This window comes from Cornus florida, unplaced genomic scaffold (assembly GCF_030987335.1).
Source record: "Cornus florida cultivar Cherokee Brave unplaced genomic scaffold, ASM3098733v1 CherokeeBrave_3.0.0_Hap2_Chr04, whole genome shotgun sequence".
NCBI lineage: Eukaryota > Viridiplantae > Streptophyta > Magnoliopsida > Cornales > Cornaceae > Cornus > Cornus florida.
The window spans coordinates 33,720,112-33,792,200 of NW_026775574.1; the positions used below are offsets into that span (position 1 = coordinate 33,720,112).

Below are 72,089 nucleotides of genomic sequence, written 5' to 3' on the forward strand. Positions count from 1 at the left end.
GGATGATTTCTCCAACTTGGATTATAATGAGTACCATAAGGATTGTTCCATTGGTTCACAAAAGCTGCATTGACTTGTTCATTAGGTTCATTTTGCACTTGTCCGTGAGGATAATGAGAAGTAGAATGAAGAATACTAGAACAAGTCATACATGTTTCATTTGATGCACGATGAGAATGGTTAGGGAAGGAAGATACTTGGTTCGCCAAGTTTTGGTTAATCAAAAATTGATCAAACCTTTGAGATAAAGACTTCATTTCGGCGGCTATTTCATTTAAATGGTCGACTTGATGTAAGCCAACACTCTTCCTACCTTGTGAATTTCTACTATTCTTAGATGATAATGTTCTATGCAAAGAATTTTCACTCATGCTCTCATAAAGACGCCACACGTCATCCTCATGCCTATCAATGTATGAGCCACCCATGGAAGCATCAACCATGCCTTTGTAATTGTCCGATAAGCTCTCAAAGAAATATTGAACTAATTGCCATTTGGGCATGTCATGATGTGGACACTTCCTAAGCAATTCATTAAAGCGTTCCCATGCATCATGAAACAGTTCTCCATCCCCATGTGAAAATTCCCGAATTGAGGTTCTCATGGCATTAGTCTTAGAAACCGGATATTACTTCTTCAAGAACTCTTGTTGCATTTCTGCCCAAGAAGTGATTGAAAAAGGTCTAAGATTGTTAAACCAATACTTTGTCTTGTCTTTTAAGGTGAATGGAAAAAGTTTGAGTCTTAAGACCTCTTCCGGCATGTCCGTATATTTTACGGTGGAACATACTTTTAGAAACTCATCCAAATGCTTGTAAGGTTCTTCACTTGGAAGTCCATGATAGTTGGGAAGCATTTGAATGGTTTGTGGCTTAATTTCATAGTGATGTGCTCTAAATGGTTGCAATTGAATGCATGTGGGTGCATTGTATTCATTAGGCACATAGTGATCTCTTAAAGCAAGTGGAGGATTAGCAATTTGAGGTGCAACGTGGGCACCTTGATTTTGATTTCCTTAAACGATGGGAGGTTATGGAGCATACATTGGCCTTGGCATTCCAAATGGAACTTGGCCGTGTTGCTGTTATGGTTGGTGAATTAATGGCCTAGGCATGTCTAATGGTGCTTGCATGTTCTCATGATGGACATTTGGATGGAGGATACCTTGTTGGTCTATGTGACCAAGGTCCTCTACATGCTCTTCATTATGGCCTTCCATTGATGTAATGGATTGGGTAGAACTAGAACTTCCTCTTCCCCTATGATTTCTAACTACGGATTCAAGATGCAAACCAGGGGGACAAGAGTTGGTCTTAGTGATCTACGACTATACATGCACAATGTAAAACACACAAATACAATGAATAAACAAACACTTCGACTTCACAACAATTCAATGAATCTTCCTCCACAAACACTTAACCCATACTCCTATGCTTTAACAACAATTATGCAAAGAACAATTGAGAATGCCTCCACGTAGGCTTACGATTTATCTAAGAATTTAAAAACAAGCCTCTACGCGAGTAAAGAAAGTCTCACAAAGGTCCTATAACACTTCAACTCCAAATTTATAGCTTAGCTTAGCAATTTTTTTAAATTTTAAGCATTTTTCCATGCTTGCTTAGCTCCTTTGCTTGAATGTTCTTTTGCTTGCTTCCTAGCTCAATGCTCCTTGTCAAAGATGAACAAACACAATAAGTAATCAAAAATAAATAAATAAATAAAGTAAAGACACGACCAAAAGACTACTAATTCCTAATTCATTCCACAAATACGACGTTGCCTAATCCCCGGCAACGGCGCCAAAAACTGATGGTGTGTCGCCGCACCACAAGCTTAAAAGTGTGCATTAAGGCGAGGGCCAAGTTTTACATTTATAGAAGCCACTACTACCTTCACTAAAAATATAGTTAAGGTGAGTAAGGATTGTCCCAAGGGATTGGAGTCGAATTTGCTTGTGGAATCACTATTAGGGTTAGTAGGTCAAGTGATCAAACAAATAGTTGGTTGGTTGATTAAACTAGAGAGCAAATTAAACTAAATAATTGAATACAATAAAGAATAAGTAAAAGAGAGAGAACTTGGGGTTTAGAGGTCACCACCAAACAATACTTTTCTACACCCTTAACAAGTGACTAATGAGGGAAATATGTGTTGCAATATTGATGTGTGTGTGTGTGTTTGGTTGATTCAATTAGCAAGGGTGACCAATTAAGTATATATTGTCTAAGGAACATGTGAAAAGCACAATATATCTAACAATTAAGTATATATTGTCTAAATAGCATGTGAAAAGCACAATATATCTAGCAAGTCATTAATCCTTTCATTAAGCTCACAAGCCAAATACACCACAAGGTTAGAGACATATGTTACTTGCATTCAAAAGTATGGAACATCAAACAACAAGCATGGATTGTCCTCCCATATAACAACTATGCTACCACTACACTACAATTAAGCTAATGACATAAAATTAAACTAATTAAGCTAAAGAAGAGGCACAATCCATCAAGAAATGAGCATGAACCATCAAGAAAATTACAAGAGCATTCCTTTAAGCACAATGTTTTGACAATCTCTAGATCTATGGCATTAATACACATAGACATGCACCAATAACACAAGAAATAGAGACAAACACATGAACATCTATTGTAGCATACATAAACATATGGATAGAATGAATTGATCAATTGGAAGCATTAAACCACATAAATCATTGAATAAACAAGATATATATATAAAAGTGCCAAAACATGTATTACAACACTAATCCCTCAATAATACACAAAATCAACATGTAGAAAGCATGCTTAAGGCTAACTCTAGCCCCAAGAGGATGTCTAGCCACTCATGGTAGTGCTTCTCCAACCCTCAAAGGCTAACTCCATGGTAGAGATTTGCTCCTTGGTTGATGAAGAGTCTCCAATGGTGTCTCTAGCCTCCTCCTCCTCTAAACTTCCTCTCCAAGAGTTCTACAAGGTATGATATGATATGATGTAATTTGTTGTGATATGTAATCCTTATCCTTATATAGGTAGGTCAAATGACACCCAAAATAAGCTGGGGTCATGTAACAAATATTCCCCAATGATTGGATAAAAGACAACTTTTTGTGAGATGAAAATTTAACTTTTTCGCACTGGAGGAAGTTCGATCGATTGAACCTTGGACTTAGATCAATTGAACATGGTTGAGATCTATCGAACTGAAGTTGGATTGATCCTCAATGGCGGCACTTTTTGGATAAAAACAAATCTGAGATATTTTGAAGATATTTTTGGGAAAAGGACAAAAGTGGTTGGTAGGGTGGTACAACTAGATAAGATCAATCATTTGGATATGGACAAGGTAGTTCGATCGATCAAAGAATGATGTTGGATCGATCAAACTTTTGAGCTCTCTGAAAATGTCATCATGGCTCTAATCCATCTTGAAGTGCTGAGATCGATCATGTTGGATCGATCGAACTTTGATCTGAGATCAATCAAAGATGTTGATTTCCACCTTTTTCTTCCTTTTACTTCCACTTAGCTCCTTTCTTTGATTCATCCCAGAATTGCTTCATTTCTGCTCTTATTTGGCTGAGTTAGCTTATTTTCGGGATAAGTGCCTGAAAATGGAAATAATACGAAATCAGTCTAAAACGATAAAGTAAAATAGATAAAGGTACTAGAATGCCTAAGCTTAAGGGGTTTAAATACACACTTTTCAGCGCTCATCAACACACGTCAACTAGTTGTAGTACGATATGGCACGAGTTCTCCAACTGAATTTTCAACAACAGTGAGGCCAGACTTCTTTGGAACAAGTTGAGTGGGACTCCCCCACTTGCTATCCAAGATGGGGTAAATGATTCGCGCATCTAATAGCTTGATTACCTCTTTTATGACAACCTCCTTCATGTTTGGATTCAACCGATGCTGCACCTCTCGGGAAAGTTTAGCTTTATCCTCCAAAAGAATATAGTGCATGCAAATGGAAGGGTCAATTCCTTTTAAATCAACCACCAACCAACCAATAGCTTCTTTGTGCTCTTGTAACACTGCTAAAAGGTTGTTTTCTAGATCTTTTGAAAGATCCGATGCAATGATGACTGGAAGAGTTTTGTTTACACCAAGAAATACATACTTGAGATTAACCGAAAGCAGTTTTAACTCAAGTTGATGTAGAGATTTCAATAAAGGAATAGGAGGAGTGCTGGAAATTAATGAAAGAGGTTCCTTTGGCACTTTCCAAGGAGGAAAGTCCGAGATTACATTGGCTTCAAGCAAAATGTTGACTTCACAAATGGATTGATCAATATCATAATTTTCAAAGTCAAAATGAGCCAACCAAGTTTCAAGATGATCTTGACTTAAAATAAATGGGAGAGATTCTTCAACCATTTCATCAATGATGTCAAGAGAGAAACACTCATATTCCCCTTGAGGATGTTGAGAAGCACTAAAGATGTTAAGCTTTACTTTCATATTTCCAAAAGAAATATCCGTCACCCAGGTTCGGTAATTAATTGAAGCATCAGTTGTAGCTAAGAAAGGCCGACCAAGGATTACAGGAATATGTTTTATTGGATTATGGACTGGTTTAGTATCTAGAACCACAAAGTCTACTGGAAAGTAGAAATTGTCCACCATGATGAGTACATCTTCAATGATACCATAAGGTTGCTTTACAGATCTATCCGCAAGTTGCTATATGGCATGGCCATGACTTAATCCTTGTTATATATTTATTTGGAATCATTTAAATAACTTTTAAAATCTAGAGATTTAATTAATTAATATTAATTAAATTCCACATGATTATAACTTGCTCACTTTGTGAAATTGATGTGATACTTGCAATCACCATGGAATGGACATCCATATATATGATTTTGAGAATTTTTAGACAACTTTGATTTCTAAAGAAATTAATTAATTAGGTTAATTAATTTCTACTTAGTGTTCTAATGAATTGGACACCTATCTCATGGGGCTTTTGACTTTTTATTCATGTATCATGACTTATTGTATCTTGGCTTCATTAATGTGGTTAATGAACTTGCACCCTTGCATTGTAATGATTTAATTGTTCATGAGTTGTTAAACAAGTAATTAAACCATTAATCTTATACTAGTGGTATATTTACATCAATGGATTCTATGTGTTATATATCATAGTTCGTAGTCTATGTGGATGCATACTATGATTTCTTGACATTTCACATGCCACCATAGTTGAGAATCTTGGGCTTGTGTGTTCCAAAATCTTGGTTGTGCATGAAACGTGATTAATGCATTTCTTGTATCTTGATACTATTTTGACTTGCACAACTTGTTGATTTTGGAACTTGGGATATCAATTAAGAATTGGCATGGCTAGGACTTGGTTCTAGTACGGGAGATAGAGAGCTCCATATACTATAGTGTGCACTAGAGGAAGGTACCCATGGGTTAGTAGCCCTAAAGTGATCCCAAGAGTACGGTTTTAATCCGGGTGATATCCGAGTTTCCACATTGGTTGATTTCACTCTTTAAATTTTAAGTTACTATTCCTTGAAGATTTAAAACTTTTCGTGTTATGTGAAATGCACCAATCTTGTTAATTGCATAGATATTATGCCTTGTCCTTGATTTCATGTATTACTCCTATCGTGTTAATTGGAATTCTTCAATCATGTAAATTGCATTGATGATGTGATCCTTATATTCTAGTGTTCTCTTGTCGTGTTGTATGGAATATTCCAACCTTGTTCATCGCATAGATTTTATGCTTCATCTTTGATTTCACTTTTTAAATTTCAAGTGTTGTATTCCTTGAAGATTTAAGAAACTTTTCGTGTTATATGAGATGATCCAACTTGTTTGAATAGCATAGATATTATGCATTGTCCTTGATTTCACGCTTTGTCCTTGTCGTGTTAAGTGAATTGTTTCAATCTTGTTAATTTTCTTAGTTATCTCATTTCATGTTACTTTATGCTATCGTGATTTAGGAATGATCATATACATGTAACTTGACTTAGATTCTAAGTGACATGGACCACATGTAATGATTTATATCAACATGCAAAATCTCTAAACCCTTAGATTTCAAGTGTTATTATATGGAGTATTTCCTACCTTGATTAATTGCATAGATATTATGCCTCGTTCTTGATTTCATGTATAACTCTTGTCGTGTTAAATGGTATGTCCAAATCATGTAAATTGCATTGATAATGTGATCCTTGTATTCTAGTATCCTCTTGTCATGTTATATGGAGTATTTCTTACCCTGTTTAATTGCATATATATTATGCTTGCTTCGTGTGTTTATATCTCATCTAGCACACTTGAAACTGTGCACTTGCTTCTTGTATATTAAATTCCATCTAGTACATTCGTGTCTTGCATACTTGCCTTATGTGTTTCCAATCTTGTTAGTATACCTGTGATTTGTATACTTACCTCACATATTTTCATTTTCGTTCAGTACACTTGTAACCGGTATGCTTGTATGTCGTATATTGTATTTGAATTGCATGAGTAGCTTAGGATGATCCCTGAGTCTCACCTTGACATAGACGTTAGGTGGCATGACCCTTTTCAATTGTTTCAAGTTAATGTAAAAATCTCTAAAGAAATCGAGTCTATGCATGCTCATTCTCTACGAGTAAACTTGTTTACTCACCCCAAAGTTACTGGGGTTTTGTTCAGGTACGAAGGCTTGGTTCGTGATGCTCATCATTCCGTGGATGACTTGTAGCTTTTAAGTTTCCATTTCATGCAAATGTTAGCATGAGATGCCTTTTGTAGCTTTTATGTCAAAATGTGTAAGTTTGATTCCATATATGTAATATGTACATAAGTGCACTTTTTGTATTGTATTTGACATGTATGAGATGAGGTCAGAGGCCAATGACATGTATTTTGTATTCTATGTAAATCCTGACTTCATGAAATATTATGTAAACATTAAAAAATCACAAGTTATTGCTTCACCATGTTTACATCGAGTGTGGGAATTCCATTTTATTCTTTCATAGGGTCTTATTAATCATGTATGAAGTGTGGCCAAGGGCCAAACGGTAATTTCCAATTATTTGTTAATTTTGGATTTCAAAATTTCTATTTCAAGTTCATTTTCGCCTTTTGCCCGTCGGGGGGTCGGATTTTGACTCAGTCATTTTTGGGAGCCGCGGACCCCACACACTCAAAATCACTTATTACGTTTGCGTGCATGTTCATTTCAGCCTAGAAATGCATTTGGGATCAAATGCATACTTGGCGCAAAGTTGCATTTTTGCCGTTTTGAGCCCAATATGATATAGAGGCATTCTAGACATTTCACAGTAATTTTTTCTATTTTTGTCGATGTTTTCGGGTAGAAAACATGATTTTGGAGGGGGTTTATTCTTTGTTTTTTTTTCAAAAAGGCCTAGAAAGTCCTCAAAATCACATTTCAAACTCAAAAAGCTATTAAGCTTGTAAGTTGGACAAGCGCTCGTACATGGGGTACGAGCGCTCATAAGTGGGGCAGTGGGATTTGGCCCTGGGCGTGCTCATCTATGAGCACTCATAGTCCTTGCACAAGCACTCATCCGTATCAATCATGTGTGTGTGTGTGTGTGTGTGTGTTTGGTTCAACACTACACATCTGACTTCAAGTTGATGTATCTCCTTCGTTTTAACTCCAATTTGGTCCGTTCTTGAGTCTAAATTAACCGTGTCGAAATAAGATTTCCAATGGTACCAATTGAAGCTTCAGATTCCACTTGTAGCTTGAGATATTCAAGTTTTAGTGAAGTAGTGTCAGGATTTGGTTCGAACCGGGATAAGGTTTACCTTCCTTCGACTTCAGAACTTGATATCTTTGCCATCCGGACTCCAAATCATGTGATTCTTGAGTCCATATTTATTTATTTTTCATTTTCTATTCAATGGTGTACACGGGGGTACCCATTTCAATTTGGAATCACCATTTTACCCTTTTAGACTTAAGTGCTCATTTTTCTTCGTCTTATCGTTTCTCCTTCGTCCCGATTCCGAATCATGTGATTTTTGAGTCCATCTTGATTATTTTTTTATTTTCTTTCTGGTGGTGTGCTCGATGGCACCTAAATTCATATTTTTAAAAATGACTATTTAGCCTTTGGGGGCTTAATTGTTATCTTTTCAATCTTTTACTTCCGCGTTAATTCTCATTGAGTTCCATGACCTCATGGAAGGTCATCAAAGTATCTTAGAGGTGTGTTGTGCCTTTGGAGACCGTTGTATTGTTTCTTGCTTCCGCATCTGGATCCGTTCCGGGTCATCACAAGACACGCTAGTTTGAAAAATCCAGGGTCGTCACAGCCTCTTTAGTGAAAAAGAGCTTAATGTTTGTGGGTATCATTTTTAGAAACCCTCACGAGACTTTACTCGTCCACTAGGGGTAACATAGGGGTTTAAAAGGCTTATTGCATATGTTAAATGCAATTGTGTTCCCTACGAAAGTGGCATTCTCCATTCATTGCTTTCTAGTTTATAGTTGTTTAGTTGTTCATTTCATGTCTCTACTTCGTAGTTCATTGCTAGGGACTAGCAATATTTACGTTTGAGGGTGTGATAAGCGCTGAAAAATGCGCATTTAAACCCCTTAAACTTGAATGTTCCAGGACCTTTATCTATCTTCTTTTTCCGTTTTAGTCTAATTTCGTGTTATTCCCCTTTTCAGGTACTTATCTCCAAAACATGTCAAATCAGCAGAATTAGAGCATTGGAGGATGCAATCTAAAGTCTAGTGGAAGAAAGGAGCAAAGTGGAAGCAAAGTGGAAGCAAAGTGGTGAAAAAGTCCTCAATGATCAATCTAACCACGGTATAATCGATCGCATTGCGATCGTTCCAACCATGCCATGATGGATCGAACCCCTTGTCCTTATCCTCAAGAAAATTTTATATTCAATCAATCCAACCTTTCCTTTGATCGATTGAACCTTTTGATCTTATCCTCACCAACCACTTTTGTCCTTTTCCCATAAATATCTCAGCCTTTGTCCTTATCTAAATAAATGTGCCGCCTTACTTCGATCGATCAGAACAACTATGTGATCAATCGAACTGCCTCAAATTGTGTGCAAAATAGATTTCAAGCTGAATTGAAGGTGTACTCGTGGTGCAATCATTTGGAGGTCGTAGTGCACGAGATCAGACCATTGGGTGTGACATTTGAGCTACCTATATAAGGAATTTGGCTATTTTAAGCAAAGAGACTGGTTAGTTAGAGAGGATTTAGCTAGAGATTAGAGAGAAAAACATTATATTTTGGGAAGAGTTCTTCATTCTTCTAGGGTTTCTACCAAGAACTGTTAGACCAAGAGGGGAGGGGGTGAATTTGTCTACGTAAATTCTTTCTTCTTTTTAAGTAAGCTTCAGAACAAAACAAACTTAAAAGAAGAAGAAGAACTAAAACACAGCACAACACAAGATTTACAAGGAAAACCCTCTTAATAGGGAAAAACCTTGGTTTTTGGCCTTAGCCAATAAAGCATCCACTAGTTGCAAGTACCTTATTACACACTCAGCTGTCTCACTTTCTGTACAAACCTTATACCAATCAAGACACTAGTTTTCACAACCAATCCTCACATACTAGCTCAACACAGTGCACACATGCACTCCCCTTATCCTAAGCAACCTTGCTTGAACTCCAAAGCTCTAAATAGCTTAATTGACAATGGGGTGAGGTATCAAAGCCCCACAACCATTTATAATGAAGTGTCAATACACTAAGTACACTTTTCTTCAATTGTAACACAAGATAAGAATGAACACACAACCTAAAGTAAAATAATGTGAAACCCTAGCTTTCTCTTCACTACAACTAGAGGGATTGAACTGTAAAATCACAATGCAGCTTCACTTATAGCTCACACTAGATTCCCACAACCTTGAATAAGCTCAACTAACTTGCTCAAATCAATCTTGGAGAATGGACAGCAAGAATACAACAATTTCAGCACATAAGGCTTCAAAACCCTAGATAAGGGTAAATCTGTCAAATCACCCTGTAGCTTCAACACTGACTGTTCTTCTATATTCACAACCTTGATATCATAAAATAAACTTGTTCAATAGGTTATAATAATGAATGGAGCAAAGTATAAGAATCTTAGTTCATACTAGACTTGAAGAACACACCCTAGCTTCCAAGCTCTCAAGGGCAATTCTACCAAAACCTCTGAGCCTTAATCAAATTCCGGTTCCCACAGCTACAAATAATCACAATACACTTGTACACATAGTATATTCAGTAAGCACAGCAAGATTAGGTCAATAAAGGACAAAATCAGTAGCAATACAGTTTCAACAGGGTCTAATTTGGTGCTGCTTGAATGTCTCTGGTCCGAGGCTATAACAGGTATTCTGCAAGGTCTCAAACCTGGAAAGCACTCTCACAACCTTGTATTATCTTCACACAAAATTCTAGAGGTCAAGCACAACCAGATATTTATAAATTTAAGCCCTAAAATATGTTCACAGCTTGTTTCTGCATAACAAGTTCAGCTGACAACAATGACAGTACACAAACACTATAATAGATCTTATTCAGCTTTCACCACTGTACCCTCACTTCCCAAACATAACCTTACACTTGCTCAACATATTAGAATCAATAACAAAGAAAGGTAAAACACTTCAATGCAGAATTCAGAATCTCACTACACACAAAAGGCTTGTTTAATCTCAGGCTAGTAGCAACTTGATTCTAAGGGCAATTCTGGAATTTTGACCATGTTCAGTACTTGTTCATCTTCTCACATACTTGTATAATCAATATACTCATTTTCAAATGAAAATAACAGCGATTGAACCATGGTATCACAAATTAGTTCACTAATCTCAACAAAAACAAGGTTAAAACCTTAGTTTAGTGTGCTTCTTAGGGTCAATATTGAAACTAACCAACTTTCTAATATAAATCCAATTTTAATAGCTTCAAATCAACAAGTTAATCATGCTCAGATGTTAAACACTCAGCTTATAGCTTAATAAATCAAAAAAGTAGACTACAGCAGTTATTTCATCTCAAATATCAAGCTCTAATGTACCAAATTCTGAAGTAGTGAGTATTTGAGCTTATACCTGATCTCAGCAGATGTAAATAGGTGTATTAGACTTGCTATAACCTTCACTTAGCACCTTAAGCCTCTGGAACAACACTTGACACCTCAGTTCAGCCTTGATAGCAACTTTATTTCAGTAACAGCACTAGTTTTCTGTAGGTCTTTAAAGATCATTTGCACATAATGATTTTTGAGATTAACATGAGCTTACACAGTTGAATCAATGCTCAGAAAGACTCATTTAACTTCTCTTTACATATTCTCTCGAGAACAGCCTCTATATCAGTTTTTGAAATGTAATTTTTAGGCTTAAACCCTAGCAGCAGCTGTAGCATTGCTTTTATACACACACCCTTTGATGATGCAGCCCTAAAACAAATGGATAGGATTGAGCTGAGGTCTTCTAATCCATGAGCAAAGAAATTTTAACAATGTAGAGGAAATAGTACCATTTTGCCCCTTGCAAACTCACCTTGAAAAGCATATATACCAGCTCATTATATCAATATGTATATGTATATGTATATGTATATGTATATATATTTGAAAAGCCTTTTTAATCTTGATCCCCAAGAAATGTAAAGCTGGCCATATTCTCTCACTCTAGGACCATTGTGCACATGTCAGGACCATATAACATCACACAAAATTACACTAATGCCCTTGCAGATTCCTTTTGACAGAAAGGTTAAAAACACTGCTGTCACATTGAATAAGTCTATCATATTGAATAATTGAGCTCAAATGACCAATGTGGATTCTCATACAAATGAAGTATAAATATTGAAATATGTATAGAGACTAAAATGCCCTTGACAAGTGTTGTAGGCAGAAAGTAACTGTTGTCACATAATTCACAATATACAAAGGCTGCATTGACTTCCTTGATATTTCAGTGAGCAATGATCTTAATAATTAAGCTTATAACAACTTGTATACACTTGATAAAACCCCAATATATCAACATTTCAATATCCAATTGCTTTGAGCCTTTAGCTTGCATTTTGTATTTTGTCATTGAAAGAGTAAACCTCAAGATAGGCATCTTAGATTAACAAGAACAACCAAGGAGGAAGATGAATTCAACCATGGAGGAAGCCCTTGAGGGTTGGATGACACCAACCATGAGTGGCTAGACTATTCTCTTGGGGCTAGAGATAGCCCTAAGTATGCTTCCTAGATGATTGTAATTAATGGGGATTTATGTTGTAACTATTGTTTTGACCTCTTATTTATATAAATATTGTTTCTACATGATTTGTGTAGTTTAATACTTCCAATTGATCTTTAAATTCTACTCATATGTCTATGTATGTTGGAATGAATGGTCATGTGCTTTACACTTGATTCTTTACATTTGATGCATATCTATGTGTATTACAATGTTTGGTCTAGTATGGGTCAAGGCATGGTGCTTAATGGTTTACTCTTGTGGTTTATTTGATGGTTCATACTTATTTCTTGATGGATTGTGCCACCTCCTTAGTTTAATTTTCATGTCATTAGCATAGTTGTAGTTTAATTGCCTTAATTTCCTAGATAGGTGGATATTCCATTCTTTTTGTTTGATGATCCATGCTTATGAGTACAAGTAGTATATTTCTCTAGATTGTTAAGTGTGCATTGATTGTGGGCTTATGGAAGAATTAATGGCTTAATTTGATATGTTGTGCTATTCACTTGATTGTTTAGATAATATATGCTTACTTGGCCATCCAAGTTTATCATTTCAATCAATTGCATACACTTTGTTTACAACACATAGTCCCCCTAATTTGTCAAATAAAGGCAATGCTTAGTGGTGAACTCTATGTCCCAAGAACCCTCTCTCATTCTCTACATCTCACTTATTTTACTTGTTTTACATTGCACTACTTTAGTTTACATTGTAGTATAATTAAACCAACAAAACCCTCTTTTGATCATTCAACCTACTAATCCAACATTAATTCCGGAATGCCTTCTCTTTGCCTTGGGACGATCCCTATTCACTCTTGCTACTTTAGTAGTTAGTAGTGGTAGTGGCATTTTACAAATTTAAGTTTGGCCACATTTTTATCGCACTAGTGTTCCAGACAAGACACACCAATCTCAAATCTAATGGGCCTCCAATATCAAGTTGTGCTATGGGTGAGAATCCCTTGGACTTACTATTTTCTTGGCTACTATAAATTAATAATTGGCCTGGTCCATTAAACCATGGACCTAATTCAATTAATTCATAAATTAATTTATACTCCACTAAAAGAAATTAATTGAACTCTAACTAAATAGTAAATAACCTCGAAGTCAATGTTGCATTTTTACCCCTCTATCCATAATTATTTATCGGATTATAAAGCCATCAATCCGACTACGTAATTAATATATTTATTTTGATACCTTTGATTACATCTGTGTTGATCACAATAAAAATTTGTTTGACAAAAATAATAATTTAGTAAATTAATACATAGAAAAAATTTTGTCTAAAATATATGAAGGCCTTCGAATTTAATTTGTGATCAACCATAATCAATACAAAAAAATACAACTAGCACTGATACAATTATTGAGAATATAACCCTCTAATTATTAATTACATAACAACTCAAACTGCCGGTCTTTGGATCCCAAAGTATCTGTTGAACAAATTAAAGTAATTATTAATTAATAAAAGAGTCTATACTTCTCTCATGCTTGAAGGTCAAATGCCATAACAGTGATAGAGAGCAATTTTATACGACGGCTCTCGTAATATATCTCAACCTATCGTGGACTATGTTCAAGTCTTAGTTAATTAAATGTCCATCCATAATTACCGACTTTAAACCATTTATGATTGCTTTTTATAACCCTGTATTAATTGCCATTACATACATATGTAAATATATCTTGTAATCAAGTGGACACAATCAATTCCATAATGAATTGAAAAAATAATAATACATTACATTCACCAATTGTATAATGCCTAAATAATAATATTCAGATAAGGAACCGTGACTTTACAGTCCAAACAAGAATTTGTTATGCTAGGGCACACAAATCCCAACACAAGCAATGGTGCTTAGGACAAGGGGAGTGTTTGTGAGCACTGTATTGAGCGAGTGTTTATGTATAGGCTGTGAAAGCTAGTGTTTCAACTCGTACAAGGGTGTGTGTAGGAGACAACTGAGTGTGTAACTAACTTGCATACAACTAGTGGAGCTTATATTGGATGATGCCAACAACCAAGGTTTTTCCCTATTGAGACGATTTTCCTTGTATACCATGTATTCTGTAATGACCCGGTCATTTTCCTTCCTTTCCTTTTTCTTCATTTTTACGGATTAATTTTTTTTTGTTGATATTTTCTTTCGCGTAACCTCACTTTTCATGTTCAGAGTTGATTTTTGACTTCACATACTTTTATTCCAGTTGGTTTCCTCAAAATGCGCAGCTTTACTTTTGGAGAAAAGCTCGCTGGTTACTTTCTTTTTCCCGTAGGGGCGTGGATGAAGAGATTCTTCAAAAACATTTTCGTTTCTTAGGGTGTTTTTCATAAATATCTTTTGGAGATATTTTGATTTGAGGGTTTTAAAGAAAATATCTTTTGTACGATATTTTCATTTAGGTCACTTGTGCAGTTATCCTTTTGTGTATGGGTCTTTCTATAATTAATGAAAGTTAATTGCAAAGTATCTCTTTTGAGCTTGGATCTTCGTACAGGATTCATTTTCACATTTCATCGAGTCGTGTACTCTTAAAATTCTTTGTATTTTCACATTCTTTGTAGTTTTCGAGTTTTTGACACCAGTTGCCGCCAAACTTGCTCGGGGCATATCTCTCTACTGGGGACTCAGTTTTTAACACTGTTTCTTCCGTTGTTCATTTTTTTCTCATTTTGGTTCTTTTTCGTTCATAGTGTTTTACCATTTGAGCTCATTTGCGTAGATTTCACTTTTTGGGACCGGGCGGGACCTGTTCGGGGCACTTTTTAAGTTTTCTATAAATAGGGGGAGATCCTCCACAGTCGGTAGCCATTGGCTGCCACCCTTCATCTCCTCGTTTGAAGCCCTTCCCCTTGGATTTTTTCATTGATGATTAAGGCATAAATGTCAGCCTTGACGAGGCCTTCGATTCCAACCGATTGGAATCCCGTTTTGGCCATTTTTCAAGTTCAGGTATGAAGCCAAGTTTGGATTTTGGTGTTGCCGCAAGGGGGTTTGTTGTCCCCGACAAAACCCCGAAGTGGTGTTGCATTTGAAAAGGTTCCGTTTTGGTGGTTTTTGAGATTTCATCTCAAATTGAGGTAGGGGTTGTTGTATGTTTATTTCCTAAGTGTTTAGGTGTTTTTGGAGCTTAATTTATATTATTAACATGCTTGATAAACCATAGTCTTGTATTTAGATGGAAAGTCTTTGAAATGACTTAGGGTAGTGATTTAAAAGCATGTTTGGTGTATATATATGTTTAGCTTGCCAAATTGTAGTCTATATATATTTTGTGTAGCTAAATCTATGATTTAAAGGCATGCTTAGCATATATATATATAATGAGTAGAGATAACATAAAAAAGGGACTTGTGGAATTATAGCTTAAATGCATTATATAGCTTATTTGATAATTCAAAGCCTTGGAAGCATATATATCTTGCCATAGATAATTTTTTTCATTTACTAAATTATTTGATTTTAAAGACTTTTCATGTTAGAATGACAATCTCTTGAAATATAGTACATTTAGTTACCTTGTGAGCATGTTATTAGACTTGCGTAGAATTAGTACTTGCGGCCTCTTAAAATGGTAATTTGACTTAGCATGATATAGGATATCATTGTCTTGCAAAGCTTGTTTAAATATATCTTGCGTAGGTATATAGCATGTTTAGAATATCACAATTGATTTCCTTAGAAGCTTGTTACTAAATTGTACCTTATTTAATTAGTACTTGTGGCTTAGAATGGTAATTTGGCTCAATTATTGTAAAATATTCTTGTTTTATGTGTAAATCGCATATTGGAGACTTGACATGTCATATGCCATTTAGACTTGAATTTTAGGACATAGTTTGTGTGGATTCAACCTTACTTGTGCATGGAACGTGGTTACTTGCATTGTTGATTTGTAAAGTTTTGAACTTGTTGATTTTGGAAAGCTTGTAAGGACATAATATATGTGATAGCTAGGGTTCGACTCTAGTATGGGGACAAGACTCTCCCTAACTCATAAGTGCGCACTAAGTAGTACCTTGTGGGTCATAATTACCCAGAATAAATTGCTTAGTCTGTGACCACGTGTCCTAGTCTTTCCACTATTTGATTTCACATTCAATTTCCAAGTAGTTAATCATGGATTACTTATAGCTTATGAATTGACGTTTGCTTGTATATTTAAACTTCATTTAGTATACTTAAACTTGTATACTTGTTACGTTTATTTAAACCTCATTTTGTATACTTAAACTTGTATACTTGCTTCGTGTGTTTAAATTTCATTTAGTATACTTGAACCGTGTATACTAATTGTCTTATGCGTATTTCATTTAGCCTAGTATGCTTATGCTTGTATACTTGATTTACGAGGGTTTCCATATTAATTATATACTTGTGTATATATGCTTAGATATTGCATATCTTATATTAATATGAGTTAGTATAATATTAAGGGTATGCTCATATGTCGCACATTGTGTTTCAACATTGTTTTGTATACTTGAGCATGTGTACTTATATGTTGTCTTTCATTTCAATTCCTTAAGTAGCTTGAGATGATCCCTTAGTTCACCTTGGAACATAGACGTTAGGAGGAATGATCCCTTGTGATGATCTATGTTGAACTTGCATAACATTTGAAACTTTAGAGTATACGCATTCACTTCTTCCTACGAGTAACTTGTTTACTCACCCTAGTTGTTGAGATATTTTTTAGGTACGGATACCTTGGTTTGGGATGCATAACATCCCTAGGTCAACTTGTATATTTTGAAGTGATTTGATGTATGTCAACGAGCATGCAAGTGTTAGCACGCATCGTTTTGCCTTTTTAAGTTGTATTGCACAGTTAGGCCAAAATGTCATTTTTTTCCTTGAAACTTGTAATATGTGCCTAAGCACACTTTTTGACATTCATTTTATGTATATGATATGTGACCAAGAGCCAAACTTCATTTGAATCAAATGTATACACTTAAATGTGGAATTTTACCTTTAAAGGGAATAATATAAAAATTGTGATACCCCTAGATTCTAGAGCCACGGGTGATCAAGTCCGAGCACAGAATACAAAGGATATCAAACAATTAATATTTAAACAAGCATTTGAATACAAAAAAATAATAATAAAGAATTAAATAAACAATAAGCTGAAGGAAAACTAAATAATAAATCCCTATTTCAAAATCCTCAAATAAATAATAATTAAAAATTCAATAATAAAATCCTCCAATCCTCGGATACTAGTAATTAATTAAACTACAACTCGGGAATCCATATTGTAGACCCCTAATAATATCCTAACTGAAATAACTGAACTGAAATAAAACTAATAATTAAACCATGAAGAAGAGTCCTACGTAGAGTCGGAAGGGTGAATGACTGTCTCTGCTCGGCATGAACAATCTCTAAGACTGGAACTGACGAACACCTGAAAAATAATGGTGGGTCAGGCCCACATACAAGTTCTAATATATTATATCCCAAACAGAGACCCGATACACGTACACATCCTAATTAATTCAACAATAACTAAATAGTCCATAAACATATATATACACACTAAATGAACCTAACTAGACTATAGAGTTGTCTCAACCTGAATAGTAGGCAACATGCAAAACGCACATATAGTGGACATGAGTACCTAGACCTACCAGGGTACACAACTACACTATATCTAGCTACACATCCCTGACAATATACGCACCCTAACCACTGATCCTGAGACTCAAGGTCATATCATGGTGTATAATTCCATATGTAAAATCCGTCCTATCCAACCATCAAAATAACCTATCCAATTATTATTTCAATAATATGTCATCCAACTATTCCGTTGACCTGACACGAATAAGTAGGACTTAACACTGTGGTTAATCCGTTCCCTTATTTAAAATAGGTAGGACTTAACTCTTAAGTTAATCCGTCCTTAATATGCTCCCATCCTATAATGGTGCATTAACTCTTGGAAACGCATAGGGGTTTGCCCCCTTGGCCGCGTCGACTTCCAAATTTGTTTTCGTCCTTTCTTCTTCGTCCGGACTTCTAATTGAGTGATTCTTGAGTCTAACTTTGTTAATTTTTTGTTATCTATTCAACGATATACTCGGTGGCACCTAAATCTTTCTAGAAATTACCATTTTGCCCTAAGGCTAAACTTGTCCCTTTTTTTAAAACGTCGCTTCCGCTTGTTTTCCTTTTGTTTCCGTGGCTTCATGGGAAGTCATGATTGTGTCTTAGGAATGAAGTACATCTCTCGAGAGTTTTTTTCACGTGGAAAGACCATTTTACCCTTGTGGCCATACTTGGTTTATTTTCGACCCTAGCTTCCGTTTTCATTCTCGTTGAGTGTTGTGATCTCATGGAAGGTCGCTTTGGCGTCTTAGAGATGTATTTCATCTCTAGAGACTTGGTTTCTATTTCCGCTTCCGCATTTGGGATCCGTTATAGAGTCAAACTTTGGGTCATCGCAGGACACACTGGCTTGAAAAACCAAGGACGTCACAGGTGGTTTTTTGCAATTTGCCCTTACATAAATATAAACTTTTAATAAAATATTTCGTATAAACTTTTAATACCATAATTATATAAGATTGTGATTTTGATTACTTGATAATTTGGATATATTGTATAAATTACCTATAATATCTCTAATGTTGTGTTTGGTGTGCAGTAATGGAATGAAAATGGAATGCCCATTCCAATCATTCTTTTGTTTGGTCTGCAATTTAAAGTAGGAATGAAAATTCATTCAACATCTAAACCTACAGAATGGTCATTCCATTCCCAAGTAATTTTTTTATAAAAATTAATTTTTCAAAAACCCCTCATGTTCCAAGTCCAAAAACCATCACTACATTCCATCACAACCACCTCCGCCTTTCACCACCACCACAACCACTTCTGCTACTACCACTGCCTTCCACTACCACTATCACCATCGACTTTCACCACCAGCCATCGCTTTCTGCCACCACCACCACCGCCACCTTCTTTTGCCACAGCCACCACTGCCATCGCCTTTCACCACCGCCACCACCACCACCACCACCACCTTCCACAACCACCGTCGCTACAGCCTTTCACCACCGCCTTTCTCCACCACCACCGCCTTTCACCACCACCACCGCTACTGCCTTCCACCACCACCACTACTGCCTTCCACCATTGCCTTTCACCACTGCTACCGCCTTCCACCACCACCACCACCACCATTACCGCCACTGCCTTTCACCACCACCACCACCACTCCCGCCACCGCTTTTCACCACCACCACCACTACCGCCACTGCTTTTCACCACCACCGCCGCCGCCGCCGCTGCCACCTCCTTTCACCGCCACCACCATCGCCACCACTGCCGCCGCCTTTCACCACCACCTCCACTGGCTTCCACCACCACCACAGTCACCTCCATTGGCTTCCACCACTGCTACCTACACCATTATCGCCTTCTACCACCACCACCTACACCATTACCGCTTTCCACCTCCACCACTGCTGCTGCCACCATTTATTTTTAAAAAATTATAGAAGACTGTCATTTTGTTAATTTAATTTATTTGTTACTAAGAGGGATATTTTGGATAACTCAATTTGAAATTTATTTCATTTTAAATTTTAAATTGGTCCAACCAAACACTATAATGATTATTATCATTCCATTACTACACATTTCATATTTTACAACCAATCCCATTCTCATTTTCATTCCATTCACACTTACATTCTATTTCATTCTTGCAGACCAAATGCAGCATAAATGAATTGTCCGTCCATAAAGTTAAGAATTGATGCACTATTTTAGAGATTTCTAGAATAGGATTTCTCTCGATGTTTCTCCCAAACTAGTTATAAAGGATTAAGTGGTTTGCCAAATGACTTGGGCTTTTTCTCGGCCTTAAATCTAGTTTCACATAGATTACCAAATGACATGGCTTTTTCTCGATCCTTAAATTTAGTTTCACTGGAATATGAGAGATCTCGCTGAAAAGAATCCTTACTCGATAGTAGTGAAATTTAAATAAATTATGAGAAAATCTAGCATCTAGAACATGGGAAAATAATGTACAATTATGAATATTTTATAATAATGATTGTGATAAAGAAAAGTGAACAGAGAAAATTTAAATGTACAGGGAGCTCTTGGGAGATAGATGGTATGGAAAGAGAAAATTACTATGAAAATGATGGTATGACTCAGATAAAGAGATGCATAATTGAGAATGGAGATGGAAGTAGTTTATAGGGTGCTAACGAATGAAGGACGGAAGATGTTAGTGCGGTACCACCATTCAAATGGCAACAAAAAAAAATAGAAATAAAAAATTATATAGATGGGGGTTATGTTTTGACTCTAAGCGTGTCCGCAGTCCAGTGGGGTACGCTTGTAATTTCCTTATTTATGGGTATGCCAAGACTGTTTGTCTACCCCGGGGTATAGTATATTTTTCTGTGTAGGTGGGTGGCCCTGTAATTTGGCTTATTTGATGGGAAATTGTGAAGGGCAATAATAACCTTCTCGACCTTCTCACCGATTCATATCAGTCGTCCTAATGAAATAATTTACTTTCTCCGTCCGGTATAATTGACAAAATGGACAATTATATTAAGACGGAAGTAATATTAATTTTGAAACGAGTTGAGAATAGTATGAATGTGGAGCTATAGAAAAGTAAAAAATTAAAAAATATACATTTTAAGAAAGATATAACCTTCTCTTTATTTACTTTATTAAAATAAGGACCAGTTACATTTTCTTTAGTGACACAGAAAGTGAAGTTGGAGTTGCATTGTAAAGAGTTCATTAATTCAACGTTGAACCTTGGGCTAAAAGTTAAAAGCTTGAAAGAAAACTTCAAGGTAAGAGCTCCAAGTTAAACTAAAAAATATATATGTGAATGATAGAAAATAAAACCTAAAGTTACTAGTAAAAATTAGAACATGGTGAAGCGCAAAGGAATGTTAGCGTTGAGCTACATAAAATGTAAAGGCCAAGTATAGAGGCTTAGGGCTGAAGATACAAGTATAAAAGCAAGTGTGTTGGTAGATGGATCTCTTTCTCATTATAAATGAGTTCTATTTGTAGTGGTGGAAAAATGAGGCCTACACGTTTGTTCAGACAATTGACTGTCTTTTTGCTTGTTTGATGGATGCCTTTGGCCGATACAAGCCAATCCCGACCTTGGTGGCCAGGTCATGGCCGTGGTCTTATAGATCAAGTGTTCAATATGGGGGCAAACAGGTTGCAAATAATACTCCCTCAATCCCACATTATTCTTTTTATATACTTATATACTACCTCTGTATCATATTAGATATTCACATCAAAAACTTTGACTCACAATTTTGTAAGTCAAAGATTCCGAAGTTGACATCTAATATGAGACCGAAGTAGTATTATTCTTTTGAGTTAAAAATAAATAAATAAATAAATAAAATAAAAAATAAAATAATAAGTGATATGTCCTCTAGTGTGTAACTCGTAGCAGCTAATTTGACCACTGCTGTGCAATGATGGTACCTTCCCAAATAAATTCGTAGAAGACTTGATGCTGGACAATTAATATAAAGCTTACTATCCAGTTTCTTCCAACATATCAAGGAAAAGAGTTTCTTTCTTCCTCATTTAAACCTTGAAAGAAGTTAATAAAAGAAAAAAAAAAAGAAAGCACATGAAGATACAAGTACAAAAAAAGTGTGCGCGAAAAGGCCACCAGGGCAATAAACTCTCATTTTATTGTGTACAAAAGACTGGATAACAGAAATTCCAAGGCGAAGAAATGGTAGGAGGAAGCACTAACTAGGCTCTTTTAGATCGCAATGTTATCATCTACAATATGAAAAGAACATTGGTAGAGAAGAAAATTGGTTAGACTAAAAAAAAGAAACAAAATAAGCATAGAAAATATCCATCATTCCAAGGTTTTAAGGAGCCTAAATAATCCAGCTGCTTCCCTAATCCGTGAGAACTCAATACAAAAGGCTTGGACTTCGATGAAAAGATCATGAACTGCAAATCATCATTAAACAAGAAAAAAAAAAAGCATTAGTGACAATACAAGCACAAATCATTAATGATACGCATCCAAGGCATGTAAGTGCAAGAATGTTGCACTCCAAAAGGTACACGTGTACCCAATTCAATAACCCTGGCTGTGATTATTAGGTTTTGTAAATTATATTATGAGGTCCTGTTTCGTGCTTCTTTCAGTTTAATCATCTTGTTCAACTTTAGTCATAGGGAGAAGGGCATGTAAAACAAAAACAAAAAAGAATCTAAATTAACGTTTAATTCTCATGCATATAGAGCTTTATTGGAGCATGTGATTATATATTAACAGATAAAATTAATCGAGGATGGCTACTGAATTAGAACTAAAAATGCATTTCTATTTCTATTTTTTGTTTGACGGGGCTCTGAAAGGACGGTGTTGAAGAAATTTAAGGGAAGCTTCGAATGCAGAGTAATCTTAACCAGGCCGTGATTGAGGGAAACTGGTATCAGATCTTTCAGCCTTTTTTATTCAATTGATAGGGCCAGTTGTGGAATTGCCCCAGGGTCCCATCATTCTCAAATCTGTTGAACTGGATTTTACATTTCTCATAAGATTTTATGTAGTGAACTTTTTGATTCATCAATTGATTTTTCTGAGTTGAATTTCTATATTATCATGTGTCATGTACCAGTATCTGAAATTCCCTGACTTGTTCTAGCGCTACAAAACAAGAAAGCTTAAGAAGCACCGACACTTCTATAAAGGTGATGTGTCAGTGTCAAACACATGTCGGACACGTCACTTTATGGAAACTCGTAAACACACATCTAAAACTTCCTGGATGTGTGTACTTTAAAATTCAATTTCATTATATCAAACTTGTTTCAAACACTTGGCCGACACGTCTGACACACAACCCAATACAAGAGTTATATAACACAAACACAACCACGAGAAGTCAAGTCCAACAATCTTGAAAAAAATATACGCACTTCCAAAGTGTCCAACCTTTTCTCTGAAAAAAAAAAAGAAGGGGTAAATTACCTGACCTCCCATACACTTTGGGTTTTTCACCCATAGATTAAATTTTGGTCAAACCTGTAGTCAACCTCCTGTGGTTTGGTCAAAATAACAGATTCCCCGGGCCGTAAGTCACCGTTAAAGCCGTTAGAAATATTAACTCTAATACCAAAATTGCCCTTAGGTACACTAGAATGACATAATTAACCCTGCACTAATTGTAATGGCAAATATTCCCATTTCAAGATGACAAAAATGCCCTTAGATAAATTTGGTCGTATTGTTAATAAATTATTGTTTTAATGTATATTTTAAAAAATTTAAATACTTAATATGAATATTAAATAAACATTTAATACAAGCGTCAAAATCGCACACATTATTTCACTTGCGTTGAATTTCATAATCATTCTAAATTTAAGTTCTGGGTATAATTTAGTTGAATACTATACAAGACCTTATTAATCATCTTCATATTTGTTAGCCGAGATATGATAGGCTAGAATCATGGATGTAATTTACCATATTAGCCAAGATATGATAGGCTATAATAATGGAATTTGACTTTATTTATGCGTATTTCTAGGCATTGAATATGCAATGATTTTATTCGATTTCCTTCATTGTATTGTTAACATGTGCTCTTTTTAGTATATAAATACTAGAGTTGTAAATGAGTGTTTATGCCTCATTCAAGCCTTTACAAATTTCTCCTCTATTGCTTTATCTTGTATTTCTTCTTGGTATCAGAGCCAGGGTGGTCCGATTGCAATGAGGGCGTTGCGAGTTCAGCACTGCCAATTCAAGAATGGTCTGAGGAGACTTTGGTGATTCTTCCAACTACATATTTTTAAACATGTCACGTGTATGAAAGAGAATGATCTAAGGAGACACTGTTGATTCTTTCATCTACATATTTTAAACATGTGTATGAAGAGGAATGGTCCGAGGAGACATTGTTGATTCTTCCATCTACATATTTTAAAATATGTATGAAGGGAAATGATCTGAGGACACAATAATAATTGTTTAAGGTCTGAGGAGACAAGTTGGTTGCTTCTAGTCTGAGGAGACATTGTTAATGGTTTATGGTCTAAGGAGATACGAGCCGAGTAAGATAAGACATAAGACATAAGACGTATCCACGGTGGTTTGGTGAAAACACCATGATTATGTCTTGGCTAGTCAATTTAATGCAGCCAAACATAGTCGTTGGCTATATATTTATAAAGATATGATAGTCAGATATCCACACACCAACTTGAGAGGGAGTGTTGGCCAAGATATGATAGGCTAGAATCTTGGGATTTGACTTTATTTATGCATATGTCTAGGCATTGAATATGCAATGATTTTATTCGGTTTCTTTTATTGTAATATTAACATGTGCTCTTTTTAGTATATAAATACTAGAGCTTTGAAGGTGTGTATATGCCTCATTCAATCATTTACACATTTCTCCTTTATTCTTTTATCTTGTATTTCTTCTTGGTATCATAGCCAAGGTGATCCGACCGCAATGAGGGCGTTGCGAGTTCGGCACCACCCATTCAAAAATGGTCTAAGGAGACATTTTTTATGGCTTGTGGTCTGAGGAGACTTTGGTAATTCTTCCATCTACATATTTTTAAACATGTTTATGAAGAAGAATGTCTAAGAAGACAATGCTGATTCTTTCATCTACATATTTTAAACATGTGTATGAAGCGGAATGGTCTAAGGAAACATTGTTAATCCTTCGATCTACATATTTTAAACATGTACATGAAGGGAAATTATCAGAGGAGAGTAATAATTGTTTATGGTCTGAGGAGACAGGTTGGTTGCTTATGGTCCGAGGATATGTTGTTAATGGTCTAGGATCTAAGGAGATACCAGAGTCAGATAAGACGTATCCACGGTGGTTTGGTGAAAATGCCATGGTTATGCCTTAGCTAGTCAATTTAATGCAGCCAAACATAGTCGTTGGCTATATATTTATAAAGATTGTGTTCGGTCCAAGTTGGGTGTCTCAGATATCTACATATTTTAAAAATGTGTATGAAGAGGAATGGACAAAGAAAACATTGTTGATCCTTCAATCTACATATTTTAAACATGTATATGAAGGGAAATTATCAGAGGAGAGTAATAATTGTTTATGGTCTGAGGAGACAGGTTGGTTGCTTATGGTCCGAGGATAGGTTGTTAATGGTCTATGATCTGAGGAGATACCAGAGTCAGATAAGACGTATCCACGGTGGTTTGGTGAAAATGCCATGGTTATGCCTTGGCTAGTCAATTTAATGCAGCCAAACATAGTCGTTGGCTATATATTTAAGAAGATTGTGTTCGGTCCAAGTTAGGTGTCTCAGATATCCACGCGCCAACTTGAGGGGTAGTGTCAGCCAAGATATGATAAGCTAGAATCATGGATGTAACTTACAATATTAGCCAAGATGTGATAGGCTAGAATCATGCGATTTGACTTTATTTATACGTGTCTAGGCATTGAATATGCAATAATTTTACTATGGATGGCTTAAAGCTATAGTTGTCACATTTGGCATCTTTAATATTCTCCTGGGAGCGCTCCCCTCTTGGGTGCCTTCCATGAAATCTTACTTATCAAAATATATATATATATAAATACTAAAACTGCGAACGAGTGTTTATGCCTTACTCAAGCCTTTACACATTTCTCTTCTATTCTATTATCTTGTATTTCATATTAATCACCGTGTTTTTTGGGCACTAATTGCATATTTTCGACAATCAAAGTTGTGATGGGCTGATGAGAGAGAGAGAGAGAGAGAGAGAGAGAGAGAGAGCATTGGGAATGTAGAGAAAATAGGGAGGTTTTACCATATCCTTTCTAACTAATTGTACCCACGTTAACTCTAGCCTTCCTCTTCCCCTAGTATTACCTTCAGTGTGGACTATGTCACTCTTCCTAACTGATGCACTTACAGATCTTTGCACATGTCCAAACTATTTTAACCGATTTTCTCTCATTTTATCTACAATAGATTCTACTTCAACCATCTCATGAATGTGATCATTTCTTATTCTACCCTTTCTAGTATTACCGCAAATCTATCCCACCATTCTTATTTCAGTCACACTCACTTTATGGATATGTTGTTTCCTAACTGCCCAACATTCTATCTCATAAAATATGGCTGGTATACAAGTTGTTCTATACAACTTCCCTTTCAATCTTAAGGGGATACGCTAATCACACAATATACCAGATGCACTCCTCCATTTAACCATCCTTCCTTGATTCTATGATTCATATCATCTCCAATTTCTCCTTCATTATGAATAATTGAGTCTGAATGATGTAGAACAGCTCGCTCATGATTATCTGCGCATACAAGATCATCGCAAATCAAAGAGGCTGAAAAGGTAAGGAGAATAAAAGAAAAAAATAAATAAATAAGGAAAAGTCAAAAGGAGATTTGATGTAGTTGCCAACAATAGAAAATATTATTCTCCACTACAAGATTTAAGGAGGATCCTGCTCCATCAAATCTCAGATTTTCCCTTTAATATTATTTTACGAATGCTTTCTTTTTTATTTTATTTTTGACTTGCCTATATAAAGACAAGATATGTAAGTCTGCAAACATCATTATTATCAATAAAAATTTCAGTTTCTTTCTTGTGTATTCTTTGTGAATTCAAAGGTTTAACCCTATTCTTTATCATTTCCACTACGTTAGTTGGTATCAGAGCAAGGTTCCAAGTCCAAGATTTGCCTTTGTTTTGATGGCCGATTCACGAGATGGAAGCAACCCCTCCAACGACGGTGATCGTGATGGAGTAGCTCTTTTGAGGGCTGAGTTTACTGAGTTCCAGACCAACGTTAATCGAACCTTACTTGATATGCATGAAACTATGCGTCAAGTATTGGCGAGATTGACAACGGTAAAACTTAACCGCGAGAACAACAGGTTGCCCAACGACGGTGATCACGGACATCCTGCTGGTAATCGAAACCCAAACCCACCGATTAGCCAACCTATGAGGAAAATGTCAGTTTTGGTGAAAGCCGAGCCGTACAGGTGTTTGAAGATTATCGAGGTCGATGGGAAATTGATGATTCCAGGGATTTTCGTATGAAGATTGACCTACCCACATTTCAAGGTCATCTTCGTATTGAAGAATTCTTGGACTGGATTAGTTAAGTTGAACGTTTCTTTGACTATATGAAAATCCAGGAGGAGAAGCAAGTCAAACTAGTGGCCTATAAGTTGAAAGGCTGCCCATCAGCATGGTGGGATCAAGTGCAAAGTACCTGCGCACACGAGGGTAAGGATCCGGTACGTACATTGGTTAAGATGAAGAAGTTGATGAAAGCCCAATTTTTACCCCCTGATTACCAGCAGTTTCTTTATCAGAAATATCAATCCTGCACACAGGGAAGCAGAAAGATTGTTGAATATGCTGAAGAGCTCTATCGATTGTCATCCCGTAACAACTTGGTAGAACCCGAATTTAGCTTGGCGGCCCGTTTTAAGGCGGGTTACGATGGGATATTAAAGAGAAAGTGGCGCTGCAACCGCTATTCAAACTGTTTGAGATTGTCACGGCGGCAAAGGAGCAGAATTGTTACTGGAGAAGTCGAAGAATCAATCCCATGGTTCATATAACACACTACGTCCTACACATGCTACGGGTAGAAATCAATTATAGACCACAGTAACCCCTATTCCGACAACATGGCAAGGCATTAGAGATGCTCCATCAAAGGCCAAAACCGCAGCACCCATAGGCCCTACTGGAAGGGGAGCCCTTGCTACGCACACCCAAGTCTGGGGAAGTATTTTCGATGTGGAGAACCTGGCCATAAATCCAACAATTGCTCCAAGCGACCGACAGTAAATTTGGTCGAGCATGGGGAAGACGACGGTGAGGAAGGTGAGTTCCTTACCTTTAAAGAAGAAGAGGTGATTGAAGGAGACAATGGCAAGTTGTTGTCCCACTCTTTAGTCGTGAGGAGGTTGATGTTCACGCCAAAGATAGAGGAGCACCAGCAACGTCATATTGTGTTCCATACACGTTACACTGTCAACTATAAGGTATGTGACATTATTATTGATAGCGACAGTAGTGAGAACATTGTTTCTTTAACAATGGCTCGAAAATTGGGGCATAAAACAGATAAACATCTCCGTCCATACAAAATTGGATGGATCAAGAAAGGCCTAGAAACGTGAGTAACTGAAACCTGCACTGTTCCATTCTCAATTGGGAAAGCATATGCAGAGGAGGTGCGTTGTGAGGTAGTCGACATGGATGCATGTCATATGATATTGAGCAGACCATGGCAATTTGATGTTGATGCCACTCACCGTGGTAGAGACAATGTGTATATTCAATACAAGAATTGTCATAAGATTGTTTTGGGTCCGTTGAAAGAAGCCGAATTTCCCAAAGGAAATTCAGTTATGTTGATCAACAGTGAGGAATTCTGGGCGAAGTAACAATTGCCCCTGAAATCTTTGATGTTATGTGCAATGGGGAAGTAGTTGAACAACCTCCTTTTACAATACCAGCAATAGTTCAGCCATTACTGCAAGAGTTTAGTGATTTGGTTCCGAAAAACTTGCCTAATAGTCTAACTCCCATTAGGGACATTCAGCACCACATTGACTTGGTGCTCGAGGCGAGCCAGCCAAATCTACCACATTACCGGATGAGTTCCAATGAGAGTCAGATCTTACAAGAGCAAGTGGACGAGTTACTACAGAAAGGGTTGATTTGGGAGAGCATGAGCCCATTTGTTGTTCTGGCCTTGCTAGTATCGAAGAAAGATGGCAGTTGGAGAATGTGCATTAATAGTCACGCAATTAACAAAATCACTGTCAAGTACAGATTTCCCATTCCATGGTTGGATGATATGCTGGATATGTTGGCGAGATCGTAAGTCTTCACTAAAGTGGACCTCAAGAGGATACCATCAGATCTGAATCCCCCCTGGGGATGAGTGGAAAATGGCGTTCAAGACAAAGGAAGGACTGTATTAGTGGTTAGTCATGCTATTCGAATTATCCAATGTGCCAAGTATTTTCATGCGGTTGATGAATCAGGTACTCAAACCATTTATTGGTCGATTTGTAGTTGTTTATTTCGATGATATTTGGTTTATAGTCAAACAGAGGCATAACACCTTTTGCACTTGAGAGAGGTATTAACAACTTTGCAAAAGAATAAGCTGTTCATTAATCTGAAGAAGTGTAGCTTTATGAGCCCAAGCCTAGTATTCCTCGGCTATGTAGTTTGTAGTGATGGCATTCGGGAGTGGCCTGCGCCGAAGAATGTGCGAGAAGTACGTAGTTTCCATGGCTTAGCCACGTTCTACTGAAGGTTCATTAAGAACTTCAGTAGTATTGTGGCTCCCATCACAGAATGCATGAAGAAAGGAAAATTCCAATGGGGAGAGGAAGCTGAGATGAGTTTTGCCTTAATCAAGGAAAAACTGTCAACAACACCAATCTTAGTCCTTCCAGATTTTGAGAAGCAATTCCAGGTTGTGATGCCTCAATAGTAGGAATCGGAGCAGTTCTATCAAAAGAAGGAAGGCCAGTAGTGTTTACAGTGAGAAGCTGAGTGAAGCACGTAAGAAGTGGACTACCTATGAGTTGGAATTCTATGTGGTGGTGCAAGCTTTGCATACGTGGGAGCATTATATTATACAGCGAGAGTTCGCGCTGCTTACAAATTACCAAGCACTGAAATCCATTAACAATCCAAATAGTGTTAATCGGATGCACGCGCGATGGGCGGCTTATATCCAACAATTCACCTTCTCGCTAAAACACAAGTCAAGCCAACAGAACAAAGTTGTAGATGCACCAAGTTGGAGAGCAGCTTTCTTAGTGACTATGAGGGCTGAAATCACAGGGTTCGAGTGCCTGAAGGAATTATATGAGGCCGATTAAAATTTTGGCTAAGCTTGGGCAACGAGTAAGACGAGCCAATCCTTTAAAGGGTTGCACATGCAGGAAGGATTTATCTTTAATGGCAATCAGTTGTGTATTCCACGGAGTTCTTTGCGGGAGCAAGTGGTTCGTGAATTGCATGGAGGAGGATTAAGCGGACATTTAGGGCGTGATAAGACACGAGAGCTGGTAGAAGAACGATATTATTGGCCGCATCTCAAGCATGACGTGGAGAACCATGTGCGATGGTGCTCAATATGCCAAACTAATAAAGGCCAATCTCAAAATAATGGCCTTTACACACCGCTGCCTATTCCAGATGCTCCATGGGAGGATATATCAATGGATTTTGTTCTAAGGTTGCCGAGGACGCAGCGAGGAGCAAACTCTGTTTTTGTGGTGGTCGATCGATTTTCCAAGATGTCCCATTTTATTGCATGCAAGAAGACGAACAATGCAATCCAAATGGCCAATTTGTTCTTTAAGGAGGTGGTTCGTTTATATGGGGTGCCACAGTTCATTACCTCAGATCGTGACACCAAGTTTTGTCTCACTTTTGGTGAACTTTATGGAAGAGACTTGATACCTCTCTTAATTTCAGTATCATTGGTCACCCCAGACTGATGGCCAAACAGAGGTAGTGATTAGGACCCTTGGAAATCTAATTCGCTGTATTTCAAGAGAAAAACCAAAACAGTGGGATCTTGCTGTTGCCTAGGCAGAATTTGCTTACAATTGCATGGTTAACAGGTGCACTGGTAAATCCCTTTTTGCGGGTTATGTATTGTTGTCCTCCAAAAGTTGCTTTGGATTTGGTATCCTTACCGAAGTTGCCGGGGAAGAGTGTTGCCGCAGAGAAAATGGCTGAGGACATTAAGACCACTCAGGAGAGTGTCGAGAAACATCTAGAGGAAACTTACACCAAATATAAGGCTGCAGCTGACAAGAGACGAAGGAAAAGAGTACTTGAAAAAGGGGACCTAATTATGGCATATCTAAGAAAAGAGAGGTTTCCAGTGAGAACATACAAGAAGCTGAAGGCCAAGAAATATGGTAAAATCAATGACAACGCCAATGTGATTGATTTACCTTCAATGTGGCTGACATACATGAATATTATCCGCCAGATTCGGGTAACTCGGGGACGCATTCTTTTTACGCAAGGGAGACTGATGTAGAATAACTCACTCACGATTATCTGAGCATACAGGATCATCGCAAATTAGGAAGGCCGAAAAGGTTAAGGAGAATAGAAGAAAAAAATAAATAAATAAGGAAAAGTCAAAAGGAGATTTGGTATAGTTGCCAACAATAGAAGATATTATTCTCAATTGCAAGATTTAAGGAGGATTCTGCTCCATCAAATCTCATATTTCCCCTTTAATATTATTTCACGCATGCTTTCTTTTCAATTTTATTTTTGACTTGCCTATATAAAGGCAAGAGATGCAAGTCTGCAGACATCATTATTATCAATATAATTTCAGTTTCTCTCGTGAGTGTGTTATTTGTGAATTCAATGGTTTAACCAAGATTTGGTATAGTTGCCAACAATAGAAGATATTATTCTCCATTGCAAGATTTAAGGAGGATTCTACTCCATCAAATCTCAGATTTCCCCTTTAATATTATTTCATGCAATTTCTTTTATATTATTTCACACATGCTTTCTTTTTAATTTTATTTTTGACTTGCCTATATAAAGGCAAGAGATGCGAGTCTGCAGACATCATTATTATCAATATAATTTCAGTTTCTCTCTTGTGAGTGTGTTCTTTGTCAATTCAAGGGTTTAACCCTGTTCTTTATCATTTCCGCTACAATACTGAATAACGAAAATACTCAATTTTTTGTACCTCTTGATCCTCAATCTTAACTACATTCTCACATGAATTTCTAAAAAAAAATTAAAGTTTCACTCAAAATATTCAGTTTTATTTCTCTGTCCTTTTAATTCTAGAGCTTTCCCCCAAACCTCCAACTTGGCATTGACTACTTCTCCAGTCTCACCGATTAGAACAATATCATCATGAAATAACATACACCACAGGATCTCAACTTGAATGTGTCTTGTCAACTCATCCATAACTAAGGCAAAAGTATAGGCTTAATGCTGAACCTTAATGTAAGCATACAATAATTGGAAATTCACTTGTTTTTCCCATAGTGGTTCTAACTATAGTCACACAACCATCATGCATGTACTTAATTTATACGGTAAGGTTGTTCCATTGTGACCACGGGTTTGAAACAAAGAACATCTAACCCTCCTTAGAACCACAATGGCAGAAACCTCGTGCACGAGAAAAATTCACCCAAAAACTATAAAATAATTGGAGTATAAAAATGTCAATCAAATATATAATTTAATAACATGTCTGTAATTATATAATAAAAATAAATAAAAAAACATTGTCTGTCCGACAAAGACAAGGGGAGTCACAGTTTTTTTGAGGAAATTAAACTTAGTTGCAGTATTATAACTGTTTATTTCAATAGATTACATATAAATACAAGTTTATGTTAATATATCTCCATGTACACGCCTTGTCCTACTTTAATTATAATTTGACATGGTGGTGAATCTACGTTGTATTGTGTCCGTGTCCCATGTCTCGCTACTTAAATGAAAAACGCAATACCATCGCTTTTGAGGTCAAACAAGCCCACACCATTGGCAACATTAAAGCTAATTTTTTTTTTTTTTTGATAAGTAAAAATGTATTAGAAAGCGTTCAAAAGGGGAACTCAATATGAATTACTCAATACCAACAAAAGTTGTCATATCAAAGAGCAATTTGAAGATAATCATAGAAAATTATAATACTACACTCTACTTGGTGCTCCAAAGAGGAGGAATGCAGATATTATTTATGACTCCCTGGTTTAGCGATTCCCTCGAGATTGAAAGCTCCAACGCCATTAACAATGTTAAAGCAAAGATGAGAGTGTGTGTGGTGGCACCACAATATGTAACATCGATAGAGACAACAAAGGGAAAAGTAAAGCATTGATGACAGGAGCATTTAATTTCATTATTAAGGGGAAATTTGATTTTTTTTCAATTTTGATCCAAAATATGAGTAATGGATTGTGTTCTCTAAAGTTGGGTCAGCACAAATGGGTCAAGGGCACAATGGCCATCAAAAGTATATATTTTAGTCATGACACACACATACGAAAGTGACAGAATGCTCAGTTAGAAGGGTTTCTGCATGTGCAATTATCTACTAGTTATATTCTAAGAATTCAGAAAGCAGGAATTCTAATTTGAGGTAAAAAGGTTGCTCACCATTAATTATTTTGTTCCGGATTAGACTCTGCAAAAAAACACATACAAGTCTCACAAGTCTGTTCTGCATGTACTTGTCCTGCAAATTAGGAAAAAATAGAAGATAGATCTGAGCCTTATTTTGCTAAAATGAGCAAATTGGAATGTGAAACTGATAACATCCCTCATTCCTTGTATCAAGAGAAAGAAAGAGAAATGGAAATAAGCATGGAAGTTTACAACCTCAAATGAACCTATGTTTGCCCTCACAGTCAACAATTACATAACCATCTTTCAAACAAGTGTCCACCAAAAGTAGTCGTTCATAGAAGCATATATGTTTTCCCCATTTTACACAATAAAAAAAGCATTCCATGCAAACCTTTCGTGCACACATGCTATTCAACAAAAACTCTTTGAAGTTATATATTAGACAAGCATGAAAGTCCAAAAAGTGATTATATTAGACCCGAAAGAAGTACACGTACTAGACACCAAGAATTAAGTAGGCCAATATGCATAGAAGTGCCATAGCAATATTAAATGTGTGTATCTGCATGTTTGTGAATGTATGCATTTTGGGAAGGATCACCAAAGGATTTAAATCTAACATCATAATAGCAAGAGAGCAACTAGACCACCTTATACAAAAGCATCACCAAATTCCCACCACGAAAGTTGGCACAAAGCTTCCACAGTGCAAAGAGAGACCGTGTTTGTTAAATCAATTGTTTGCTGTTGGCCAATTTTGTTATAAAATAAGTTTTGTGCAGGTTGAACAACAATTCCTTTGTAAGTTCGTTCTGTAACTTGTGAAGTTGTGGCCCGAATTTTGTTTCAGCCTGAAAAATGGACTTTGTGTGGGTTTTGGCCACCAAAGCCGTTGCCCGCGGAAAAAAAAAATAAAATAAATAAAATAAAAAAATAAAAATTTGTCCAGTTTTTCTCTTGCGGGTCTTGGGACCATGTTTAGGACTTTTGTAGCCCAGTATATTAAGGGCAATTAGCGTTTCGAGTGGGAAAAGGGAGAACACTAAAAACCGCAGGAGAGAGAGAGAGAGAGCTAGGGTTTTGGGGGCTGAAACTTGTAATCTCCTGATTTTCGCATAGTGAAATCTTTCATGCCAAACCACGTAAATCTTTGTGTTCTTTGTGTGTGGCGTGTTTACTTTTCTGCTTGATTTGTTCTTGGTTCGCGACGTTTGTCGTAACATTACTGTCACAAAATAATTTTTGGCGAATTTTGTACAAGTAGTCTGTAATTTTGATTTACTTTTGTTTATGTTTTTAAGTTAGGTAAGTTGACTGAATTACCTATCCAAGAGCAGAAAGGTAAATTCGACTCTCAAAATTGTGCACTCACCCTGCATCCACCTATTTTATTAAGCATTCTAGAGTTTTAAATTTCATGTTTTGATCCATAAAAACATGTTTGGAATGCTTAAAATTGTTTTGAAAAGTCAAATCCTATTCCAATTAGGATAGGGTGTTCAATCAATCGAATCGGCCGAATAAACAGCCGGTGTGAACTTTCCAACCTAGATGGAAGTGGAGGTTAGACGGTTGAATAAGGTACTGTGGAAGATGTTTACTTTCCATTGAATGATTCACAGGTCATGTCTTTCGAAATTTCTCTAAGTACCTAGAATGGTCATATTGAATAAAACAAAGTATGGAAAGGCCAAATATTATTGCAAGAGGTAATCTGGCTACTTCAGTTGGAATCCATACTTTGACATCAACCCACTTCAAATAGTTAAAAGGCCAAAGCATTCTTTAATCAAGAATCACTTGTCCGGTGTTGATCCATCGACACTTGGATTGATTGATTGAGAGTTGTGGAAAAGCAGTTTCCAAATCAGATTTGAACTCTCTAACCCTAAACTCTTCCACCCTTTGAGGTCTATAGACAAGACACTATGCTTCGAACAAACTTATGTAGGCCTACACAACCATTGAGAGCATATGTCGAGAATCATACCTTTGTAACAATTGCTAGTATGGTATGTTGTTGAGGTGTTGATCATCAACTATTAATGTGCCATACAAAGAATACAACACTCGAGTGTTTCTACACAATGAACAAGAAACCTAGACCACTAGCAGAGGATATCAAAGTTCTTGTGGAGAAGCGGATCACAATCTATTGAGAGAATTAAGTGTGTATGGAGACTCTGAATATGAGTTAAATGGATCAGTTTGTGTCAAGAGATAACTTGGTTAAGCTAGTGTAAATCTCTTTCCAATAGTGAATTTATTCTATTTGGATTAGGTTCCGTGTTTTGATTCTCTTTCCACTAGCAAAGGATATCAAAGTTCTTGTGGAGAAGCAGATCGCAATCTATTGAGAGAATAAAGTGTGTATGGAGACTCTGAAAATGAGTTAAATGGATCAGTTTGTGTCAAGAGATAACTTGGTTAAGCTAGTGTAAGCTCTTTCCAATAGTGAATTTATTCTATTTCGATTAGGTTCCGTGTTTTTTTTTTTTTTTTCCAATTGGATTTTTCGTAAAACTCATGTGTTCATGTGTGACTGTTTGGTTTATTTCTTTTTACTCTCCATAATTAATTGATTTCTAATATAATTTTAACAATTTAAAATTCATATATTTTTTTTACCAACAAGCCAGTGGCTTGGCGATACCAAGCCCCTACCTCCCAAAGGGAGGTCAGAGGTTTGAGCCTCAGTGGAGGGCATGGGTGTGTGTGAGTACCAACTAAGTAAAAAACAAAAAAAAAAAAAAATCATATATTTCTAGTTTAAACTAAACAAAATCTATTCAATCCCCCTCTAAATCTACTTTAGGCCTTGTGCTAACTCTACATCAGAGTCTCGAGTTACAGTCCAAGACTTCTCAACCTTTTTTATCTTCAAATACCATATCTTCAGAGTCCATGGATCCGTGGTAAATTACAACTCCAACTTAATCAGAGACTCCAACTTTTGTTACAAATTTTTTCAACACTAAGCTTTAATAACCTAACAAGTTGGATAGGTTTGTCTGCTGTGTCATAATCTTTTGGTGGTAAAACATGTCTCAAGTTTCAGTGGAAGTCTGTTGATGCCATCGTCATCTTCTAGATTTGAATTTGCTAAATCTAACATGTCTCTTCTTGTTGTCACACAACCTCCTAGGCACATCATAATTTGTTCTATTATGGAGAAAAAGGCCATATTTAATGTTAGAGGTTCTTGTCCCACATCGGATCTGGATGGGGAAGGTCATGGACTTATATGGGTGGGTATGCAAAACCTATGTTACCCGGACTCGGACCGGGTGTCGGACACGGGTATGTGTCTAGAGGTCGGATCTAATAAGTGTCCAAACACGGACACTGGGACACTTCCATGGACAAAGAATATTCAACAATATACATGATTATTATTAAAGGTTTTTGTCCTTCTTAGCAAAAGTTTGTTAAAGAATAGCTTTAACTAACAATAAGTCTTTAAAGTATTAGCCAGTTACTTAAATTATTTTAAGTACTTCATAGTAATAAACAATTTTAAATAAAGAGGAGTTAGAGAGGACTTCTCATTTGTCATGTATTCTCTTAAAAATAATAAAAATAAAGAAAAAGTAATTGAGTTAACTTTTACATGACCACACTCCTTTTATTTGTACTACAGCTGTAAATTAGCACACTAGGACAGTAAGCAATAGGCATTAGCCGCATTCCTCATTGCATTAGGTAATTTAGCTCTATTACCAATATATATATAGTATTATATTTTATGGGGAATTGGTATCCAAAACGTTTCCTTCTCCATCTATGAAAGAGTTTTCTTTTGAAAAAATTGCCAACTTTACCCTCTGCCTCCCTTAATCAGATTTGACAATCTATGAAAGAGTTTTTTTTTTATTTTTGGGGGGGGGGGATTTCAGGCTTGTTTATATATATATATATATATATATATACATACTTGTATATAAATTGATGCTTTTAGAATGCTCTAAAAGATAAAGGGTCAATTTGACAATTTATTAAAAAAAATAATAATCAGATTTTTTTGAGATTCTATATGACAGGTGGCTTTCTGTCCACCATGGATTTCCTACCTACAAAATTCAATTACGCATGGAGGTGTTGAAATACGCATTGCTAACTTGCCATATATATGTATGTATATATAGTAATATATCAGACGCGTAAAACACACGCAAGGCAGGCACAAATAACAAGACGATAATCACACGTGCAATACCAATCATCTTCTTCAACCTTTCTTCAACGAGGAAATCCTAAAATTGAACCAAACTTTACAACCTTTTCATATTTTCTTTTCGAACCAGCCAAGAGACCACAGCAGCCGTGTCTGACTGCAAATTGAAGGATCCAATACAGATCGCGTGTACCCTTGTCGTCACCGGCGAGTCAGGTAACACAGTGCAGAACTACCTAACAACTTAAGCTTTTGGGTCAAAGGGCAAGCACCCGGCCCGTTAAGACTTAGGCAAGGCAAAAAAGTTCAGAAAATTCCTACAACTTTGGCCGATGCGATGCAGCACTTGGAACTGAGATAAAAAAAATTTCTAAAAAATAAGAGTGAAAAAATTATGTGTCTACATACCATGTCTCAGTCCCAAAAAAAAAAAAAAAAAAGAAGAAAAAGAACAAGTAAAAGGCATATATCTGTTTGGATAAGAAAATACGTAGATAAGTGTCTTGTCATCCATACCACATTAAAAATTCATGCACCTTGTGGTTAGCATTTGGATAGGTGTTGTAAACACATAACTGGAAAAGATGGGTCATTCTTCACTTTCCTAGAATAATATTCAAGAGGTATACTCACTTTTGGTGATGGTAGAACATTGAAAATGACAACACGAGGCACTATAGTTTTACTATTTAAGAACCTAATACAAAATTTTATTGAGCACAAAAACCAAGCATCACCAATAATAAAATTCAAAAGAACAAACAGTCAATTAAAATTGGAGACACCAATTTATAAAGATCACGATCCCAACCAGAGTAAAACCCAGGCTGGTTGAATTAGATTATGCTAATTCTAAGCAACAGAGAACAATGTAAATACCAAAGCACGAAACCAATAGAAAGAAACACCAGAAAGCAAAACAATGGGACAGACCTTGATGTTCTCACAAGAGGATATACAATTAGTTATGTACATGTGTACAAATTCAGTGGGAAGCTCAACTGCCGTAGTAAGTCTGTTCACAACTTCCATTGAATGTAGACTCATGTCCATATTGACAAGAACGGTAAAGTATCTGTTAAACAAAAGAAACACAAAAGAGAAAGAAAATCAAATTTCCAGGGTGTGTTTCACTTCATTTGGGAAAAGCATCAGTAGGAATATATGCACTAAGAATATACTCTGCAATTTCAGGCGAATTCATCAATTTGATGAGAACTTCAACTGCAATAAGGGGATTGTTCTCCACCAGTTCCTGATACAAATATAAGGCCTTTAAAGATCAAGGCAGCACCGGTCATTAATAAGAATGCACTACAAATTTATAGAATTACATACCGGTAGCTTTCTTGGTGTCAATCCACAGTGATATACAAGCTTTGGGTCATTTCTTAACTCTACCATGACTTGCTGGAGAATAGAATGACAACAAAATTATCAACATTTCAATGGTATATCAAAAATTAAGTTTACAAGCATCCAGATAAAGTTCAGTGACTTCAGTCTTTCAGGGAACATTTCGGAACAATATTGTTATCCTTGAACGCTGTGACATAATTCAAACAACAAAGTTTGTGAAACCATGAACCGTCACTCTATCAATTGCTGGTAATCGCTAAAATCTAAATAAATGATCAAATGAAAGGATATTTAATGGTATTCAAGCTACTAACTGTTTCCTATCATATTCAGGCTCGTTATCATTCAAGAAAAAAAATTTACTTTTTTCCCCCAATGACCCAGGATAGTTATACATTGCAATCCTAACCCACACACACGTGATAAGAAAAGTACATTTCTCTCTACAAAAGATACAGACTCCCTTTGCATAGCTCCAAACATTGAATCTTTTCTTATAAAATTATTTTTAATAAGTCTATTCTTTTAAAATTTTGAATAGACATAAATCTAAAATCCCACACCATATTTTTTATAGCAATTGGTACCAGTTTCTACTTTCTAGTAACTGTAACTTTTTAAAAGTACTGTATGCACAAATTTCACAAGAAACTCCCCATTTATAAAGAGTGAGGAATAAGGTAAGGCATTTCCTAACTAATATGAGGAGATATAAAATCCTGCACAGAAGCATCCATGCACTGAGGACCAAGAAATATGGGCTAATTGTGCAAGTTGATTCACATACTTGAATTTAGTTCTACACTTCAACTCATAGAGGACAAAAAAAAAAAACTCACTGTTAAAGTTGGTTCTCATACTTCAGTTTAGGTCTGCATTTCAACACATAATTAGGACTCATTTACAAGGAAGTAACAGGTTCAATTCCTATTCAATATTTACACTGACATGTCATGCATGATACAATAGAATTTGAGAGAGAGAGAGAGAGAGAGAGAATAAGCACCTCCTGTTGAGCAGGTGCAAGTGGCCCCTTCAGAGCTTTTGCAATTAGATCCCTAACTGCGGCCCCTTTGCTAGTATCAGCACACATTCCGTAATCCCATAAAAGCTCATGATAGTTTTCAGGGTTGAGCCACACTAACTGCAAGAAACCTAACAAGGTTAAGTCTTATAATAGAATTAAGATCCACAATTTGCTTGAATATTGATACTTAATTTGTCTTACTTCTCCATCTTGTATTGGAAGCCTTGGTGGAAGAGGCCTAATCCACCGAGGACCTAATCCTTCCAGCGACAAATTTTGTAACAACCCAGATATTGTCTCATCTCTGTCACCGGATCCAATTTTAGGTTTAATTCCAGGCTGCATGTCAAACCTGAAATTTTACCACAAAGTTATATCCATGAAACAATAGAGACGAGGTGAAAATAAAATGAAAATAAGAAATGATTTAACAGATTTAGTTTTCAACTGAGAGCTTTCAAGTAAAAAACAAATATAGCAAAAGCCTAGTTACTTCAAGGGCAAGGGTCATACTCAGGTGAATTTTCATCAGAACCACAGGGTACATCAGGATCAGGTACCACATTTTTCACACGTGCGTTCTTGAATAAGCAATTAAATGGTTCTGGATGAACTTTATCACTATACTGTTGCTGCAATTGTTCATGGTGTGGGAAAGCCTGACAGTAAAACATATCCATCAACCAAGTACACACTAAGATAAGTATCAGCAACTGATGACATTCCAAAATATTGTCAGTGACAGTGCCCTTTAGCATCATAGATATTGAAAACATAATAATGACATGCAATTATGAATATGCACAATAATGTATAAAACTCACATGTGACGAAACATCAAAACTTTTGATGTAATCTGCAGCAGATTGTTTGAGGACCTACAAGAAATAAGCCACTTAATAAATCCATGAAAACAATTTTCTTTTTTGTGTGTGTTTGCCTTGGGGTGGGTGGGTGGGTGGGGGGGGGGGGGTTGTGGGGGGTGGGTTTTGTCTAGTAAAAAATAAAAATAGAGGGGCTTGACATAGAAACAAGATGACCATTTACCATAGTTAAATCGAATATTGTCACTTCATAATCCCTTATCAACATCAGAAACCCCAAAAAAAATGTGAATATTGACAGGTAAAAATTAAATGCAACCAGATGAAAGTTTTAGACGAATAAATTCCAGGCTTCTATGATTTTATATTTGAAAACTATTCTTTATTCTTGCACATGTATCCCTTACCCGTCTCACATCCAATGAGTAATTATTAGACATGACTGACATGCCAATAGCCGGATGCATACCCAACTAATGTGACCAAATAAGGAAGAGTGATTATTCCATGCATCAACAGTTTTATCCAATGGAAAATTTTGGTATCAGGGATGGAAAGGGAACAAAGAGATATCCCCGAGGCCAGGGCTGGCCCATCTCATCGTGTTGTTTGGTTGACTCCGAAGGTGAGGAGCAATGAGGAGTATTGTGATTTACAATTATACCTTTCAATGTTCAAGAAGGCCATTTTTTGGAAGGACAAAAATGAGAACAGAGCAAGCCATTTCTTCATCTTGTTTGATTGAATAGGAAGAAGGAGAGCAACAATGAAGGGTGGAGTATTATGTGGTTTTACCATTATACCTTCTGACATTTCTAGAAGACTTTTTGTTAAGGACAAAAACTTCAACAGGGCGCTCCTCAGTAAGTGGTTGTGGAGATTCGGTAGTGAAAGGCATCGTTTATGGTGGAGGGTTATTTCGTGCCACTTTGGGGAGGAAAGAGAGGGATGGTCCTCTGGGCCGCTCAGATCTGCTGGTGGCATGGGGGTGTGGAAATATATTGAAAAGGGTTGGGACGAGTTCTCCAAGCACATTACATTCAGAGCTCAGGAGGGCAGGGATGTTCGGTTCTGGGAGGATACTTGGTGCGGTGTTCGCCCATTGTCTTGTTTGTTCCCAAACATTTTCAGGATAGCTGTTGATAGATAAATTATGGTAGCAGACTATTATAGGCTTGATAGCAGTAGGCTTACATGGGACCTGCGATTTCGGCGTTCCTATCAGGAATTGGACGAAATTTCTGGCCTGCTAGATCTTTTGTCGACAGGAGGTGGATGGTAAAGGCTATGATTCCTTGGTTTGGGTGCCTTCCCCTCGAGGGAGGTTTGAGGTCCGTTCCTTGTTCCGCTACCTTTCCGGGTTTCATGGTTCCAAATTTTTTGTGAAGACGGTTTGGCGCTTGAAGGCTCCTCTCAGAGTAGCTTTTTTTGTTTGGACTGCAGTTTAGGGAAAGATTCTAACCTTGGACAATCTGAGAAAGAGAAGACAAATCACAATCAACCGGTGTTGTCTGTGTAAAAATGATGGAGAGTTCGTGAATCACCTCTTTTGCATTGCCCCGTGGCTCATGACTGCTGGAGTCTTGTTTTTGGTTTGTTTGGTGTCAATCGGGTTATGCCTCGGTCTTCGAGGGATTTGATTGACGTTTGGAGAGGCTACAATGTGGGGGGCCACGCCCGTGATTTTTGGAGGCCGACCCCCCTTTGTTTTTGGTGGTGTATTTGGAAGGAGCAAAATAGAAAATCTTTTGATGGGGAGGAATCTTTCCATGGGGCGCTGAAATTTTCTATTATTAGTTCTCTTTTTAGTTGGGTGATGGGGAGAAATTGTACATCTTTAGATGAAAATGTGGATTTTTTGGGTTCTTTGGATCCCTAGGAAGATTTTGGGCTTCGGCCCTTGTATAGCTTTCGGGATGCGTTCCCCTTTTGAATGCTCTCTAATATGCTTTTATTTATCAAAAAAAAAGTGATGGACAAAAATGTTTGAAGAGGGGAAGCCATTTCCTCCTCCTTTCTTTCTACTCATGGGGGAAGGAGTTTCCCTCCCTTCTTTTCCATTCTTCTAACCCCTACCAAACGAAGGAAATGCTTTGTCCCCCACCCTTTCCTCCCCCCTCCCTCCTCTCCCCAGTCAGGGCGTCCTTCTTCCTCCCCATCAAACAGACTCAAACTTCATTAATCCATTACTTGTTACATAGATATGAGTGAAATACCCACACCTGACATGCTATATAAGACACACCTAAAATAATATAAAAAAACTAAAACAAATTAATACGAGTTCTTTAATTGAAAGATTAGACAATATTAGCAATGCAAATCCGGATCTATTTAACATGGTTCAACATTCCCTAACACATAGACCATGACATTTCTTTTCCCTGACAGATCCATAACAAGCCGCTGAAGTTATCCCCAAAAAGCCTCAAGTACTGATAGGATGAAGACCACACTCATAATTGAGTGAGTTAAGTGAAGTGCTCGATGACGGTAGATTCACAATGTGTATATTTACATGACAAACTGTTGCCGTTAACTTTGTTGAACTTACCAAAAGCAACCATGGACTTTCTGAATAAACAAAATCATTCCATCGTCCTTGCCTTAATCCCATATGAATGGGGTCGGCCACATGAATTTTTTTTTTTTCCATCTATTTTCTATCATACGCCATATTATACTTCGAACGTTTAAAATTATCTCCAATAACTTCAGCAGCCTCTTTGTCTCTTACCTTATCTGGGGACTCTCCTCTTACTGGTGGTGCATCTATAGGACTTCGTTGTATGTGTCCATACCATCAGTCTACTCTCAATTATTTTCTCACTAATACGTGTCACTCATAATTTTTCGCACTTTCATTAGTAACCCTATCTCTTCTAGTCACTCCAACCATCTACCTTTAGGTCCTTAAGGACCTTCACATTCTTAATTCTGCTACACGAATGCTTCTTTTTTAAAGCGCAGCACTCGGATCCACAAAGAATAGTTAGCCTAATGACTATTCTATAGTTTTTCCTTTTAACCTATTTGTTATTCTTTTCTCAAATACAATGCCACTAGGCACTAGCCTATCTCTATTTTGTCCATCATGATCCAATTCTACTAGTTATATCACCATATAACTTTCCATCCTTTTGTTTTATCGATCCTAAATATCGAAAGTGGTCGTTTTGAATGATTCCTTGGTTTTGAAGTGTGATCATTATATTATGAATATTTGAATTTTTTATTAATTAACATTTCATATACTTAGTTCTACCAAATTTCAATCATTTTTTTAAGCCATTTCCTCATATTTCTAGTTTTGTTTCTAAGTTTCCTTCAGAAGTACCCAATAACTATATCATCAGCAAACAACATGCACCCCATGCTTTAAAACTTTTTTCTTGTATTACTTTTTTTTTATTATTGACATGGAATAATTTTTTTTTCAACAAAATTATTCCACATCAATAAAAAAATGGATAAATTGCAAAAAGAACACCTAAGCTATCATCATTTTGCAAATAGCCCTTTCATTGTGAGATACCCCCCGAAATATCAAAATCTTGCAAATCAGGACAAGCCACTATGTTGCTGTTAGTAGAGATCCAAAAAATTACCAAAATACCCATCAACTAAACCACGTAGCTTTGTTAATATTTTTAGAATCGTCTTATCCAATAAAATTATGCCATTTGTGTATTTTTTTCTAATGAAAAAGAAAAGAATCCCCGCCCGAGACCTCCAACTTATTAACTCAACCATTTTATTTCTTAGTTTCTTCATGTTCATTTCCTTAAAATAGAAAAAGTACTATTAGACCTATACATATGTGTGTGTGTGTGTGTGTGTGTGTGTTATATCTTTTTCTAAAGGAAAGAAGATGAAAAGCCATGGACTGCCACCATGGCTGGGAGAAAAGCAAAGCCATGGGAGACAATGCGAAGGAGAGGTATGGGAAGAAGATCGCTTTGAGGGTGAGTTGTGGTAAGCAGTGGCAACTTTACTGATTTTGTGTAAAGAGGAATAGAGGCATGAAATCGTGATTATAGTGGCAGTGGAGGATTACCAGAGACTGGCAGGCTTCGGGTGTGAAAACATATTGTGGCCTGCAGCTCTCTCACTCTCTCTTCTTAATGAAGAATTTAAATTTTTTCTCTTCAAAAATGGAGGTGGTTGGCTTTTACTCCCTTGAAAGAAGGTTGACCCTGAGACATTAGCCATAGTTATTGTGGTTGAAAATAGAGAAATAGTGCAGGTTCTTGTAGATTGCCACGGAGATGATCAAACAGGACATACCTTATTTACATATTGAACACATTTTTAAGGCACTGCCCACTTGAAACAGATTCTGGATTTAATAGATTAACTGGAGATTGCAATATTGTAGACAGAGGACATCTCAATGGACGTGCTTCACATGACCACAGTTACAAAAAGGTTGTGGTGGTAAAATGTGCTGCTGTTGTAGTGACATTATCTGATGGAACAAACTGTTGCAAATTTGTGATTGTAAAAACAATGGCAGACTATATAATCAAGTTTAAAAAATTAAGTTTGCAAGAACACACCATGGCCAGAGACTAATTATTCCCAATTGCATTCATTCAAACACCCACTACAAGTGATGAGAACAACTGTGGATAAAGAGTTCTTAAAACTTTGGGTTATGATCAATGCCGATGCAGGCGAGGGCGGAGATGAACATTGGTGGAGAAGAGGATATTTAATTTCAATAGGAATTTTCTGTTTAAGGGTAAAATAGTTGTCTGTTTCAGTTTGTATTGGAAAATGGGTTTTCTACAGGTCAAATCTGGTCCAATGGTAGAATACTCAATAGAAAGCATCAGGATGGTCATGATTGGTATTTTATACATCACATGCTTTGCATAATTTCTATTCGAGGGGTTGTTCACCAAGAAAATAGTAAAAATACTTTATGGGGTTAGCTGTAATAATATAGTAGTTCTTTTTTCCTTTTTTTTTTCTTGTGTGTGTGTTGGGGGGAGGGGGGGTGGGGGGGTGTTTTGCAATTTGCCTAAAAAATAAAAAACTATGCTCAAAACAACAAAAGTAGAACCTCTTTACTAGTGCTAGAGCTGGCGGAGCCTAACAATTGAAGAATAAATGCCCTTTCACATTTCTCAGCTTCATCGTCACATGCTGCCTGCAAAAACCCCAAGGTATGAAGCACAAAGAATCCACACACACACAAATGAAAATGGCACATCATTTTCATCAAAGGCTCATTGCAAACATTATTACAGAATGCAAAGCACGAATATAGCAATTATTACAAATAATTACAAACATTGGGAAAAATTGTCAAATAGAAACAATAAAGTTAAATTATTTATAAACCACACAAGCTTATAAGAGAAGTGTCTCTCATTTATGCTTAATGATGCCTGCTGCATTACGATACTTCTGATTAAATAATCTAGCTTGTTAAAAAAAAAAAAAAAAAAAATCATAAATAAATGTGTTCACACTCACAAACAGATTCTAAGAATATTTTTGTTTAACGTTCTTGAATGCAATAACACTCGATTCTGTTTCAATTGTTAATGTGTCCATATCTTTATACCACCCAATTGTCAAAGTGATTAACCCTGGAATTGGACTTCGTCATGACAACCTCAAAGTGATTAACCACGGAATTGGAGTTCAGTGTGACAACTACTTAACCCCTTTACATAAGAACTCTCCACTGGTGGGCAAACAGCATATATATATATACACACACACATGAGTGAGATCAATCTACATCTGATGAAAGAATAAGTTAGTTAATCTTACACTTGCAACTCGTTGTAGGACTCATCTTTTGACAATCCAATACTTTGATTGAATGTCCTCGTGCCAAAATCAAATTAATCAAAGAATTAACTGCCTCATCAACTCCATAATTATATCTACTAATTTGACAATTGACATGCATGACAAAACAAATCAGAAGTACATAATTTGACAGTAAGATTGTTGTTCATAAAGTATTCAGGGTTGCAAAAACGACTATTCTTACACCAAATTTTGCTTATTGCAAACAATACAACTCAACAAGACCTTTTTCCAAATATTTGGAGTCTTCTACAGTAACAATGTTCCCCCGCTCCATTCTAAAGTCATGACAGCAGCATGCTACCACATCTAGTTTTACTCTTCCCCTTCCCTAACATTATCTTCATGTGGACTGCATCACTAATCCTTACTGGTGCAATTATTGGTCTCCATTGCACATGTCCAAAAAAATATAATCAATTTTCTCTCATTAATATCCAATTGGTATCAATTGTTTCACAAATATGTTGTTTCAAACTTTATATTTTTCACTTACCACACATCCATCTCAAAAATTCACAGTTAACCGTACTCATTCTTTAAGTAGGTATGAGTTTGTTAAGGATGAACCACAAATCAGTAAAGGATAAATAGATTGGTAGTCACTTCTAAGAAGGTAAAATGGCAAATGCAAAAATTCTAATATGAATCTTAATAAGACACTCATATGTACCCTCTACAGAAGCTCTAAACATTAAAAAAATGTATAATAATAATAAATAAAAACAAAAAGTCAAAGAGACAACTCAACAAAGCATTTTTCCAACTACTTGGACTCCACTGCAAGGAAATTGTTTCACAACCACGCTCAATCTAATGCCATGAGCTAGTCAAACCACACGCTACCATATTTTTCCTTGCTACCTCAGCTCATGTTAGTTTGGGTTTTCCCTTCCCAACATCACTCTCATGTTGACTGCATCACTCTTCCTTTTTTTATTTATTTTTTTGATAAGTACTGCATCACTCTTCCTTACCGATGCAATTATTGGTCTTTGTTGCACATGTCCAAACCTTCTTAATCAATTTACTCTCATTTTACCTCCAATTGGTGCTGCTTCAATTGGTTCACAAATATGCTTGTTTCTAATTTTATCCTTTTTTACCTTGCTACACACATCCATTTCAAAATTCACATTTTAGCCATGCTCATTCTTTTAAGAAGGTAAGAGTCCGTTATGGACAAACTACAAATCAATTAACAACAAATGGATTGATAGTCACCTCGAAGAAGGTAAAGTGACAAAAGTAAACAGTCCAATATACATCTTAATGAGACACTGGCATGTGCCACTAAGAAAGTTCTATACTTTGACAATAAGCAACAATGCAGATCAAACCTCAAGTAAGTTGAAATGCTTGCCAGGAAAGTGTTTGCACATATTACAAAATTAGCTGCAGAGAGCCCTCCCCCGGCCCAGCAAAAAGCTGGCAAGAGCATTGAATCCCAGCAAGCACTTACAATTATATTAAATAAATAGTAATAATAAGGTTGGAAACAAATGAAATAGCCATTTCCCACCTCCCAAGCAATAAAAAACAAAGAAAAGAAAGAAAGAAAGAAAGAAAGAAACACCCTTCAGAACTAGAGAAAAATTATAATCATTTCACCACCCATCATCATTAATGCATTGCTGATTCTAAAATGTTTTCCAATTTCTATGGAATCTATCTAACCTTGCAGTGTAAACAATGGTATCTCTCAATCATAATTTTAAAAATGAAATTGAAAAAGAAAAAAAAAAAGGAAAGTAATGTAGAAGAAAGGAATAAACAAGGATGAAACATTGAAGGGGCCATACATTGGTTCATTTGATATAATTATAAATTAATTTGCCAATTTCTAAGATTTGTAAAATTTTAGAGCCTCTTTTCCTAGGAAAAAAATATATACGTATTTTTTAAGCTTTACAAATTTAAAATAATAAATAAATAGATAAAAATTTATTGAAAAGAAACTCAAACACCCATTTGTCCCCTATGGGAATGAAAACAAAATTTCTAAAACTAGAAAAAAATAAAATAAAATAAAATTATTTAAAATTCTGCTTTATGTTCCGGACAAACATTCCAAACATTCACTTGATCCCCATGCAAGTAACTTCATTATTGAGCTAGAATGCAGGCATCCAAATGTGCATAACCCCAAAAAGTGTCGAATCACCTAGTCACCTAGGTGAACATATTTTCATTTTTTAAGCTTTAGTATAAGTGTAACAAGGGTCATTTTGTCCCACATCGGAATCGGATGGGAAAGAGATTGGGTATAAATGGGTGGGTATTCAGCCTTACCTAACAGTTCGAGCTTTTGGGTAAATGGGCAAGCGTCGACCCGTTACAGTTGGTATCAGAGCCAGACCCAATCCTTGATCCGGTGCCACGCCAAGCGCCCGGCCCGGAAGGCGTCCGAGTGAGTCATCCCAGGTAGGCAGGGTGGCCCAACCGCAACGAGGGCGTTGCGAGTTTGGGTGGGGGAGAATGTAACAAGGGTCATTTTGTCCCACATCGGAATCGGATGGGAAAGAGATTGGGTATAAATGGGTGGGTATGCAGCCTTACCTAACAGTTCGAGCTTTTGGGTAAATGGGCAAGCGCCGACCCGTTACAATAAGCCACAAGGTCAACTACTGATCGTGCTATTAACCTAATTTTACATAACAATTTATGACTTGCGCAACAAGAAGGTATATGCTGCTGCAAGTCTATCTTATAGTGAAAGTCTGGTATTTGTGATTCTCATTAGGGTGGTACGCTCTGCCCTTCAAAAGGCAGTAAAGGGCATGGCATTGGCCAAAACCAAGTATTCGCACAAGATCCTTGAAATCGAAGAGGAATCTCACTATTCTATAATCTATAAATAGACTAATTTGGGAATAGATATCCCATGAAGTTGTAATCCATCTAAAAGGCAGCATTGTCACATATAAGGGCCCAATGAACTGACAAGTTGACAGAACCATCAGAACTGGATTAGACCCCATAACATAGGAAAGACTCTCATATACATTTCGTTATTTCGGTTGTTCCACCCGCTAACTTCATATTGTTTAACAGAAGAAAGAACCGAGTTTGGAACAACTAGAATGCTTGAATTTCCTGGTCATTTCCCATGAATTTTAGAGTGTTTTAGTGTCCAGTGCAAGTTTCCAACAAAAATAATATGTTATCTGGTGGAAAAACATACATTACAAACTCATAGGCCCTTGAATCTTAATTCATTACATGGTGCAATGCCATGCCCATCACTGAAACAGAGCTACTTTTTTTTCCTATCAAAATCATTTCCTGAGTAGCACCTCCAATATCATTATACTACGTCTAAAATAATTTACAAAATATACAATAGTTTACTTATCAGTGCACTTATAAGTAGTTATAACTATGGTTCCAACACAATTTGCCTCAGATGCTTTCCAATCTATGCATGGCATAAGGCTGTGGAAGGAAAGTGCTGAGTGGTCAAATTGGGCAAACCGTAAACCTGGTTCTTATCAGGTAGACATAATCCCCCAAAACTGTCTTCCCAAAAAAATAAATATAAAAATACACACCTAATTTTCAAAGTTCATTTGGACCAACCACCAACTATTGACCATTTGATCTATTGATTCTATTCCTAGGTTTGTGTACCCACCAAATATTGAGAACTTTAAACAGGGCATACACAAAAATAGTTGCTCTTTGGAGACCTCAAAGCCCAACAACTGTAATTATTCATTACAGTGTTTGCTTCTAGTTTTCACTTCACCAGGTTTTTCTGCAGTTTCTATGGAGATCCATGTTATATAGTGTTTGCTTGTGTTTTCTGTTGGCAGTCTTTTCTCTACGCAGCTGCTGTTTGATTGACACTCTGTTGTTGATCAGTCCTTGGAGTTGTTTCTGAGTTGTTTAGTTATTGCCTTGCTTTTGTTTTCTGCAGTTCCTCTTTCGTAACTGCGATTCTTCTTTTTCTTATGTCTTGTTCTCTTTGTTCTCACAATTTGGGACTTCTTTTGTTGGTTGTTAACAAGCGTTCGCCCTTGACCCTTTTCTGTACTATCTTGCTCATATTCCAATAAAATTTCCACTTAACCAGGAGAAAAAGAAAAAAAAATACTCAAATTCCAAACCTACCACTTCAATGGTAATAAGAAAACATAATATACTGTTATTATGATGTGAACCTGTCATGATTTTGATGTACACATGGATCAATGATTGTTTAATTATGTGTCATGCATAGATCTAAAGTATTTACAACCTAAAGTCAGGTCAATTTTCCAACTTATATTTTCAGAACACTCGAGGTTGGGATGAAAGAGTCACTACACTAACTGGCTGGTTGAACCGCTGAACCAAGCATTCACTTTTTACAGTTTGATGCACAGTACGAGTTTCAAAAAATTACAACTCAGTGAGACTGAGTGAGATTCTGTCTTTAAAGGATTTTATTTGTTAGTTTCTCTTTATTGTTTCCTCTTCTATGTTTAAGAATATGTACCAACATAAGTATACTAGGATAGCTATACTGGTGCTCCTAGATAGGCCAGAGACACTCTCCCTTAAATTATTATAATCAAAAAACAAGTATGCCCTTCATCTACAATTGCGTCCTTCTGTGGTTGGAGATATTTTCAGTCACAGAATTGATGATAGTCATCATCATCCTCCTCCCTTAATCCCATATAAATGGGGTCGGGCACATGAATTCTCTTCTTCCATTCTTTCTATTACAAGCCTTATCTATAGTATTTAACTTTTTCAAGTCATTTCTAATGATTTCATCCAATGTTAGTTTTGGTTGCCCTTTTGTCTCCTACCTTTACGCAAATTAGTCTCTCTTTTTACCAAGCATCTATAAATCTTCTTCGCATATTCTTTGTATATGTTCATACCACCTAAGTTTAATGTGTTAATCCTAATTTCTCCCTCACATTTTGATTAGTTCCTCACCTCTATCATCAACATTAACATCCTCATTTCCGCTACATGAATTCGTTGTTCCTATTTCTTTTTAAAAGCCCAACACTCTAAACCATAAAACATAGTTAGCGTTTTAACTATTTTATACATGACAATCCAGGTAGGCAATAAAACCCATTATCGAATCACTGTCAAGACTATTATTCAAAGATTTAAATGTCTTGTATTTGGTTCATATGTCCCTGACCAAATCCAATAGATTGCTATAATGATCCGTAAACGGGAACATTATGACGTCTGAATGATTTCTTTTAGATACATAACCAACCCTTGTTATGCCCTGCCAATCATGGCAAACTCTCCCTATTTCATGAAACAGGCGTTGTTACCTCAAAGACCTTTCCAATCCCCCACTCCTCCTACCCATTAATCCTCCCCCAGCTTCTCCATCAAAGAAGATGTCCTCTCATGTAAATGTTTATCTCAATTTTAGTTGCGAAAAGGGCTTATCTCAAAGAAAAGAATCTTAACTTATAAAATGATGATAAACCTTTCTCTCTAATTAGTTCAGATATGGACCACCCCTAAACACATTAAAAAGCTTCAAAGAAAGGGCATTCTAGTCATTCACTTATCTATTTCACTTATCAAGTACGAAATAATTTGATGTAATTGGGATGAGACAGGTAATTGTGAAGACTCAGTACATCATCTTCTCTTGCACTGCCCAGTGGTCCGAGACAGTTGGGTTGTGCTTTTGTTGGGTCTTTGGGAGAAACTATAAATCCATGGGGGAGATGGTTGATTTTTGGACATATTGAGAGTTTAGGGGCCCTATTTGGTCCTTGTAGCTTTTGCGTGACGCATTCCCCTTTTGAACGCTTTCTATTGATATTTATCAGAAATTCAAACTCTTTGTTTGAATTCAAACTCTTTGTTGCTTAGCAATTCCAGCGAGAATATAGAATTTTATTTTTTTATTATTATCATTATTATTTTATTTTTTTGTGATAAGTAGATAAAATATAGAATTTATCACCGAAAAGACCATATAAGCCTATATAAACATTTATATATATATATTATTTTTTTATGAGTAAAAGATATATGAATTAATAAATAAACAAGCACAAGAAGTAACTCAACAAGATCATGATTGCTTCCAAAATATCAAATGTAACAAGAACACCAAGCTTCACTTACATTTATTAGGACAGATATGAATGGATTTGAAGAAGGCTGTTGAGAAGAATAAGTCTGATGGAGAATAGAAAATGCAACCAAACGCTGAGTAGATTTGAGCATCTTTTTGTTCTGCATTAATAAATCATCCAACTAATCATCAATCAATATTTGAACTTGCAAGAGTTTACTTATCAACAAAAAATATATATATCCTACAGAGTTATTTGGTATATAAGATCATAGATGATTCTATTAATATGTATTCGCACTCCTACAAACTAGAAGAAACAAGAAGGGGAAGTGAAGTCTTGCAAAAGAAAAACAACACATCAAAATATGCAGAAGTGAAGAAAATATGTCAGTAGTAGGATCAAGAAAAATCCAATCTTTCTACAACAACTAAATTGAGGATATGAGGAATGGCAATCTTTTTTTTTCACATTCATTCAAAAGTTTCTCCCACTTCTCGTACATGTTGTATTCTACTGAAACAATGCCAAGCGTGGCAAATAATGAGTAGATAAACAGGTAATATGGTTTACCCAAACCTCAATGAACATGAATCCTTAAAAATTAATGATGGCGTATTAACTGCATAGTTAACCATGAATAGCAGGAGAAAATCCTTCAGGCTAATTGAATCATCATTCAAGTAACAAAAGCGTGTCTTCTTCAACACAACACTGAGGTCATAACCAAAATCAAGATAGCCAGCATTAGGAATATCCCATAAGATTCAATATCGAAGGTAATCTAGATTGGAATTTAACATTTAGGCAATATTCATGAGGCCCACCATGTTTTAGAACGATTCCTCAACACAATCACTATTGAAATAGTAATGAACTAGACTAAACGATTAGAGTTATTTACTGAGTGGAAGAGAATATGGGGAAAATGAGAAAACCCTTCAATTTGATAACTAACACGTTTATGCATCTTTACAAGTAGAATTCAACTTCCAAGATTTCAAATTTGAGTTCTATTTAAATAAACAAAACCCTAGCTGTTTCTATGTTGTTTGGAATACACAAATTCGATAATCAAGTAAATTTAATGACAGAATTGAAAATAAAAATGTACCCTAGTGATGAGATTTATATATATATATATATGAATATGATGAATATGTGTGTTCGTATATATACACATAGAGATATATATAGAGAAAGGGGTGAGAGTTTTTGCCTCTAAGAGAATGGAGAGAGAAGAGCAGAGCCTGAAATAGAGCGCGCGAGGGAATTTAGAGTTGAAGTCGGTGATGATTTCATCGAAAGGGCGTTGGTCTCCGCCGTTGAGCAGCGACAACAGAGTTTTTGATTCCTCTATGCTGATCATCGTCTTGGTTCAACTCACTACTTCAACAAGTCTGTTGTCTTTTACAGAGAGAAAAGAGGAGTGAGAAAGAGAGAGATCTAGTCTTATATAGAGAGAACTCCGAAAGTGGGCTCGGACTATATCAACGGCAAAAAACAGGCTATATCTCGAAAAGGGCAAAGGAGAAAGATAGAGTAGCGACAAGGGTGGGTGGTTTCTCTCCTTTGGGTTCTACCGGAGTGTTCTTTTAACAACTAATCAAGTCTAACCACGTTGGACCCATCACTTGAAATTTGTCTTTCGAATTTGAGATTTGGAATTGGGAAATTGAATTATAATTAAAATGAAATTCAATTTATGCAGAAGTGCAAAAAAAACCTCCAATACCAAGTGAGCACAATGTTCATGTGGTATATAAATGTGAAAAAATTAGTCTCTATAGTTATTTCTTTTTTATGTTATTGTGTATTTATCAAACTACTCTTTATAATTATTATTTTTTAAAAGTAAAAAAAATATATATAAAAGTCACATATCTTAAATACCATCTATAATAACGCATTACATGATCCTAAAATGAATTACGTGTTTTAACTCTTCATGTGAACCTCTACCTGAATTATGTGAACTATACCGTCTTTTCAGGTAGATCACTGTTATATATATATATATATATATATATATATATATATATATATGCAAGTGTTTAGTTAGTTTTGCTAAGTTAATTAATTTATACTTATTAAAGTTTTGCTTGTCGGTAGGTGTACGCTCGTGTTTTGATTATCAATTATGAAATTTGGATATGTTTAATAATGTAATAAAGTTATTAAAATTTAAACAATTATAAATAGTTGGAGTAAAAATTGTTAGGCATATTTATAATAGTGTGACAACACATCACACATGCATCTAAAATTTATAATATTTTATTATTATTATTAGTAGTAGTAGTAATAAAGTAATACTTGTACTTTGAGTTCATGTCCATCTGATGCTAGCTTTAGGTTGGATCATCATGATTATACATATTCCACCGGTAATAGTTTTTGATTACATATCTTTCATGATTTTATTATCTCCTCAGTTATATCATATTACATTACAAACCAAACCATTTGATATCGTTTACTTCACAAAACTCTTCTAGTAGCTAAAAGAGAGAGCAGTGAAAGAAATGCACATGAAAATATATATGATCCAAGAATAATGATATATATATTTAAATGTCCAAATGAACTGACCTTGGAGGGAGAGCATAGAGAACAGATGCAAATGGAAAAGGAGAGCATAGAGAACAGATGCAAATGGAAAAGAGAGAGCAAAAAATGGGTTTGATTGGAACAAAGGAATACAAAAGCCTTTTTATAGAAAGATGGGTATGATAGTCATATTGGAGGATACTTTCGAATTTTAATAAAAAAAATATCAATAATGTGAATCACAAAATGGAATAAAAGTGGCTGGAGGTGAAATGCAAGGGGGTAAGTTACTTACGTTTTAAACTATAAGGACTGTCGATTAACCTTCTCACTTTTATATCACAAATGAAGTATTATGGTCACTTGGTGAAATTTCAAGGTAATTTAAGTACTTTTGCCTTTAATTTATATGTTGAGTTTTGTAGCTTAAGTTGTCTATTTGATTGGATGACTCAAATTTTTTTATTTTTTATTTTTTATTTCAAAGCAGTCCTAGTACAAAATTTATGAGAGACCCTATTTTTTAAAAAATAATGCAATCTCTTTCTCAAGCAACTCAGTCACTTTATTTTTATTTTTAAAGTAGTCCTATTATGATTTATTGTGTTTATAAAAATAAGATTATTCAAAGGATTTTTTTTTTTTTTTTTTTTTTTTTTTTGTAATTTTAGATTTATTGTGATAATGTTGTTGAGTAGAGAGAGTGTAGGAGGAATCACATAATTTGTGTTTTTTTTTTATTTGTAAGGATGAGAGACTTGAAATCGATTTGTAGAAAGCACTAATTTTGATAAGTTAATAATCAGTTACCAAATTTCCCGATTTCTTAGTCATGCAATATTTCCTTCAAAATCACTTCAAATCCCACTTTCTTTTAAAAATCGATAGTTCAAATAAGTGAAATTCCTTTTGAAATTGTGACATGCTGAGTTTCCAAACATAGTGTTAGATTTTTTTTTTCCTTAATCTAAAGTCTCACAGGCCCACATTACACTCTATGGAGGCTTGGACCGAACTTTTACTTTAAAAGTCGACAAAGTATCATTGGATTAACTAGGTAAAAAAAGGGAAGAAAGTATCATTGGACTACAATTCTTGATTTACTTAATTGATTTGCATTATTTTAGGGTTTTTCTTTTTCTGGCAGAGATGTTTAGTTTCTAAAGAGAACATGGATATTTGTGAGTTATCGCACAACTGTTAATTGATTTAGTTGTGATTAAATCCGTAAATGACCTAAATGAGATTATTAGTTAACTTGCTCAATTTTTGTGATTGATTAATTTACCTAAGATATATGATGAATTAAACATCCACAATGACAAAGATAAATACTAAAAAGTTAAAGTTAGAGAGATGACACCAGGATTTTAGTGAGGAAACCAATTGAAAAACCTCGAGGATTTTTACGCTGTCTCAAGCGTAAAAAGATCCACTATGTATGAAGCAAAGTACACTAAACTTTGACTCAAGCTCACACCCCTTCGCTCTACTAAGACTCAATCTGCTGAATGTCTCTGACTTTGTAACTTCCCGTTCAACAACTCTCAACTTCAGACTTATGACTTGAACCTTGTAGAAGGATTGTTGGTAAATCAACAACACTTCGCAAGTGCCTTGATCTCTTCAAAATGTGATCGGAAATTCTTCTTATTTGAATATGAATTTGATGTTCAGAATTTCTGAATCTTCAATTACGTTCCAATTCTGATAAGATAGAGAACAATACTACTGAATCACTCTTGTATATATGTGTGTGTTCTCAAAACAAAAACAGAAAAATCAGATTTGATTTTCTGAAAAATATCTCTCAAATAGGCTCTCTCAAAATAATGAATTTATGTTCCAAAAGTCGTACCTCAATGTTGAATAAAAGAGAGATTATATATAATTATATAGAAGTTTGGAAGACCTAAAGATACTTGGAAACCAAGTCAAATTCGTGCATAGGTTTTTGGAAAGAAGTCTACCCACAAAAGGAATAAAAAACAGACCAGGAAGGTAAGTTACCAAAACAGATCTGAAGACCTTGAACTGGTTCAGGATGGTTGAACCGGTTCAAGTTGGCTAGTGAATTTTCATGACAAAACAACTTTAACACTTGAACCAGTTTAAGTTGGCCATGTTGGGATTTGTGTGCCCTAGCATAGCAAATTCTTGCTTGGACTGTAAAAGTCATTTTTCCTTATCTAAAGATCATCATTTATGCATTATACAATTGGTAAATGTAATGTATTATTTTTCGATTCATTATGGAATTGATTGTGTCCACTTAATTATAAGATATATTTATATATATGTGATGGCAATCAATACAACGTTATAAATAGTAATCATAAATGGTTCAAAGTCGGTAATTATGGATGGACATTTAATTAGCTAAGATTTGAACCGAATCCACGATAGGTTGAGATATATTGCGAGAGTTGTCGTATGCAATTTGTGATACCCCCTAATTTTGGAACACGGGTTGATTAAATCCGCGCACAAAAATAGGAGATATCAAAACAATTAAAGTATTTAAACAAGCACATATTACAAAATGAAATAAATAATAAATAATACGCTGAAAAAAACTAATAAATAATAAATCCATTAATAATTCTCCAATGGTTACAACTCGGGAATCCCGTAACTCAAGGACCCCTTAACCAAAAGTCACTATCCAAAATTCATAATTAAATACTAATGTCAAATGAAGGAATGATATTTAAGTTTGAAATAAATCAAAAGAATAGATAAGTCATCCAGCTGCGGATCCTTAACCTTGAGACTTGAATCTCTAATAATCTGAAAAATAAAAATAAGTGGGTCAAACCCATGAGCAAGTTCTCTTTACCGGGCCAAGGTGATCGAGCACCCTGAACAAGAAGTCCCAAAATATTATAAGTGCTGATGAAAAAAATGCTTCAGAAATGAAGTAAAGAAAAATGCCTAAATATAAAATTCCTACTCGAGCACAATCCAAAAGGCTCAAGCACCAGCCAAAATGCTCGAGCAAAAGTTTTTCTGCTCGAGCCTTTCCTCTTCAGTCAGACTTTTTAATTGCAAGATTAATTCTATTTAAGTCTTAGACGGCTCAGATGATCCCAAAAGACCTAAAGCCCATTCAACCGTTGATAGAAGACAGTTGCTTCTATAAAAGGATGCACAAGGCCTCAGAAAAGCTCTCATTTTTTTAGTTCTTTTATCTTGTAAATATTTGGCGGCTTTTAGGGTTTTTGAAGTTTTTCTGAAGCACTGAAGGCGAAGATCCTCAGAAGAGAAGTGCAGTCCATGATGATGAAGTTTACAACAACACATATAATATCTTCCATCGTCATGAGTAGCTAAATCCTCTCTTAGGGTATTGATGTAACTCGAATCCGATTACTATGGTTTGATTATTCTATACTTTGGGATTTTAATTGTTTATATATTTTGATTGCATGATTTTGAGCAATTGACTTAGATATTCTAAGCAATTGGGATTTTAATGAAATAAATTGGTTTTTCAGAAATTAATACCTTGTCTTAGATTTGATTCTTTTAAAATTGTATTCAACCTATTTTTATTGTGTGAGATTGGCGGCTAAGGGTTTCTAAGACAATAAGAATAGAGATCATGCAATGATATTCAAATGTTTTTTAATGAATGAATGTTTTTATAGTCTATGCATAGGGAAGACGAATTATACTACAACATTAGTTAAAAGTAGGTAGGTAGATAATTCATGCCAACCGAAGATAGGTTATTATTAACTAAAATTCATGAATCATTTTTCTTTAAATTGAATTAAACGAATGTTATTAAGTTTAATTCTGAATTATACATAAGTGTTGAAATCCCAAGGTTGAATAGTTGACCATAATGAGGTTCGTGGTGAAGTCAATTCCTAAGATCTTACCAACGGGCCAGTGGCCTAGCGGTACCAGGCTCATACTTTCCAAAGGGAGGTCAGGGGTTCGAGCCTCGATGGAAACAAGTGTGTGTGAGTACCAACTAGGAAAAAAAAAATCCTTAAGATCTTCTCAAAATCCTTAAGATCTTCTCTCTCTGATCTCAATTTTTTACTTAGTTTAATTTTGTTCATGTTATTGAATCACAACACACAACAAACAAACCCTTTTCCTAAATTAAAATAGTATTAATTGAAAACTTGATAAACCACCATAGTCCCTGAGGTTCGACACCTTCTAAGTAGCCCTATCCTGCAAAGGATTCGTACTATTGCGAGTAGTATAAATTCTTACACATCAATTTTTGGCGCTATTGCCGGGGATTGTGTAACGGTTTTATTGAGTTCGAGATTAGTTCTACTTTAATTTATAATTTTAAAACTTTCTGATATCTTATCTTATACTTGTTCTTTTCAAGTGCAGGAATCTAGCAGCGAGGATGACGACACTTAAGGAACATAAGTTACGGTTTCAGGACATTCTATGAGTTCTTGTTGGTTTCTTATTTACTTGGAATTTTTCTTTTTGTTACTGCTTTCACCTGTAATGTTTCCATTTTTTACTCTTTTACATTTTATGGGATTTTTCTAATTTTTTGGGGTTATTTTCGTCATGTCGATCTCGTTTTGCCTGCCAGACGGTAGGGTATGCTGGGTGTGTTGAGAGGGTTGGTTGGAGCATTTCCTCAAGTTCAGGACTTTTGAAAATGCATTGATTGCCATTTCGGCATTTTTTCGTTTTTCGGGCTGGGAGGTCCCAGGTGGGACTCGCTACCGGGGTCGTTGAGCACGGGGTTTATTTTTTGGGACCATTGCATTTCGTGCATATTTATTTAATGTATTTTTATGTGGATACATGTTTATTTATGTGGTGGTAGTACGTTAATGTATATATATAAATATTTATGTTAAAGAGATTTTCTTTTAGCTATGAGACCCACCCATTTGCATTAGTCATATGTAATGACCTTAGGGTCATTAACTGACCTTTTTTCTTCTCTCTCTACTACGGTTCTCTCTCTTGCTCATGGTTCCATTTTTTCTTTTTCTTTTTGTCACAATTTCAAGCTTAGATTTCTCTTTCACCATTGAGATTTAGACCTTGCCACTGAAGGCAAAGTCGACGAGCGCGACAAGGGCTTTGCATTGATGGGAGCCAATTTGCATTTGGGCCACGTTCTCATTTTCGAATTTTTGGGCTGAATTGGGGTTTAATTTGTCTCTTGAGGTAGAGGTGTTCTAATCCATATCTTCTTTGATTTTGGTGAATTTCTCTCTTTAATTTTATTATATGCATGCTTAACTTGATTAATTTGCTTATGGCATTGAGGGTTTTATGTACCAATGTGATCTATGTGACTAAATGGCTGAAAATACATGTTATTTGGAATAATGTGATAAAGCATGCTAAACTAAAATTTTTGTTTGCCTTATATGTGTATAAATGCTGAAACTTCATTTTGTCAAGACATGATATAATCCCTTATGAGTTTTCTTGAAAGCATGCTATATAGATATTGTTATGGTTGAATGCAAATTATGGAAAATTGCGTATTTTCATGGTTTAGTATGCATGAGACATTCATGCATTTCATTGGGAGGAAATGGGGAAAAATTTGTTTTAAAAGAAAATAAAATTGCTTTTGGGGAAAATGTTTTGAAAAGTGTTTACGAAAACCAGGGCGCTTAGGAGTTGCATAGTGGTCTGTGGCGTTAGTGTGGTCTAGAGGGAACTAGGGAAAGACCCTAGCGTGGTTGACCTACCTAGGTCCAAAACGACGTCTTGGAGTTGCCATGTGGTCAGTGATAACTAGTCAATCCTCCTCTCGTGACGCCATGGAGTTGCCATGGGTCGGATTACATTAACGGTTTGGAACGCTAAAACATAATTGTTTTGGAAATAGGGGGCAACATTGGCTTGACATTGCACTCCATTGGCATACATTGTGTATTTATAGTTCGATGACCTGCATATGTATACTTCTTATAGTTGTTGTTGTTGTGTTTTTCCCTTATGGCATGATCCCGTTACTTCTACTCCACACTTTGTGTGGATTCACATGGTCATTAACAGGTGTGTCTTAGACACCTTTTATTGAGCTGTTGGCTCACCCTATTATATTTTTACATTTTCAGGACACGGGAAAGAAGTGGCGGATGACGATCCGCCACAGGCTTAGACGGGGTTGGAAATCTATATTTTGTTATCTTTTGTATTAGAACCCTTTTTATTTGTAAAGTTTGGCACAAATTATATAACATTGTATCTTGTGGCCTTGTAACCTATAATTCTGATCTATTTAATGTATTTTAAAACAACTTGGCTTATTTTGTATTGACTATTGAGATCATGTAAGGACTATGTTGTTGCTATGTTCATATGGATGATAGGGATGTTGTATGTGTTGTATTTGCCATAAATTTAGGACAGGTTGTGACAGTTTTAAGGCCCCAAATGAGGCCTATTCATTTCCATTATACTTGTGTCATTTTCAGCAGCTAAATTGTTTCACAAGGTCATTTCGGTCGACTGATTTGGAGTACTTGTCGATCGGTATCTTTTAGGGTTAAATTCCAGTAGCTGTATCATTTTCGAACCCATATTCGGCAAACTAGTAGACTAGCTTTTGTCGATCGGTACAAGGCCATTCTGGATGACCGAAGCCCCACTTCGGTCGACTGCCCTCCTTCTGTTCTGTTTGTCCCTTCTTCTGTTGTGTCTATCCCTAAGTCATGAGATGCTACCTTGGACCATCACGGAGCTTGTATATGAAGTAGTTATGATGTATTGACCTTGGTATGTTGTGTAAATGGTGTCTTGACATTGGAAAGGACAATAATGCCCTTAGACAACCTCGGGTTCGGGTAAGGACCCGGTTAGTGATTCGGACCCCTAGGTTTGGGTCGTTACAAATTTGGTATTAGAGCGATGGTACGAAAACCATTTGAACGATGGGTAGAGGCCTACCTAGGATTGCATGGGAAGTTGAAATGTATGTTTATATGCTTATGTGTCAAGGTGTTTATTTTTTGAAAAGTATGTCTAACTGTTTAATTGCATACTTGTCTATGTGATTACATGCTAAGTGTTTAAAGTTAATGTATATTATTTTCATAATCATGTTCATCATTGGTTGGGTGTGATACCCCCGAATTTCTGAACGTGGGTTGATCAAGTCCACATCTAAAAATCTAGGGATATCAAAAACAATTTTTAATAAACAAACACATAATACAACAGAAAAATAAAATTGAAAGGATACTTTAAACAGAAGGGAAGTCTAAGTGATAATAGGATTACAGTCATCCGGCATAATAATAAAAGTTTCAAAATACAACTTAGGAATCCCGTAAAGAAGACTCCTAAAATCGAAACCAACTCCATAACTAAAATAAACAAGTCTAATATCTAAGTAGATAAAACTCCTACCTTGGAGTAGATGAAAGGTAGATACAACGAGCAGCTAAGACCTCAGCCCTGCTGATCAAACTGACGGGGGCTTGAAATGATTCAACAAAAGGTGGGTTAGATTCACAAGCAAGTTCTCTCTATTACATCCCAACAGAGAACCGATAAAATAATCATCTCATATAAAAAATCATACCAGTAATAAAATCTATTATTATAGAATAAAAAAATTCTAGTAAAATATAAATTATTAATCACTGGTAACAAACAATACACTAAATGTGAAACCAATAATGTGCAATAAATTCCAAAAATAATAAGTGTAAGTACTCAATGCAAGAGTCTCTATAATAATCAACCACATACCCGACAACCACACATCTATCCTATAAGGTATAAGTGAGTCTAAACTTATTAGCCAGCTTGCGTGGTTTCACAAATCCCTATAATAATAACCACATACCCAACAATCACACATTTGTCCCATAAGGTATAAGTGAGTCAAACTTATTAGCCAGCTCACGTGGTTCCACACATCTATATAAAAATAATAATGATTGTAATTATTAAACAACACATTAATTTTCATAAGATGAACACATTATAAACATAATAATGATTATTATCATTAATCGCAAGCTAATTAAATTTCCAAATAACATTCGTTATCTTTTAATATCAATTAAGATATAATTAATGTCATGAATAAATTATAAATTTAATGAAACAGTCCACAATATAATCCGGACACTCATTGTGATTTTAATATAACAAAATATCATTAATGATTAATATCATTAATTAAAATAATACCACATTTATGATTAAATAATAATCACAATTAACATAAAAATTGTTTAACTGTAAACATCAATCAAAGCAACACGCCAATAATTATAAGTAATAAAATAATCATAGTAAAATACCTTTCGTGAAGTGACACAGTATTATAACACACCGTTGGACCCGAAAATACCAAATAGGTGGCCTAAATGGGGGATTTCAAATTCTCAAAGCCTAAAAATAATTTTTGGGGTCTACAGGGATTTTTCGGTAGCTCCAGAGGCCTCTCACGCGCCTCCCAGAGCCTCTTGTAGCTTACCACAGGCTGCCACATTAAACCAGGCCTGTCCACGCACCTTATGCGCCTGGGGTGCAACACGCGCCGACACGAGCCTAAGGCCCTGCAAGATGCGCGTGCACGCATGGACACGCGCTCACACATACAGCACACTCTCACGGTTAACGTGGCGCGCACTGGTTGGTAGCTGCAGCATCTCCGATGTGCACGCCGCACCAGATCTATTCTCGCAATTGCATAGGCACTTCTATGCGCATATACTGCACCTGATCGAAGTCCGTTTTAATCATCTGGATCAATGGTCCGGATCCACGCGCACATGGTGATTCATATAGCCGCGTCACACCGGATCACAGACCTTTCTTCTTCGACAATGGTCGCCACTAGTGGCTGGAAAAACACGCCGGAACTTGCAGTAAGCTTAAAAATCACCGAATTTTTTTTAAAAAAAATTCTATAAAATTCCAAAAAATAATAAAAGTCTTATTTAACCACTTTTAAGTCACAAATACAACAATCGGTCCCATAAAAATTCTAAATCACCTTTAACTCATTTAATTCTAAAATTCATTATAAAAATAAAAATAACTAAACACCTAATACTAGCATGATTCTTGATCATAAAAATTGCATAGGCATAGAGGTGAATACTTTATAAATTCAAAGAGGAAAAGAAGAGCTTGGACTTGCCTTTGATTTTCGTATTGAAATCGATGTGCAATTTTCCTCCAGCCTTCTTCTCCAATTCCTACGGTCCTATTAGTTCTCTCCTTCCTCACTCTCCAGACCAAGATAAACATACTATTTACAAACCAACACACACTCTCTCTCTTCACAAATACTCTTTCTATCTATAATAAATACCATTCTGTTTACTCATAGTCTTTCTCATGCAAGTCTTTGAAATAGACTATGTACAACACATTAAAGTCCTCCATCCATTGACTATGGGAGCAGAAATCAACCCATTTGTCTTCTGATTGACCAACCACCAACATAATATAGTTAAAAGCAATTCAGAAGATGATTCTTTTGATGATAATACCTAGTGCTACAACAATCCCCCTTAAAGATACGAAACTTACTAAAATCAAACCATCAATGTTGTTCCCAACCCACCAGTAAATACTAACTTAAAGTTCTAAAAAAAAATCATATAAATAATTCTTAACATTAAATAATTTAAGTGCACATAAATAACTAAACAACACTAAATTTAAATGCACATAAATAACTAAATAACATTAAATAATTAAATGCACAAAAGAATAATAATAAAAAATAATAATTTAATCCAATTTAATCAAATAAAACTCATTTAATAATTTCCTTCAAATTACGAGGTATTACATTCTTCCCCCCTAACAAAGGAATTTCATCCCCGGAATTCATCACATACCTGAACTAAATAGCTCTGGATATTTGATACGAATTTCATCTTCCTGTTCCCAAGTGGACTCTGCTTCATTATGATGACTCCAGTTGACACGTACAAGAGGAATAGTTTTCATGCGTAGTACTTGACCCCTACAGTCAAGAACACAAAAAGGCTGCTCCACATATATCGCATCGGGCTGCAACTTAATCTCACCTAGATCTATATGCTGATAACCACCCTTATCGTGGAGAAATTTCCTTAACATGGAAACATGGAATACATTGTGCACCTTATGCAGATTGTCTGGTAGCGCCAACCGATACGCTACTCCTTCAACTCTATTTGTGATCATGAAATGACCCACAAAACGAGGAGATAACTTTATTTTCTGTCCGAAACATATTACTCCTTTCATGGGAGACACCTTTAGTAAAACCTGATCTTTAACCTTGAACTTCAATGCATGAGTTCGACGATCTGCATAACTCTTTTGTCTACTCTGAGCTGTACGCATACAATCTCTAATAAGAGTAATCTTTTTTGATGTATCCTTAATGAATTTAGGACCCATAAATCTACTCTCGCCAACCTCTAACCAACAAACAGGAGATTTACATGGTCAACCATACAAAGCCTCAAATGGTGCCATGCCAATAGTTTTCTGATAACTATTGTTGTATGCTAACTTTGATAATGGTAAATAATATTCCTAATTGCCCTTAAAGTCAAAGATGCAAGCCCTGAGCATATCCTCTAGAATCTGATTCACTCTCCCAATTTGCCCATCAGCTTGGGGATGATAGGCTGTACTGAGATGCAACTTTGTACCCAAAGCCTACTGAAAGATTTTCTAGAATCTTGATATCAAGTTCTGATCTCTATCTGATATAATGGACAATGGTATACCATGCAACTTCACTATCTCTGCTATATAAAATCTAATATACTGTTCTGAAGTGAAATCGGTCCAAACTGCTAGAAAAAAGTCAACCTGTCAACAATGACCCAAATAGAATTATGATTCCAGTGTGAAGTAGGTAATCCCTTAATGAAGTCCATAGGAATACTTTCCCATTTCCACTCAGGTATGGGAAGTGGCTGCAGAGATCCTGGCGGTCTCTGATAATCAATCTTCACCATGCAGCTTCACTATCTCTGCTATATAAAGTCTAATATACTGTTTTGAAGTGAAATCGGTCCGAACTGCCAGAAAGTGGTCAATCTATCAATAATGACCCAAATAGAATTGTGATTCCGGTGTGAAGTAAGTAATCCCTCAATGAAGTCCATGGGGAATACTTTCCCATTTCCACTCAGGTATGGGAAGTGGCTGCAGAGATCCTGGCGGTCTCTGATAATCAATCTTCACCATCTAGCAAGTACTGCACTTAGAAACAAAATTTTTTATGTTCCTCTTCATACTTGCCCACTAAAACTGACGTTTCATGTCCTAGAAAGTTAACTTAAACCCTTACCTGGGTGTACTGAAAACTAGGAACTGTGCACCTCCATCATCACTGTCTTCCTCAAATCATCAACAGGAGGAACTATTAAACGTCTTTTGTAACTCAAACCCTTATCTGAGCCCACGGAATAAAATGGAACCTCACCTGAATTCAACTCCGCAACTCTATCAATGCATTGTCTGTCTGCCAGCTAAGCATCAATCACTTTGTTAATGATAGCAGAGGTCACTACAACACATACCACAAAAGCATCTGATAATTCATCGATTGTCTGCACAACATTCCATTCTGTGGCAAACAAGACTGAAAGACTGGTGTAGGGTTGACGACTAAGTGTGTTTGCCACTACATTCGCTTTTCCTAGATGATACTGAATGGAGAAGTAATAATCTTTCATAAAATTCTAGCCATCTGCGTTGTCTCATATTCAGCTCCTTCTGCATGAATAGATACTGTAGGCTCATATGGTCACTAAATAATCAGAAACACTCCCTCAGAAGATAATGCCTCCAAATACATAAGGCAAAGACAACTGTTGTTAACTCCAGATCATGGGTCGGGTAATTAAACTCATGTGGCTTAAGCTTACGGGACCTATATGATATCGATTTTTCCTCTTGCATCAAAACACAACCCAAACCTTGTAGAGAAGCATCGGTATAAACTAAATACTCAATCCCAATTTGAGGTGTGGCTAAAACTGGTGCAGAAGTTAACTTGCTCTTCAACGCATCAAAAGCAGTCTAACAAGAATCATCCCATACAAATGGTACATTCTTCTTAGCCAGATGAGTAAGTGGATCGGCAATTTTAGAAAAACCCTAGATGAATCTACGGTAATATCCTGCTAATCCCAGAAAACTGATGATCTTTGTAGGTAAGGTAGGCTATCCCCACTCCAGAACTACTGAAACTTTGGCTGGATCAACTGCTAATCCTTCTTCTACCACTACATATCCCAGAAATTTAACCTCTCTATACCAAAACTCACACTTCTCAAATTTTACAAACAACTGATGTTCTTGAAGTGTCTGTAACACTGTGCATAAAAGTCTAGCATGGTCCTTCTCCAATTTAGAGTAAACCAAAATATCATCAATGAAAATAATGACAAACTGATCTAAGTATTCTCTGAATACATTGTTCATCAAGTCCATAAAGACTGTTAGTCAACCCAAAAGGCATGACATGAAACTCATACGATCCATACCTAGTGAGAAAGCTGTCTTTGGTACATCTTGTTCCCGGACCTAAAGTTGATGATACCCAGATCTCAAATCTATCTTCAAGAAGTAAGTGGCTCCTTTTAACTAATCGAACAGGTCTTTAATCCTCAGTAATGGATACTTGTTACGGATTGTGACCTTGTTCAATTCTCTATAATCAATATAAAGATAAAGAGATCCATCATTCTTCTTCACAAATAACATCTGTGTTCCCTATGATGAAGTACTCCTGCGAATAAACCCTTGACTAAGAAGCTGTTGAATCTGATCCTTCAGTTCCCACATTTCCATTAGTGCCATTCTATATAGTGTTTTAGCAATAGGCATGGTGCCAGGAGCTAAATAAATGACAAAGTCTATTTCTCGACTCGGTGGCAGCCCAGGAATGTCCTGAAAAACATCCTGAAATTCTTGTATGACTGGAATACTATTGAGTGATATCGTGACCTCCCTTTGAAACTCATCTTCTAGGTAAAACAAATGAGTACTAGATCCACCATCTAGTCATGGCATAATAATGAGATACATCTCCTGCCCCGGTATAGCAAATACAATGGATTTATCATGATAGTTAACTTGAGCATGGTACTGAGATAACCAGTCCATCCTAAGTATCACATCATATGAAAACATGTTCAAGAAATCGAAGTCTACCAATATCTATAGTGACATGTCCACAACTTTCGTGTAAAATAGTACCAACTACCAATGGTGTAGAAATGTTGAGAGGTCGGTCACAAAGCTAAGTTACCATACCGAATGAAACAACAAAAGATGTAGACACAAAAGAATGTGATGCACCAGTATCAAAAAGAACCCGACCAAGTCTACTATGTATAGGAAACATACCCTCAATGGCCTGGGAAGGCTGCACATCATATGCTATGGCATTATATTCTCTGCCATATTATAACTATTGTGGGGGCTACCTCGGAGGTGGTGGTGGTGCCGGTAAAGCTGGAAAGTTCAGAGCATGAACCGGAGGAAATTGCGGTACAGGTAAAGGTAATGGTGGTCTCTATCTTTGCTGGCCCTGTTGTGCCTACGTAGTCTTTGGATATTTTTTGGTTGGGTGCTAGTTCACCACATACATAATAATTTCCCTTAAAAGGACCAGACTGTCTCCTTTGTTGGTTCCTTGATACTGACCCTGCCCAGGCTGAAATACTCCTGTCAGCTGTCTATGAATAGGAACCCTATCTCTCTGACCATTATTGCCTCCCTTGTTTTTCTTCCAAGGCTGGTGTCCCTGGAATTTACCTCTATCATTCTGTTTAGGACCACTGCCACTACCCTTCTTAAAGGTCTGATTCATTGAGTCTCTATCACCCCATTTATCACCCCTATTTTTTCGGTAATCCCGCCGCAATTGGCAGTGCTGTAAAGCATCGTCAACCACTTAAAAATAAGTAGTATAGGCTGGACTAACCACAGCAATTTACTTAATGGGCTAGATCAACCCATTTACAAAGCAAGTCCGCTTCTGTTGTTCAGTATCTATATCCTCTGGAGCAAATAAGGATAAGCGGGTAAACTCCTGCTTATACTCAGAAACTGTTTAATCCCCCTGCTGTAGTTCAAGGAAGTCTTTCTTCTTTGTTGCTCTGATTACAAATGAGAAGTATTTGTCATCAAAGCGGGTCTGAAACTGTGCATAAGTCAATGTAGATCCTTTTTCTGAAGTGGTAATAGATTCCCACCACTGAAGTGCATCACCAACTAACTTGAATGTAACGAGCATTTGTTTCTGAACTTCCGTACACTCCACTATACGGAGATGGCGTTCAATATATTTCTTCCATTGATGGGCCATCTTCACATTGGTGGACCTTGCAAATTCTGGCGAACTCTCTTTTAAGAAAGAACTCTTGACTTTATCCCAAGTGTTTAGTTGTTCCACTGCCTGTAAAGGAACGGGTGCTTGCACAGCCTGTATAGGAGCAGTTGCCAGCTGAGGAGGTTGTTGATTTTGAAGAACTGCTGCCATGCCTACCGCTACAGCCTGTGTAATAATTTCAGCGATATTCAAAGGAACCTCTGGATCATTTCTCTGACCATTTTTATGATCCGGGACCGCCTCCTGGTTTTGAGGCTAATTACGATATATGTGGCTAATCTCCTCAAATACCTCCTTTGTGGTCCAACCATCTTTCTAATAAAACAAAACGATTTCTCATTAATACGTAAATGACGGACTACAATAGAGTACTATGAATTCTAATACTTAGGTTCTAAATAATAGAATACGTAATGCGGAAGTCATACAACGGAAGAATCCCTAAGGACACTTGAACCTGGAGTGCTCTGATGCCAACTGTGATACCCCTGAATTTTTGAACGTGGGTTAATCAAGTCCACATCCAAAAATCTGGGGATATTAAAAACAATTTCTAATAAACAAGCACAAAATACAACAGAAAATAAAATTGAAAGGATACTTAAAGCAGAAGTGAAGTCTAGGTGATAATAGGATTACCTTCATTCGACACAACAATAAAAGTTCCAAAATACAATTTGGGAATCCCATAAATAAGACCCCTAAAATTGAAACCAACTCCATAACTAAAATAAACAAGTCTAATATCTAAATAGATAAAACTTCTACCCTGGAGTAAATAGTAAGAGTAGATGAAAGGTGGATACAACGAGCAGCTAAGACCTCAGCCCTGCTAATGAAACTGATGGGGGCTTGAAATAATTCAACAAAAAGTAGGTTAGACCCACAAGCAAGTCCTCTCTACTACATCCCAATAGAGAATCGATAAAATAATCATCTCAAATAAAAAATCATACCAGTAATAATATCTATTAATGAAGAATAAAGAAATTCCAGTAAAATATAAATTATTAATCACTGGTAACAAAACCATACAATAAATGTGAAACCAATAATATGCAATAAATCTCAAAAATAATAAGTGTAAATACTCAATGACAAGAGTCTCTATAATAATCAACCACATACCCGACAGCCATACATCTGTCCCATCAGGTATAAGTAAGTCTAAACTTATTAGCCAGCTCACGTGGTTTCACAAATCCTTATAATAATCAACCACATACCCCACAGTCACACATCTGTCCCATAAGGTATAAGCGAGTCTAACTTATTAGCCAGCTCACCTGGTTCCACACATCTATATAAAAATAATAATGATTGCAATTATTAAACAACACATTAATTCTCATAAAATGCACATATTATAAACATAATAATGATTATTATCATTAATTGCTTATAAGCTAATTAAATTTCCAAATAACATCTGTTATCTTTTAATAACAACTAAGATATAATTAATGTCATGAATAAATTATAAATTTAATGAAATAGTCCACAATATAATCTGGATACTCATTGTGATTTTAATGTAACAAAATATCATTAATGATTAATATCATTAATTAAAATAATACCACATTTATGATTAAATAATAATCACAATTAACATAAAAATTTCTTAACTGCAGATGTCAATCAAAGCGTCATGCCAATAATAATAAATACTAAAATCATTGTAGTAAAATATCCTTCGTGAAGTGACATAGTAATATAACACACCAATAGACCCGAAAATACCAAATAGGTGGCCTAAATGGGGGATTTTAAATTCTCAAAACCTAAAAATTATTTCTGGGGTCTACAGGGATTTTTTGGCAGCTCTAGAGGCTTTTCACGCGCCTCCCAGAGCCTCCTGCAGCTTCCCTACGCACTGCCACACTAAACCAGGCTTGTCCATGCACCCCACGCGCCTTGGGGTGCAACACGTGCCAACACGCGCCTAAGGCACTGCAAGATGCGCGCGCATGAGTGGACATGCACCCGCACACGCAGCACACACTCGCGGCTGACGTGGCGCGCATTGGTTGGTGGCTGCAGCGTCTCCGATGGTGTATGTCGCACCAGATCTGTTCTTATAGCTGCATGGGCGCTTCCATGCGCATATACCACACCTGATTGAAGTCCATTTTAATCATCTAGATCAATGGTCCGGATCCGCTCGCGCATTGTGATTCATGTAGCTGCGTCATATCGGATCACAGACCCTTATTCTTCGACAATGGTCGCCGCCGATGACTGAAAAAATAAGAAAAGAGAAGAGGTCTCTAGAGATGAATACCATCTCTAGGACGTCAAATTGACCTTCTATGAGGTCACGAGACTCAAAAGGGAAATAAAAGCAGAAGCTAAGATTGAAACGAATTGAAGACAAAGACAAGGGTAAAATGGTTATGCCCTAAGAGAAGGAAATTTGACTCTCAATAAGTCAAATGAAATAAAAATAACCCAATGAGATCTTTTGGTA

General features: G+C 36.1%; 1 protein-coding gene and 1 pseudogene across 2 annotated transcripts; one reads left to right on the forward strand and one right to left on the reverse strand.

Moving 5' to 3' along the window:
* Positions 1-501: 501 nt before the first annotated feature.
* LOC132305906 (small nucleolar RNA R71) lies at positions 502-600 on the forward strand (annotated as a pseudogene).
* Positions 601-21,956: 21,356 nt separating this feature from the next.
* LOC132303128 (uncharacterized) lies at positions 21,957-54,208 on the reverse strand. 2 transcript variants are annotated; one of them, XM_059800237.1, is made up of 12 exons: positions 53,954-54,207; positions 52,784-52,894; positions 45,918-46,004; positions 40,850-40,903; positions 40,539-40,684; positions 40,227-40,377; positions 40,005-40,142; positions 38,978-39,049; positions 38,821-38,894; positions 38,573-38,714; positions 33,496-33,574; positions 21,957-22,268 (listed from the first exon to the last, which is right to left on the reverse strand). In XM_059800237.1, the coding sequence occupies exons 1-12, from the start codon at positions 54,101-54,103 to the stop codon at positions 22,171-22,173; spliced, it is 1,302 nt and encodes a 433-aa protein (XP_059656220.1). In that variant the 5' UTR covers positions 54,104-54,207; the 3' UTR covers positions 21,957-22,170. The 2 variants fall into 2 exon arrangements, with proteins under 2 accessions (XP_059656220.1, XP_059656221.1); XM_059800238.1 differs by lacking the exon at positions 45,918-46,004 and having other exon boundaries at positions 53,954-54,208.
* Between the last annotated feature and the right edge of the window lie 17,881 nt (positions 54,209-72,089).

Coding starts and splice junctions, on each gene's coding strand:
- LOC132303128 (XM_059800237.1), bottom strand. CDS start 54,103: ATGATCAGCATAGAGGAATCAAAAACTCTGTTGTCGCTGCTCAACGGC. Junction 40,378..40,538: donor TCTGATGAAAATTCACCTGA/GTATGACCCTTG, acceptor GTAAAATTTCAG/GTTTGACATGCAGCCTGGAA. Junction 38,895..38,977: donor TGACACCAAGAAAGCTACCG/GTATGTAATTCT, acceptor TATTTGTATCAG/GAACTGGTGGAGAACAATCC.